Source organism: Camelus bactrianus, chromosome X, assembly GCF_048773025.1.
Source record: "Camelus bactrianus isolate YW-2024 breed Bactrian camel chromosome X, ASM4877302v1, whole genome shotgun sequence".
In the NCBI taxonomy this organism is placed as follows: domain Eukaryota; kingdom Metazoa; phylum Chordata; class Mammalia; order Artiodactyla; family Camelidae; genus Camelus; species Camelus bactrianus.
This window is the reverse complement of record NC_133575.1, coordinates 105,713,943-105,786,031: the sequence shown is the minus strand read 5'-3', so window position 1 is coordinate 105,786,031 and position 72,089 is coordinate 105,713,943.

The following is a 72,089-nucleotide window of genomic DNA, read 5'->3' as shown; positions in this document are numbered from 1 at the left end:
GCATGAAGTTCAATTCATTTGGAAGATTTCACCTCAGTGTTATCTTTCTGGGCCACCCCTGTGTGGGGCTGTAGTGCAGCAGCAGTCCATTTTTAGCTTGTATTCACATCCTGAGCCAAATCAATAGGAACCTTACCCCTCACTCCATTAGTTTTTCATAAGTAACCCTTCCCCACATGTGGTGGCCCTAGGTGTGAGCTGAGGGAAAGGCAACAGTGCAACAGTGGTGTGTGACATGCAGGTTGGGCCATCAGCTCATGCATCTTACTTAGACTTGTTCATGCCCAATCAAGAACGTACTATGTCCAGGTTAAGATGGATTGCTATTGGGCCTCCCCAACCTTAGGACTTGTTGGGTTTGACAGAATCCAACTCATGATAGGCAGCTCTGTCCAGTTGGCCACTTCAATATTCCATGACCAGATACTCCATCTCTACCAGTACCAAATAGTACACAAGAGGTCATTTTTCAAATAATGTATAATTTTCCATTGAAAGTGATATGATTTTCCTAATGGGATTTGCCATAAACCCTACATTGTGTCTTCATTCACTACAGATGACTCTACTACCATTGGGTCTACTGAGTTGTATGGTAAATGGGTCAGAAATGTATTCCCAAGAGCAGAATATGCTGTTCCTCTAACACCCAAAGATGCCTACTGAATTCTCGGCTTTCTTCTTTGTGGTAAGGGAGGAAACATGCAGCAATTTATTGTTTACTTTGAAGGGGATGCCCTGCGTGGCCCAGACCAACAAACTGAAAACTTCACTGATGTAGCAGGCCTATGAATCTTCATAAGCGTTTACCTCCCACACTCTAGAGCACAAGTGTTCTACCAAGATATCCAATGTACTTTCCACTTCTTACCCATCCTTTCTGTTTTAATGTCATTGATAGATTGGACCAATGTGATATTCTCCAGAACATCCAAAAGGTCCCAGGTTCTTCACAGTACATTGTAACAGAGGATGAGAGGGTTAACATAGTCATGAGCAAGACTTTAAATTTGTACTGTTGTTTGTCCCATGTGAATGTAAACTGCTTTTGATCTTCCTACCTGATAGGGATGAAAAATAATGTATTTGCCATCTCAGTGACCACATACCATGTACATAAAACTATGTTAATATTCTCTGGTAAAATTATATAAACCAGCAGCTGTAACTGGGGCTATCACTTGATTGAATTCACCATAATCTACTGTCATCCTTCAGTATCCATTTGATTTTATAGGGGACAGACTGGCAAATTAATATAGATATGATGAGGACTATAATCCCTGCACCTTTCAAGTTTTTAAGGTGGCACTAATCTCTACCATTCCTCCTGGATGCAGTTTTATTTTCAATTTACTGTCTTGTCTAGGGTTAGGGAAAGGAGGGAGTGATTCAGAGGCTTGCACTTGGATTTTCCACTATGATAGCATTTATTCCACAGGCCAAGGACCCAATGTTGGAGTTCTTCCAGGCATATACCAAGTATGTCCACCCTAATTATACATTTGTGGACTGGAGGAATGACCACCAGGTGAATTCATGGATAGAGTGGACCTACTGCGTGCTAAACCTGGGTCAGGACTCCATTTATCACCTGACCCACATATACTCTCACTCTAATAGAGGAGCCATGATGATACTTCTAGTATCCAGGTATCAATGTCAACTGATCATAACAATCCTCAATATACTTGGGAATTCCCTTTTCCCCAGTATGGTTACTCAAGTAGATGGTCTCGAGTCCCTTTAGGGAAGGACTGGAGGAAACATTACAGGGTTTTCTGCTTGCCTTGGTGTTGGATATAAAAACATGTTTAGGGCTGGAAACTCTGCAAAGAATAATGACTTTTTATTGGGGAAGCTGCCCTTTCTGAACATCCACTTTTGTTTTTTTTGAGGGGGATTGTAAAATTAAGAAAAAATCTTGTTAGATTCCCATCCATGTTGCTCTTCAGAACACCACATTTTATTAACCATCACCTTAGTTCTCTGCAGGTCAGGACCCCTTAGTTGTCACTCTGACCTTGCTGTTCATTGCAATAATTGCTCCTGATAGTAAATCACTGGCATCTGGCCTCAATTATTTCCAGATCCTATCATCACCTTTGCTATCAAGTAGCTCCATTTTATTACAGCATTTCCTAGTGTCAGCCCTGGTCTGCATAGGACAGCCAGTAAGCTCAATAATAGTGCCCCTCTTACCAGCCCATTCTCTGTTACTTTCGTAAATGGACTGTTCTCTGTCTTCCGGCAGAAAGTATTTCACTAGTAGGTTTTCTGGTTTTGCAATGTGTTCCCTTTCACTAGCATGACCAATTCTGGAGACTTTTGATTCCTTCCTCTACCATATTCCATGCAATTTCTGGCATTTTTATTTCACTTTGTGTGGATGATCACTTTTCCCAAGCTTCTAAGAGTCATCCTAGCAGTATGTTAGCACTATCTCCTAGGGCCTTGAGTAATCCTATATCAATAATCTCTCATTTATCCCTGTTTATGTTTTGATCCTTTTGATCCAGTGCACTTAGGATCCAGCCCCACATATACTGCCCTGGCTCCTGTTAATACATGTTGTCTAGATCTTGTAGCTCATTTGGTATACAGTCACTTTTCTCTCTTAAGAGGCCCAGCACTTCCTCAACTGGGTAATGTGACTTACTTTGAGTCATTGATCTGGTGTCCAGGAGGTGACTTGGGAATAGATTCTGGGAAGGGAGCACAGGTTTTCTTGCAAGGCAGAAATATCTGTAACATCTTCCAGCAAGCGGAGAGCACCAGCCTTTAACAGAGAGGAGTAGCTCACTTCTATAGGCACAGAGAGTTTGGGGTAATCTTGGAAACCAAGAATTTAGAATGCATTGACCCAGGTGCCCTTATCTCACGCCTCAGAGTCTTACTTCTTCCCACTGGTGCCCTGGACTTGGCGTAGCTGATATGCTAGGGTTGAGAATTCAACCTTATCTAGAGATCTGAGATCCTTATAATTAAGTCCTGAGCTTGATCCTCAACTTTTTCTGCCTTCCAGTTGAAAGAGATGAGAGTCTCTTTATATGCTGCCAAGGATATTTGGTGTTCACTCCACCTTAAATCAGCTACTAGTCCTCATTAGCCTTTCATTGTCTTTGTCAAAGGCATCAATAGTATCTAGAAAAAGCCATCCAATTTCCTAGTCTCTATAATTAATACTTCACTCATCACTCAAACACACTAGATATTGCTCCTGCCAGTGTGTTCACTTCCTCTGGTATTACATTCCAGTTCCCCACTGATAAAAGTCTAAATAATTTCACAGCTATGAAATGCCAAAATCTGTTAGTATTCCACCTACCACCAGTGAAATGGTTCTCATTCCATGCTTGCTGGTGGGCAATCCACTGTCAAAATCCGATTTTAGAGTTTTCTTCCTAGGACCCAGTCTTCAGTCAGATTCCTTAGGAAATACATTCTGCGATGGATAGACCAGTCCCTGTAGTCCTACATCAACCAGTCACTAGCTACTGGCTGCTCTCCAGAGGAGAGGGATGGTGCAATGCTGGATAAGGTGGTTCCCTTCGGATGAGGCCAGATCCTGGAGTGGGACTCAGCTATGAGTCATTAGCAGCCAACACTCCTAGAAGTCTAGGGGATGAGTGCCTCAGTACCGAATGAGGAATTTGGGTGGCACCTCATAACATCCACTACAATCCCCCTTCTTCCTGGGGTAATGGTGGTGGTGATATGGAAGTATGACAAAGGAGTAGTAAATATGGTGCTTCATCATAGGGGTCTTTTCACAGTAAGTGACTGCCCACTGTCTTCATGCTAGCCTTGCTTCTCTTTAGAATTGGCAGAGAAGGAATGAAAGAGGTTATTGGGGGAGTCTCCTTAGGAAACTTATCGATCCTTAGGGAACATTTCAGTCACAGTGGGTGGAATACTCAGCTTTTGGCGGTGAGGTTTCTAAGACTTGTATCAGTGGTGAGCCTCAACTGTGGTTTTCCTCTGGCTATTCCGGGTATACTTCGTTAATACAGAAGGAAACTCACCTTGAAATAAAAGCATACCCATATGCATTATTCATTTCATTTATTAATCTAATTTCCCTTTTTTGCATCAATTCTATATGTGATAGTGCTTCCTACATAACATTAATTCATTCATTCATCAATACTGATTGCATACTTATCCCCACTGTATGTCAGAAACTCTTCTAGAGGCTAGGAATACAGTAATTAACAAGGTAGACAGTCCCTGTCATCATGGAAAACATACACTAGAAGAGGGTTGGGAAGACAATAAGGAATGAATACGCAAGAAAGCAAGAAAACCTTGAATAGTTTCCAACACAAACTAAGGCATACTCATTTGGTGGCTTTTGAAGTAGCAATAATTGTTATAGTGTCTCAAGCTATGCTTAAGGGGGAGACGGTGGCTGGGGGATCTGCATGCCCTGTGCAGATGTAAGAGAAGAGGAACCCAGTCGCAGCTATGGCTAGAAAGCCTGCCCATTAGAGGTCCTTTTGCACTTCACAGGCAGGAGGATATTAGGCAAGCAAAGCTGACCCACAGGTGCTGGGCTGCAGCACAACTGATTTCCTTTGTGGAATTAATCACAGAGAAATCCTTCATGTGTGCTCCCAGACTCAGTGGCAGTTTCAAGTTGATGTGAAGTGCTGACACATAGCACAGAAGTGTTAGTGTTAGAACATTTTAGAATTTCAAAGCGTCACCTGATGGGACAGAGTGTAGAAAGCAGGTACTAACCATCCTGCCTGAGAAAATAGGGGTTAAAGAAGGGAAGTAGGTTTCCACAAAGTGAAAAAGAGTTACACATTTTTTTTATCACACTGTATTGTAATCTTCCTCTTTCATGTCTCTAAATCCCAGAAACTGATCTATCCTGTTCATCATCAGCAGACTTATTGCTACATACTAGATGCTCAAGAAACATTGTGGATAAGTGAATGAACAACTGAATCAATATCAACCTCAGCATCCCTGCCAACTGAGTCATGTTGTCAACATTTGTTGTCAGCAAATACACAACTCAAGTTCCAGTTCCTGTTCTTGTGTTTGGTCCCCAGAGACACAGACTTTATCTGTACAATGCTGCTGGAGCAGTTGGTTTTATGGAACTGGTCAGTAGATGGAGGGAAGGAACCAGCCAAATGACTGGTTTAACTGGTATTTTTTTCTACTCAGTTGCCTGTCTGAATTGACAAAATGAACAAACAAATGAAAACAAATCAAAAAGTATGCTGGTGTCTGATAGATATAATTACATCCCTGTCCTGGGCTGTGACCATCAGCATCAACCTGAGAGACTGAACAGTGGGGTAAGAGGCTGTGTCTACAACCACTCTTTTTAGTCGCCTCAGGGTTGGGGGTGGAGAACAGCCAGAATAGTTGTTTGATGTCACAATTTCAAAATACCCAACTGATTGACTCAATTTTTCACTACTTATATAATTAGGGCTCTTGTATAATCAGTGTTCTCTCTCCATAAGGTATCAGGCGCTTTGTCAAGTCTCAAATGCCCCTTTTTAAAGATTACAAATATTAGACACCAGAAGTCATTCCTGTTTGGAGATTTTTCCCATCTAAGCCTCTTCATTCTCTGCACCTCCCCCTACCTCGGCAGCTGTGTGACCACCAAAGATTTTCTTTCTAATTAGGGCTGAAATCCATGTTCACTTTTTGAGTAACCAAACATGGAGCTTTCTGTATTAGCAAGCGATATTTTCCCCAGTCAGTCCTGGTTTGATGAATTGACTTTCCCAAGTGCTAACTGCTTAAGCTAAACAATGACACCAAATGAAATCGCATATCAAACAAAGGCACATCAGGAGGAGGAACAAGATGACGCTGATGTCACGAAGACTGCCTCAACTGCAGGGCTGTAAGCAAGGCAGAGTCTTCATATTGTACAAGCCATAGCTATAACACAAAGAAAAACAGGAGAAAACACACAAAGAGGACCTGAGATAATACCTATAGAAAATTTTAATTGCAGATGGATCTGTTATCATTTCTAATCCTTCACTATAGAAGGAGGCTATTTTTGCAGCTCTTCTGTTTGGTATGTAATCTTCTGCAGCAAGCATATAGTTTTAAATACTATTTTAATAAACAAATGAAATGCATAATAGTTTCAGATCTAATAGAATATTTCCATTCATTAAACGTATAATAGCTGTGCCCCAGGGTAGCATAACCATAAGTGAGCTACTCAGTCTTTCCCAATGAGTGGGAAAAAAAATGATTTTATACCAACAATTTCCACTTCTTATTATGCTACAGCTCTGTCCATCACCAGCAGCCTGAAATTATAAAGAGTAAAACATTTAATGAACTTGCTCTCATTAAATGATGTGTATCATCTAGTGCTCAGGGAGAGAAAGCTAAAACTCACAGTTTGAATGGTCCTAGAACAACCTTAACAGCAGCTTGTTAACAATCAAACTGAGGAGTATTACACTATTTCAGCAGTTGGAAAGCAATTTATTTTATTTATTCTCACCACTACACTTTTTGGGCCTATAATATATTCCACCCATCAAAAAGCTTTATCTCAGCTGGAAAACATGAATTTTTATTTTGGTTTCCAAAATCCCAATTCTTTACTAAATTCTAAGTACCTTTAAAAAATTCAAATGCTCATGGTTGACACTTATTCTTACGGGTAAAATACATAGCTACATTCATATTTTAAAACAGGGTACATTTAAAACTCACACTTTGTCAAGAGTATAATTGAAAATGAGAATTTTTGCAAATTAGTTTTATTTCAATCTGCAAATCAGGTTTCATGCTTACTGTGTATCAAAAAAATGTACTTTTGTGCCAGACATCCAAAGAGAGGAAGACACCACTACAACATGAACTGTTTTCTTTATCACTGGCCATGATTGTGTCAAAATGCTACTGAGGTTCCTTGGGAGATATGTTTTTTATTTCTGGTTAACTAATAGGCATAAAAATGCTCAAATCAGAATTTATAAGGAGGGGGCTCATTTTGAAACTCTTACAAGTAAAGAAATTGGATTAAAAATATGGAATAAAGGTCACCAAATGGTCTATTTTACTAATTGAATGTGGTATTTTTTATTCCCTTCATTTTTGATGGTATAATTGTGACAACACAAGGTGATTCAAAAGTAATTAAACACTTTGATAATTGTTTACTTAGCAACTAGGTGCTACATGAAATTGTAGAGTGTACCAAATTGTAGAGTTACCCTTCCAAGTGTCTAACCATTGGAGAAATATAAGCTTTGACTACATGTTCATATAAAACCTGGTTCCTCAATAATAAATATTTGAGAGTATTCTATTATTTTTGATGACTCTATAATTTGTTGTAGAAAGCTTGCATGGATGTCCTTCAATTAAAACACAGGCTGCAAAGTAGCAAAAATAATTTAAATTCTTATAAAAACTGTCCTAAGTCATGCACCATATGTATTATTTTTAATACATCATCGCCTTCCATTTTTTAAAAATAAAATTTGTTATCACTAAAATCAGCTCCTGTGGTAGTACAAGAAGGTTGGGAATATATACACATATATACTTGAAAACCAGAAGTTCAATTTGGTATTTAAAGTCAATAGATGATAGGCTGATAGATAGATTGATAGATAAATAGATAGACAAAATGCACTGCTAAGGATTAAGGACTGAACACATAAGACTGGACTGGATCCAGGTTGTCAAAGTGCCCCTGAAAGAGACTGTGACTGAGGCTAAACAGGCTTACCAAATTGACCATTTTGACTAAATTGACCAGTCAATTTAATGAAAGAACCACTTAACTCCCTCCCACCTCAAATTGACCAAAACCACCTGTTAAGGAACTTGTGGACAGTCTTATTTTGCTGCTCTTTCCAAACACCAATTCTTTCCACAGCTCTACTCATCTGTCTCCTCCAAGCAGCCCTTTACTGATTCAATTGTTTTCTCAATGGTGGTTGGAGTTAGGGAATAACTATTTATTCCCCAGGACACATATTTTCCTGGGATTGAGCGAGTTACAGTAATCAGCTGAGCTGATGGCTGCCCTGGGCAGAACCATTTGAAGGCCCCTGAGGAGCAGGTTAAACTCCTGAGTGCTCCAAGAATTCTGCTTCAATCGAAAAATCCATGAACTGCTGGCTTGGCATTCAGTCCACTCTTTCATAGTCTGTACTCTACTTCTGAGCTAGCGATCTGAATTACTCATTCAGCTACAATTTCTCTTGGGGGTAGCCAACAAACTGAACAATTCGGCCAACTCACTCAAGAAGCAACCACCCAATGGAGAGACACTATCAGTTTTCTGTTCAGGCTAAATGCCTTGGTTTCAAAATATGTGATGAGAAAGGAAATGCAATTGTGAAATTTTTAATTGAGATGTCATCATTTCCATTTTAATCCTTACTATACTTCTCTACAGGAAACAATGCATCCATGAAAACCCCCAAGAGAACATGCTAGAGTCTAGAAGACTTACTTTTTTCCTCTGGGCATGAGATACCCACCATCTTCCACAAGATGGCAGGCAGTTTTCATTTTACTGTTGGTGATCAACAGGAAATCGCTCCAGTCTCAAATGACAGCAACCCCAGGTAGCTAGGGTGACATTTGCTTTACATTATGATACACACTAATTAATCATTAGTGATCCCAGAATTAAGTCTGCTAAAAATGCTTTGCTATGGCTTCTCACAGCAGGGGCTTTCAATATTGATACTATTACATGCACATATGTTCAGCCAGTATATGCTATACTCATTTAAGTTTTAAGGCTTTAAGTTTTTAGGGTACTTTAATTAATATTGCCTAGATTAATATTCGCCTCTTATTTGGAAAGGGAAATGATGAGAGTAGTAACGTAAATATAGAAAGATAAAAAGCAGTAAACAACACTTTAAAAAGCTAAATTAGGCAACTTTGACAAGTTTTCAGCTGGAGGCACCTCTGGCATTTGTTGACATCTTCAGCTTTTTTCCAGGCCCAACTCAAAATCACTGGGATAAAAATTCTTGGCAGAAGAACTTGGCTGGCACCACCATTACACACTTGTGTCCTATGGTCTCAAAACAGATCACCTCATGAAGGAATTTATCTAGTCCATCAATTAAGAAGAAATGCTCATACTGACTTCCAACATGGATTCCACTGTATAGCGAGGAGCCTCATTAATATAAACAACTCCACCAGACTGAGCCACACCCCAAGCCTCACACAATGAGCATCAAAGGTGCCAGGATGGCTCACCAACCACTTGAGCAGCTACAGCCAGCCCAGTTCCCTCCACCACCTGAAACTAATCCAGGACAAAGATCCTCTGCCTCGGTCCACCCCACCAGTGGTGGAAACGCCTATGCAGTTTAAGTTTACACTGTAGTTCCAATTATAACTGGTTAGTTCTCCACTTTAGGACAGCTACACCTACCCCTAGGCCTTGTTAACAAATCTGAAAAATTTCTTTTACTCCACTGAACTTTAGCTTTCCTCTGATAATGACACTTCTTTCAGTCCTTCCTGAATTTTACTATGGATATGAATCACCTGGAGATCTTGATAAAATACAGATTCTGATTCAGTAGGTCAGGGGTAGGACTGGAGATTCTGCATTTTAGCAAGCTCCTAGGTGATTCTGGATGCTGCTGGTCTACAGGCCACACTTGAATTAGCAAAGCTCCAGAGTTTCTTCATTCAACCAAACTCCATATATCCTGGGGTAAACAAGACTGGTAGGAGTTTCCAGACTCCACACTGTAACTTCTAGACTTCCTTTCATGAATAAGCCCTCCTCTTTTGAAGCCTTCATCATCTGACTGACAAACTCTTTTCACAGTCATCTCCAGATCTCCCTCCCAGGCATTTCATTGGAACCCAGATTGCCATCTTCTTTCCATGTATTCCCTCTTCCTGTACTACTTTAGTCTTCATGTGGATGACTCACTTATGACACTGGCCTTGATCTCCTTGATTTCAATTACCTTCATCTTGTTTCTACTTTAGCAATCAACTCAGTGGCCACACCATGACCTTGTTATCACCTGAAATAGCTCTAACCCTGAAGTTTTAAATCTTAAAATTTCTATTACTTTAGCCCCTGACAGGAGAGATCTGACTTCAGTCTCACTCATGCTCACTTAACATACTCTCCTACCTCGTTGGACTTTCCACTCCTTGGATACCTCTCTATTATTTTCTCCTAATACCCCTTGCTTTCACCTCCATTTCTACCCATTCTGGAAACCAGGGTCAACCATTTCTACTCCAAATTCAACAATAATCTACTGTTCTTAATTTCATCTTCTGAAACTACTGGGTTAAACTCAATCCTGGGCATGCTCATACTTATTGTTTCAATCCTCCCCATCTATAAAAATCGTAGTGAGCACACACATGCAACTCATCATGCTGAGTGACCCCCATTATACAGTGACGTACACAACCCCAGTCAGACCCATGACACTGCTGCCCAATTCTCTTGTTTCTTCACAATTGTTTTGCTGACCCTCTTCATGCTTCTCAAACTGTAAAGTTATAAAATATAAATATATTCAGTTCCCATTACTATCCAGTACAATCTTTCCATATCTTTACTCAACCTCTTTTTTCCTTGTCACCTGTTATGTTTTTTTCTTCCAAAGTTAACCCCAACAGTTTTATTAGCTTAAAAAAAATCCCTCTTATGCTCTGGATTATACCTTGATGCATTCATTTCCTATTATTTTACATGATTACACTCTCCCTTCCCACTGGCTCCTTCCTCTCAGCCAGCAGACACTCCCAAGTCTTCCTCACTAACCCCCCAAACAAAAATACTCTCCATAACCTTATTTCTTGCTAACTAAAGGTATAATTCCAACTCCACCTTTTATTTTATAAACTTTTAAGAGTTGCCTTTATTCATCATCTCTACTTCTTTTTTATCATCCATTCTTTCTTTAATCCCCTACAAGCATGTATCATATTGTAAAGTAGATGTCACACCTATGAGTTGGCTTCTGCTTCTGCCACTCCTTTAAGATAAATAAATAAGTAAACCTAATTACCTCCCCGCCACCAAAAAAAACAAAAACAAAAACAAAGAGCAGGCAACGATCGCAAAGTATAGTTTTCATGAATTTGAACCTGAAGTTACTCAGACTACATTTTGACTTCCCACAAGAGAGGCTCATTCACAGGATCATGTGGAAGCAAGATTATGAAGTATATCATGTGTACCTCTGGCTCCACCTCAGGCATCTTTCCCATTCCATCTTATTTCACAGTTGCTCGGTCAAGTATTCTATACTCTAGCCACCGCACTCCCCCACCACTTTCCACCAACTCAGGTGACATTAGCCATCTTGCCCCCACAGAAACCCTTCAGAGGCCAAGCTTTCACCCATCTCAACTGACCAAGGAACCTGGGCCACCATGTTAACAGAATGGTAAAACATATTTTTGGTCACCTGGGGCCCTTTACAAAAAAGCTAATGCTCCATCCTTTGCAATTGACCTCATTGGTGATGCTAAGGTTGGAGATTTTTAGCCTGGGAATGAAGAAAGGGATATTTTAGGATATACTTACTTTCCACATTCCTCCAATGCCGTCGTGGAGGCAGGTGCCCACTCTGACATAAACAAGTTGGAAGCATCTCAAAAAATCTTGGAATAAAATTTAGCACGTAAAGGTTGTGATGCCATTTAGCCAAATAAAGACTTTCTCCAGATGGATTCAATTAATTTGTATGAGTCCCTAGAAGAGTCCCAGGGCCTGGCAGGGTCTACAGTAAATATGTGCTTAATGAAGACAAAAATCTAAGTCTTATAGAAGGCTGAAATTTTATATAAATGTTGGTTGATAGTGAACATAAAGAAACTGTTAAGCATTTGGTTTCAGACTGTAGAAGGGCCAAATTAAAAGAAACAGCAATTCTAGAGATTTATATTTTCATCTAAAATGAATTAAACACTATCCTTTCCTCTCTGTCGGATCCCAAGCAAATTTCAGGCCTCTCAGGAGCTGACCAAAACTGTATTTCAAGCTTAGTATAAGCAATGAGCACCTCAGTCTCTCAGCCTCCCAGGAGATGCTTCTTTCAAGAGGTTAGCAGCAAGCAATTGCCTTAAAAAGAGAAACCCTTGTGGCTGGTCAGTTTTTACTCTTGGTTGAGGAATTAGCTTTTAACCCTTTTGTTTAACTATCATTTTGGAGGATGATAGACCAGGTACAGAGGGGAAACTCGTAACTCTCCATTTACAAAGATTGGTGAGAAAAAGATGGCTGATATGAGTCTTAAGGATTCTTGAGTTTCTGGTCTTTCTGTTTCCTTGTCCTTTATCCAGTTGGGCTGGTTGTAAGTCAGTTTAACAAATAATTATTAAGCCTCAACTAGGTATCTGGTACTTTGCTAGAAGCTGTTCTTTCCATCCATCCACCCAACAATATTTATTAACTACAATAGCAGTGCTATGTATTAGGTGCTAGACAAAGCAAGCATGGTCCCTATCCTTCATGAGGATTATAATCAAATGGGGGGCAATTTGTGCTGGAAGCAGAAAAAACTGACTAAATATAATCAAAGTAACAGTATTACGTATGAAGGGTTTACTGTATGCCATGTACTGAGCCAGGTATCATATATGCGTTATCTGTTTTAATCCTCACAGCAGCCTAGCAAGGAGGCTCTTATTATCCTCATTTTATAGATGAAGAAAGTGAGGATCAGAGAGGTAAAGTAAACTGTTCAAGATCATATAGCTACTGAGTTGCAGAGCTGAGATTTAAAAACATATCTGTCTGATTCCAAAGCCTCTGTTCTTTCCAGAACACTTTATTACCTCTAGAGAGGCAGTAAAGAGGGCAATCAGAATTTACCATCCTAGAGAAGCCAGATCTTTTTTTCCCCCTCACACTGACTGTCTTAGTTCAGGCTGCTATAACAGAATACCACAGACTGGGTGGCTTAAATAACAGAAATTTATTTCTCATCGTTCTGGAAGCTGGGAAGTCCAAGATCAAAGAACTGGCAGATTTGGTGCCTGGTGAGAGCCCACTTCCTGGTTCACAGATGGCCGTCTTCTTGCCGTGTCCTCACGTGGTGGAAGGGGAGAGAGAGCTCTCTGGGGTCTCTTTTATAAGGGCATGAATACGATCCATGAGGGCTCTGCTCTTATGATCTAATCACCGCTCAAAGGCCCTACCTTCTAATACCATCACATTGGGGGTCAGGATTTCAACATATGAATTTTGGGGGGAGACATTCAGTCCATAGCAGTGACTTTTGCTCAGAGGCCTCTGTTCATAGTTAGAATTACTATGAAATAAAATTTGGACACATACCTATTTTTCCCCAAAGAATCTTTTCTAATAGCTTTAAAAGAAATGGATTGTAGAATTTTAATCTGCCGTGTTGAATTACTTCTAATCAGGAATTTCCCCTTCTATAACCATTCAATATGGCAATCAAGAAGAATTAAGAGTGGATATACAGTGTCTATGAAATCATGAGCCTGTAACAATTCATTTGAGTCACAGAGGATAGGTTCATAGGCCAATGTGATGGATTCTTCACTGCTTGAGTTTAAGACTAAGAATCTTATTTGTTTATAGATGGACTTGCCCTAAGTATAAGACAAGAAGAGAACAAGATAGCATCTCTCCAACTAGGATTTTGTGATCACAACACTACTCAGCCACTGGTGCTGGGCTCCAGAGCAAATCCTTATCCATACATTCATCTAGGGCACTTCCAACCTTAGTCTGTTTGCTCCAACTTTCCCCTAATCTGGTAGGTTCTTTCTCTACCTGTAAAAATCTGACATTTGCATTAAAACACAACTAAAATTATACCTTTTCCAGATGACTTTCCCAACATTTTCACTCAAAATCAATCCTTCTCTCACTTCCTCATTAACCTATAGCTCTATTTCAGACCCGACTTTTTCCAGAGATTGGCTCAATAGGTATTTTTTTCCTCTGTGAGATTGTGAGCTCTGCAAAGTCAGGGATTTTATCTTGCTCTTCTCTATATTCCACCTAGTACCCAATACAGTATGTATCAAATGCTTTATTAAATATCATATGCTTATTGAACTATGTTTTACTGAATAATCAAAAATAAAGTCCATTCTTTCTAAACTTCAACCCCTACCTCCACCTCCTACTTGGGCCCTGGCACTGGAGAATCTGGGACACGATATAATAGAAGAAAAAACTTTGACTTTGGCACCAGACCAACCTGGACTCAAATACAGCCCAGCAACTTCCTAACTGTGTAAACCTAGGCAAATCATTTGTCTCTGAGGCTCAGTTTTCTTTGTCTATACAATGGAGAGAACAACCCTCATGAAATTACTGACAGGAATAAATGAGGAAGACAGGTATGTGTGTGAGACACACAATGCATACACACAAAACTTAGTTTCTCTTCTCTTCCCCTTTTTACAGTAGGGAAAAGGCCCAACATAGGAAAAACAGACATCAACCCATGCTATCAAGGGTTGTGAATCTCCAAGTGGCCAAAGGAATTGATATTTACTGAGTTTCTACTATTTTCCTAGCACTGTGCTAAATTCTATGAGGGAGATAAGAAAAAGCCTCTGTCTTCAGAGAGCTAACAATCTACTGGTAGAGGCAAAAAAAAATCATGAGAGACACATTAAGAATCCCAGTAGGCATTTGCTAAGTGCCCCGATGGTGAACAGATAATAAATACCAGAGGTGTTCAGAGGAGAAATGGATCTAAATAGTCTGACAGACTTGGAGAAGGCTTGAATGCCCTTTGAAGAATAAGTTGGAACTTAATGGAAGGAAGAAGGGAATGTGGTCATTCCAGTCAGAAGAAATGGCACATGTTTAAGTGTGAGGCGGGGGTATGTTCAGAGGGGTTGTATAACATCCAGGCACTAAACCTGGATCACTCAGAGATCAGGTAAGATGAGTGTAGACACAGTCAGTGTTGGAGGGTGGAGGGCCTCGAGTGCCAAATTAGGAATAACATTACTAATCATTGGCAAATAGCAGACTGTGGGGTCACCTTATTGGAAAGCATTCCCACTGAGGCCACGCCCTGCATATGTATATAGTGACCACTATCCAGAAGCAGCTGGGACCACTGTACTGCAGGAAGGAGGCTGGGAAGTTAGTTATCCAGCATCAGACTCCAGAGTGAAGGAGTCTCAGGCCCTTTGTTTCTAAGAGTGGTGACAGGCGTCCCTTCCCCCACCACAGCTGCCCTCACAGCGTGCCGGGGGCTGACTCCACCAGAAGTACAACAAAGCTGCCCCAGAGAACCCAATGAGAACAAGCATCAGCAAGGCTCTCCTCTCTCCTCCCCTTCAGCCCCAGGCTGCACATCCCACACTGCAACCACAGGACCGAACCAGGAGAGCCCCAGAACGACTTGCTGACCATGACTCTGAGGCAAGGCTGCCTGCTCCCCTCATTTGCCTGGGGTGGGGGTGGGAGTCATGCTGATTGGATTCCAGCTGGATTTGCTGAGCTCTAACAATAATAAAGATGGGCCTCTTTACCATTGAGGTCATGAATTGAAGAGCAGAAGTGGGGACAAGCTTTGCACTGCACTATGGGCTCCCCTACCACCTGCTGGGCAGGAAAGTTCTCTTCTGCAGGAAAGAGGAATGGTGAATGGGGAAAGGCCAGGTGGTGGGGTAGTTTGCTCTGGGAGGCTGGCTGGAATGAGTGCAGTATTGTGAGCCTCTGGCTCTGTGTGGGCAAGCAACAAAGTAGCAGAGACCGCTTATCAGGTGAACTCAAGTGCCCATCAGCTCACTCCATCAACTGCTGCCCCTCCTCCCCCAGGCGTCTCCAGGCTGTTTGTTTTCTTAGAAAAGGGCAATCTGCATGTCAGCTCATTTGCATTCTTTGGTCCTAAACAAAACCATATTAAAGTGCCTTGAAGAGCTAGCTAACTGGGAAGGCTGCTTGCCTTGGGGAAAAAAAAGTCCTTACACTGAGAAGGAATCAATGTAGGATTCTATTTTCATGCCAAGTACAATGCTTGCATAACAAAAAAAAAAAGAAATCTCCCATTTACCCTGACAAGCAAGCCTGAATGGGATGGTTAGGAATTTAGCATCTTTTTCAACAGCCTTCAGATATTTTATGTTTCCTTAATTCTTACTAACTTCTTTTGAGGCCTGTAAATGTAGCCAGAGAATGAAAGCTAGTAACGGAGGGAGCAGCAGCTTCAGCAGTGGCCTGGTATCCCTCAAGAAGCATGGATGCAGTTCCTTTTCTTACTTGGGAAACAGATGGTGTTTTATGCTTAACACAATCAGCACTGCCTCTCTATCTGTGCCCCTAACCTTCCCCACCTGTGTGAAACCTAATCAGCGCCTAATGAACATACTTGGAGCTGTCTGGATGGAATTAGTCCCAGTAGGAGCTGGCCTTCAGGTACCAGGCACTCTCTTAAAGCTGTGTAGCTGCAAAAGACGAGAAATCTTTACATCAGAGCTAATTAAATAAAGGTCTGCCTCTGCTAAATACGTTTTGTCCCCCAACAACTCTAGAAAGTAGACAAGACTCGGGGTATTACATTATTAAGCTAATACTGACCCCTCTCCTCACTGCAACTATGAGTAAAGGTTTTTATTTTGAATTTCCTCTAAATACATGCGACATCAAATGCATTTTCAGTCATCACCATTCTTGGTGCGGGCTGCTTTCCTTAGATTATACTATCCTTTGTGCAAATGTGAGCACACCAACGATGGTAAGGTTCAGGCCAAATTTGCCAAAGGGCTGCCCACCACCCCATTCCCTTTGACAAATCCATGATTTTATCCCAAAGGGAGTAAAGAAAGGCATTAGCCAAAGTGTTTGAATACACACACACACACACACACACACACACACACACAGACTATGGTGTTAGCAAATTGTTATTTACATATTTGGAATTTTATTAGGAAGTGCAACAAGCTAGAGGCTTCTGGGTAATGTGCAGATCACTAGGAAGAAATTCATCATTTTCTGGTCATAAGCTGTTCCTTTTGATGACATAACAAGGTCAATAGGTCATGGTAGCTCCATTACCTCACCTTGAGTTGAACCCTTTTGATGACATACGAAAGTATAAATCATCATGGATTAGCCAGAATGCCCCTCCTCTCACCCCACCCCATCTCTCTAGAGTTACTAAGGAATAGGGACCCAGAGACTCAGTTCTTACTACAGATTTCGATGAAGGGTCATGCTCGAACTCCTCACCTATCACACTTGGGATCAGAAGGAGCTTATTTACTTAGGATCCCAGGCTCATTTACATGTCCTAGCCTAGATTTCTTTCCATCAGTGAGGTCAAAAAACTATAGCCCTTGGACAAAACCCTGCCTGCCTCCTATTTTTGTGAATAAAGTTTTATTAGAATACAGCCATGCCTATTTGCTTATGTATAGCCAATGGCTGTCCCAGTACAACAGTGAAATTAAGTAGTTGTGACATAGATCGTGTGGCCCACAAAACTTAAAATACTTATCTAGCCCTTTATAGGAAAAGTTGGCTAACCTCTGTTCTAAAGCTTTGTACTGCAGAGTGCTAATTGGGCTACACTATTCTTTCTTTGGAGCTAGATGTATTCATATTTTGAAGATTTGGTGGTTACCTGTCTTTATCTAAACTTGCCTCAGCACCTAGTTACCCTCAATTCACAGTAGGTAGGAAACTTACAAATGAACAAATGGCTATTTCCCATCTTCCATGCCCTTGCCCATCTGTTCTTGTCTCGTTGGAAAACATGATACAGGAGAATCTGAAATCTTCCCTCTCAGATCTAGGAAACCACAAATCACTTCTCTCTAGCAGAAACTATAGGTGATGAAGATGCATCAGAAGACACAACAAGAAATAACAAGAGCAGGAGTTCCCTGAGAGAACCTGACTCAAAACACAGCACATTGTATTGACCCTGAAACAGCTCCAGAAACCTCAATATTCCTTTGAGTCACAGCTTTAGCTAACCCAGCCTTAAAGTGTATTGCCTAAAAATTGTTCCCCATTTTTGCTTGTGTTTGTTTCTCAAATTGGAAAGAAAGGGACACAACTGTATTCCAATTCTAAACATGATCAAGCTCTGAGGAAGAAACTGCAATAGCTGAAAGTCACTGGGAAATAGATTTAAATACATTTCAGCAATAGAGCAAGCTGTATTTCCAAGCCAGGAAGAATTTGTACCCTGCATGGAAGTTTCTGGCTACTTGGTAACTTTATTTTTCTAAAACACTAGTAGAAACTTGTATTCAATATGGAAATGATTGTTTATTTTTAAATCAGAGAAATAAGCATAATGATAATAGAACTACTCTTCCTACATACTATTAAAAGCAGTTAAGTGTAAAAATATTTAAGAACTTACTATGTGACATTTGCAATAGCAGTAATTTGGAATTACTATTCCATTTGCTATATAAGCATCACCTCATGTAATCCTCACAACTCTCTCAGGTTTTATAATTTTTATTTTTATTTTTGTTTTTGAATTTAATTTTTATTAATTTATTTTTATTCCTATATTACAACTGAAAAAACTGAAGTCAGAGAGAGGTCAAGTAAGTTGCCCAATGTTACAACACCTAGTAACTGCTTGAGCTGGGATGAAAACATCACTTACTCTGAGTCTCCCACCAAATCAGGAGACCAAGAACCCTGAGTTCTCCTTCTAGTAATAGGAATGGGTTTGCCTGAACCATTCATACTCTCAAACCTGCTTCTCTAGTGTCCAACAGCATATGTTATATGACATCTCTCTGGGTCCCTAAATTAGAGAAAAGCTAAGCAATTCTGGCTGGGTTCCAGCTCACGGGCTGTTTTACGAACTGCCTTGAGCAGAGGCAGAGGAGCAGGTGCCTGCACAGGATGAGCATATGTGGGGTGCCTACCACTGAAACAGTTCCCCACCACCACTGCTGCAATCCTTTCTTTAATATTAGTCCTCTGCACCAAAGCACTGTTTCTCCGAGACAGGTCCTGTAAAACATAATAGTCTTCCACTTAATCAGCAAGGAGAACTGAACGCAAGGGAGAGAAAGCAGCTAGAAAGTTGTTGCTGTAGTCCAGGAGGGACACAATGAGGACCATAATGGCAGAGGTGGAGAGGAGGGGCCAGAATCAAGATATTATGAAAACTGACATGACATCATAATTGTATTGATGAGGACGGGCTAACTGCTATAACACGTAAACTCTGAAATGTATAATCACTCAGACCTCATAGAAGTTTATTTCTTGCTCACACAACAATACTGGGCACCTGAAGAGTAGACAGGTCAGCCCTTCTGCATGCAGGGTGTCAGGCTGACAGCAACTCTGCCATCTTCATTATGTGGGTTCCCAGGTTGTCCAGGGGGCCATCTCCATTGCAGCCAGCTGAACACTTACATCTCTGAAGCAAATACCTTTCTGCTAAGAAAAGTATTGGTTTTAATGAATGGCTATTCATCAGCCATTTTTCCTTCATGCATCACTCTCTAATCTGTTTTCTCCTAATAGTCTAGGCATATAGCTCTCTCATCGCAGTTATCATGCTATGCTGAAATTGTAACTTTACCTCTTGCCTCACTAGAGTGTGGGTTCTTTGAGGGTGAACATCATGTCATATATTCATCTCTATGCAGCCAGAGCCTAGCACTGTGCTGAGAACACAGTAAATGCTCAGTAAAAATCAGCTGAAAAAAATAAGCTAGTGAATGAAGTTATATCTCATCAGCCCTTAAAGGTACACAACACCCATGATCATCTTAATATAAAAATATCAGCCTTTCTAGGATCTACATTTATGTTGTATAAACTAGCCCACACATACAACAGAGTATAAATCAACCTAAAATAAATTGAAAATGAAAGTAATATTGTACCAGTGGCCTTTCCCATCTTCCTGACTACTCAGATTCAAAATTGAAAGGCTCTGACCAATAGAAATACTGATGCTGTCCAGCAAGCAATCCTGTGGAGGGTATAAAGCCAAACCTCCCCTGGATTTGGTTACTGTACCGGGGATAACTGAATAGTTTAAAACATGTATGCCTTGTGACTTGGCCAGCTTTTATATTATAACAATGAAAACTCACAAATGTGTCTAGGGAGTCATTTATGCACTGGAGTGCCATATAAGAAACCCAATTGCATATAATAAAGTGTATAATGCACATAAACATTTAATGAAGAGTAAAAGCATTGCCAGGCCTCTCCAGGAGCAGCCCTTTGCTCATACCCTCCCCTGAGATCCCCCACAGAAGGAAAGGGTTAACCAGATGTTCCACTCCTGCAGAAATGGGAGGACCTAGGCCAGCTGCAGATGGTACAAAAGTAGGAAATGAGAGAGCAAGGAATGGGGCTGAATTGCAGGGAATGGGGTGGGCTCATTTACTCGGAGTCAGCAATAATGAACTCAGGGGTCCAGCCTGATTTACCCCAGCAAGAAAACTAGGTCAGCAACTGCAGACTTCAAGGTGGCTGTAATACTATGCTTAAGTGTTCGAGTTATTGAGTCAAGTAGATCAGGATTGGAATCCTGGCCCTATCACTTACTAGCTGTATGGCCTTGTACTAGTCACTTAAACTTCTCTGAATCTCAGTCTGTAAAATGGAAGCAATAACACTCCCTGTCTCCCAAGGTGGTTATGAGGATTCAATGAGATAATGCGAATGAAAGTGCCTGGACTATACTCAAAGCTCAAGAAATGAGAGCTTTTGTCATTTTCATTTTTAGAATCCTTGCCATGAATATCCCTATGTTATCTTCTAAGGATTTTATTATAGTTTTAGCTCTTTTGTATAAGCCTTCAAATCGTTTTGAGTTCATTTTTGTATATAGTATAAAGTCAGAGTCCAACTTCATTCTTTTGCATATGGATATCCAGTTTTCCCAACACTACCTGTGGAAGAGACTATACTTTCCGCTTTGAATGGTCTTGACATCCTTGTTGAAAATCAGATGATTATATATATATGGCTCTCAATTCTATTCTGGGCTCTCAATTCTATTCTGTTGATCTATATGTCTATCCTTCTGGCTGCCCTCTTATGACACCAACTTTCAGCCCAGGGATTCTGGGCTCTACCTCCTACTGCGACACTTTGCCTCTCCCTCCAGATAACTCCTTAGACAGTCTTTTCTAAAGACGCCTCCAAGCTGACTTTCCCCTATGCCCATAGCACAAAAGCAAATCATCCATAACAGCAGAACAGTGTAGCTCCTTTCTGCCTCTGTTCTTTTACTCTTACTTTTACTCTCTCTCTCCCTTCCCCTTCTCTTCTTCCTCAGGTCTATAGACATAGACTAGATTTCTCAGGTAAGAATCAGATACTTGTGTTCTGTGTCTTCTAATCTTCAAGGGACACATATGAAGCCCTTAGAATGATCTCTTCTAAGTACCTCTCATTGGACATAAGGTGTGGAGAAGGTACCCGTTTCCCCACCCTAACTGAGGCACAGTGGAGGAGTGACAGAGTATGACACAGCAATCCAGTACTTCTCTACAAAGAAATTCTCTCTCCCTATTTTTTTAACCTCAGCCCTTTAATACCTTTAAGATTGCTGATGGAATATTGGTTACAAAACCAGTTTCTAGAAATCTCTATTGCAAGTCCTATATAAAAGGGTCCTACTTTAGAACTGGGGGTGTTGTTCTCAATCTTTTGGGGCCTCAGCTAAAAATGAGATCTAAAGAGTCCTATTTTAATATTCCTTTACAAATTAAGAATGAACAAATAAATGAATGGATAGATGTTAGCTTCTTTCACCCACTCCCTGCCATGTTTTAATTTAAACCTTTGGCCAGATCTGTGCAGCCAAAGTTAATTAACACTGAGCAACAATATGCTGTGGCGGTCTGAGGAATCAAGTCCCAACAATGATATTTTTAAAAATCATAAGAATAATCTCTTGATATCTAATAAGCAAATAATTTTTTAAAAGTTGAATGGATTTCTGATTTCAAGATGGTAAAAATATTTGTCCCCTTTTCCTCCTGAAAAATCACACAAAACCAGTAAGAATGGAGAGCAGCAACACAAAGTCTATCTTAGATGAAACTTGGTATGGTAGCCAGTCTCCAAAGATGATCCCTAGCAACCCCTCTATGCCCCTGCTCCTCCTCACATCAACAGTTGGAGCTTATTTTCCCTCTCCTTGAATCTAGGCTACACTTGTAACTGGCTTTGACCAGCAGAACACAGCAAAAGTGACAGTCTGAGGGTATTGAACGTAAGCTTTAAGAGGACTTGTGACAGTACTCACTTTCTTCTTTTTGGAAACTAGGTGCCATCCAATCAGAGTCCAAGCCAAATGGAAATGTCACATGGAGGTCAACCAAAGGCACTCTGATTGAAAGCTCTAACTGAGCTCATAGTGAACAGCACCAATGGCCAGCCATGTGAGTGCACCAAAAAAGGACATTCTAGCTCAGTCAAGCACGCAGATGACTACAGTCTCAAATGACATCTCATGGAAAGGAAACCAGTCAATGCACAGAACCTTGAGAAAAGAAAGAATGTGGTTACTGTTGAAAGCCACTATGTTTTGTAATAGTCTGTCACATAGCAGTAGGTAATGAAATGCTAGGATATATCTGCATCCCCAAACCACAGTATTTAGAAGTGAGAAGTAGGTGGGGGAACGATAAATAGCTCATTCTTGCCTCCTCTGTCGAAGATTCATTGACTGTAGGTGTGTGGGTTTATTTCTGGGCTCTCTATTCTGATCCACTGATCAATATGTCTGTTTTTGTGCCAATACCATGCTGTTTTGATTACTGTAGACCTAGTTCAAATGTCCTCTAATATGAGGCAAGAATATACAATGGAGAAAAGACAGTCTCTTTGGCAAGTGGCATTGGGGAAGCTGGACAGCTGCATGTAAACTGGTGAAGTTAGAACACTCCCTCACATGATACACAAAAATAAACTCAAATGGATCAAAGACTTAAACATAACACAGGACACCATAAACCTCCTAGAAGAAAACATAGGCAGAACATTCTCTGATATAAATCACAGCAATGTTCTCCTAGGGCAGTCTACCCAGGCAATAGAAAGAAAAGCAAAAATAAACAAATGGGACCTAATTAAACTTATAAGTTTTGCACAGCAAAGGAAACCATAAATTAAACAAAAAGACAACTTATGGAATGGGAGAAAATATTTGCAAACAATGATACTGACAAGGGCTTAATTTCCAGAATATATAAACAGCTCATACAACTTAATAACAAAAAACAAACAACCCAATCCAAAATGGGCAGAAGACCTAAACAAGCAATTCTCCAATGAAGACATACAAATGGCCAACAGGCGCATGAAAAAATGATCAATATCACTAATTATTAGAGAAATACAAATCAAAACTACAATGAAGTATCACCTCACACCAGTCAGAATGACCATCATTAAAAAGTCCACAAACGATAAATGCTGGAGAGGATGTGGAGAAAAGGGAACCCTTATACACTCTGTGGGAATGTAGTTTGGTGCAGCCATTATAGAAAATAGTATGGAGATTCCTGAAAAAACTAAAAATAGATTTGATTACCATATGATCCAGCAATCCCTCTCCTGGGCATATACTGAACGAAACTCTAATTTGACAAGTTACATGCACCCCAATGTTCATAGCAGCATTATTTACAATAGTCAAGATAATGAAAGCAACCTAAATGCCCATTGACAGATGACTGGATAAAGAAGCTGTGGTATGTGTATACAATGGAATACTACTCAGAGAAAAAGAAAATAATAAAATAATTCCATTTGTAGCAACATGGATGGACCTGGAGATCATCATACCAAGTGAGGTAAGCCAGAAAGAGAAAGAAAAACACCATATGATACCACTTATATGTGGAATCTAAAAAAAAGGGGATGCAAATGAACTTATTTACAAAACAGAGACAGATTCACAGACACAGAAATCACACTTATGATTACCAAAGGGGAAAGAGGAGGGTGGAGGGATAAATTAAGAGTTTGAGATTAGCAGATACAAACTACTATATATAAAATAAACAACAAGGTCCTACCTACTGTATAGCACAGGGAACTATATTCAGTATCTTGTAATAACCTATAATGAGAAAGAATATATACAAATATATGTATAACTGAATCACTATGCTGTACACCAGAAGTTAACACATTGTAAATTGACAATACTTCAATTAAAGAAAAGAAAAAAATTCAAGTCAAGATAATTCTCAAATTAGAATTTGATATGCAACCAAATTATAAAGCAAGTATATGGTAAGTCAGTCTCAGCTGTGCAAGTGCAATATTTACATGCCATAGAAACTTTCTAACTTAAGAAGCTTCTGGAGAATGTGTTCTACAAAAATATATATGCAAACCAAAGAGATAGAAGATATGGGATCCAGGAAACAGAAAATCCGACAGAATAAGGAAGTGAAGATAAATGTAAAGATATCAGCCATGAAGCAAGCAGTCAATCCAGATTGGAGTTGGGGATTGGTGGGTGTCAGAAGGGATGATTCCAGGGGAAAAAATAGAAATTAAAAGTATTCTTTGTATGTTCCATTTAACAAGTATCTATGGAGAACTTATTAATTTTAGGGTTTGTTCCAGGCACTGAGGATACAGTTATGGACAAAATTAAGTTTCTGACTTTTTGAAATTTGCATTCTAGTGGAGTTAAAGGTTCATGTAAAATCTGACAAGTTATGGAAAATTGTTACAAATCTCTTAAAGTATGCTGGAAAACTTCACCAAATGTAACACAAATCAAAAGAAAAAAGTAACATGAAAGTCAGTAAGTAACTTCAGGGAAAAAAAAGTTGAAAAAGAAAGCAAATGTAGTCTTAGTTCGCCAATAGGCTTAGCAGTGAATGATATTTGTATAAACATAGCAGTAAAAGTATAATATAGATTTCAAACAAAAAAATGAGATATACTGGGAAGATGTGGGGTTGGGGAGAGGAGAGTAAATATGTGAGCTAAAATCCAGATTTGACATAATAAAAAATCAGTAGTTAATGTCTAAATTCTAATAAAAAAATGTGTGTGTATGTGTGTGTGTGTAATTTGGAAGAATGGAAGTAAATATCAGAAGAAATAGCTACAGATTTCAGAGAGAATGAGAGGGGGCAAGGGACTGATGTTTTTCATTAAAGGCCTTTTAGCGTTATTGGACCTTTTAAAAAACTTTTTGCATGTAACACTTTGATGTTAAAAATATATTTAAAAAAAAAAGCCAAATAGATCTATTTATCAGAACATTTTCCTAGAGCTACACAGGACATATGATGAGTGTTAACTTTGCCAACGGTTAAATTTACCTACAACTTAAAGGTGATCATTGACTTTTTTACTTTAGACTTTTAGGCAAGCTACACTAGTAGCCAACAACTCCATTTTTAGCTGGGTCACCATCCTTATACAAACATCAGTACTTGTGCAATAATTTGAATGTTTTATTGCATTTTGTTCTATTACTTTATAAAAATGGTTGTAAATAGAAATGAGAGTCTCATAAATACAACCCAGTTGAGATAAAGATTATTAGATATGCCCAAAGTGCCAAGTTTTTAACTTCATTCTGACGTGTATTGGGCTTAAACTGGCCAGCAGCAGGTTCAGTTATGAATTTAAAATTCAATTAAAAATATGTGGAAAATTCTAGCCATATTAGCCATTGAAGAGTGTGTCTAAAATGCAAAGTATAATTTAATTACCAGATAAATAATATTTTAGCTTTCAGAGAACAGGACCAACTTAAATCATGGAAATCAACTATTTGACTTTTGTACATTGGACTCTCATTCAAATTTTCAGGAAGACATTATACTAAAAAACTGGGGGCTAGAAATAGAGGCAATTGGGTGGGAGGTGGAGACTGAGAGTTAGAAGCAGGTTTACAACCCAGTCTTATCTCAGGCCCTTAAAAATCTAAGTATATTCTTGCTTTTTTCTTAATTACTATTGTTCAAAATGGATAAATTAATGAAGAAACAAGAAATGCAGAGACTTTCTTAACTAAATAAAACATGACAGCAGATATAAGCTATCCTCATTAAGAAATTCACATGTATGTAATGCTGAAGATGCAGGACATTTCAAAAATTATGCACCATAGAAATTTCACAATTGGACTAAAGTCATTTATTTACCTTCTTTCTTAGTGAAGACCAACTACCAAAGTCACCCAAAATGAGAGGATAGTGAGTTACTGCTAAGCACTTTATTGGTCATCTTCCATCAGATTTTGCATATGCACATGTATGTATACGTGCACACATACAATGTGGAAAAGTTTATCATTAAAAATGTAGCCACTAATAAAAAATGTTAAAAAAAAATGTAACCACTAAGGGGATATTGTTCACTTTAATAAACTCAAGACCACCCTTTCATATTTTTTATGGCATTCTGACTATAATTTACTTTGTAAAGAAACCTTTTAGCGCAGAAGTCCTAATAGAATAGGAAGGGATCTGGCTATCACCTCAACCAGAGAGTCTGAACCTCAACCTGGTGTATGTGTGTTGGGGGGTTGGTAACGTATGTGTATACATTTCTCTGCAGCAGCCATAAGATTCATCAGGGTCTCAGAGGTGTCCATGACTCAGAAAGTGTAACATTCGAGCCCATGGAGAGTGATTTGCCCAGACACATAGTGACTGAAATGAAACTAAAACTCATTTTGTGTAACTTCTGTCCACCATACCATGGAGCCTAGCTCCAAATCCATAAGCTTCCATTATGCTTAATGGCATGACAAATACTCAAAGAGTATTCAACTGTTTATTGATGAGAATGAGGGGCATGACATTTAAATATAACCCAATAGTAGGAATTCAGTAGTGCATGACTTTCTTCCATTAAGAAGATTTCTTTTCCAAGATTGGCAGAGGTCTCCCTCATCCATTATTATAAACAGTTCCCTTTGTGAGGGAGATAAAAGTCTTCAATGCTGACACTGAAATGTGCATTTATGTATCAGATCTTTTCAAACGGGAATAGAATCACAGGTCCCCATCCTCTTTCAAATCTCCTACCCCAATTTAAATCTTGGCTAGGTATTCTTAACTTTGCATGATCTCTGCATATTCAATATTGACTCCTTGGCAGGAACTCCCATCAAAGATCTTCATTTCTGAGCCTGCAGGTTGTTGGAGTACAACCATGCTACTTGGGTTCAGAGTAGTAAATGTTATAATCCAAACATTTCTCAAGAGACCAACATGTACCTTTGATGTGAAAATAACTTTGGTCTTTGCCGGTCAGAGCTGATTGAGGCCAAGTGAGCCAAATATGATAGGCTACGTATCTATTCCAAAAGCCGTGCAATCTAATCTCCTTAACTACTCACACTTACTTTAAAAGGTAACTAGTTTGGGCACATCCAAAAGCACAGCTCAATTTGATGATTCTGCACAACAAAGCCAAATGAAATTCTTCAAAAAGAGATTCTGCAAGTCCTTTTGGATTTCCGTAATGTAATGCGTGTCTTGTACAATATTTATTGCTGTGGGCTTAGCTTTGTATTTTTAACTCTCTTTGTTTCCTGACATACTGTAATTATATGATCAAACTATAGTCTAAATTTATCTTATTGTAGTTTTCTGGTAAAATACTATGTACTACATACAACATTTATATTTTTAAAGACTATGATACAGGCAGAAAGAGGTTTGTTTAGACCTTTACATTGGGGTGTGAGGAAGATAAGGGAAAGAAGCAAATTTCAGGAGAATTCTGTGTCAGAGGGTATGTGTTAAATGCCCTCATGAATGTCAGTGCATGAGATGACAAGATAGTTATTCATTATCATCTCTTTTGTGCTGATATCATGAAGTCAGGAGCCCTTGCCTGGTTGGTTCTCTCTCTCAGTCTTGCCACTAACTGCCTAACTGCTGAAGTTTGAATGCCTCATTTGTGAAATAAGGTAGCTGGACTAGATCATCTTAAAGGTAACTTCTAGCTATAAAATGCTACAATACTCTGCAATAATAAGGAACTGGAAATGTTCTGACATACACAAAAAGTGTATGTTTCGGCTACAGCAGCCTTCTAGGACCACTGTCTGTAAAAACATCTGCATATTTTGAAAGAGAAAAAGTATTTTGGCGAACTACAAATCTCAGAAGATACATACATACATACATACATACATACATACCACAATTTTTATGTTTGCTGATCTATTTAATAACCAAGATATTCTGGGGGGAAAAAGAGTAATGAAGAACTTCTCCTGCCAGATACTTAGATGTTTCATAAAGCAACGATAATTAAAACATTACAATACCAGCACAGGAGTAGACTGGTAGACCAATGCATTATGAAAGAAAGGATAGAAAGAGTCCCTAAAGTACATACTAATGTAGTATATGATAAGGATGATATTTCAAATCGGTGGGGTAAGATGCTGGGAAAATTGTTAGCTATTTGGAAGTAAATTGAGGCAACATGAATTCCAGATGCTGTAAAAAGTTAAAAGTAAAAAATCGAAGCCATGAAAACTAAAACAAAACATAATGTTGAAGTAAAAAAAAGTATAACACAGAAGACAAAACTATAAAGATGAAAAGATTTGACTATATAATAGTAAAATATTCTGCATGTCAAAAAATGCCATAAACAAAATCAAGAGACAAACAAACAAACTCAGAGAAAGAATTATACCGTATATGAAAAAAGATTAATATCTCTAATATATAGAAAATGCTTAAAATCAGTAATAGAAGACAAATACTCCAATGTAAAAATAAATAAATGGTATAAACAGACACTTCACAAAAGAAATACAAATTGCCAGTAAACATGAGGAAAATATCTTCTGTCTCATTTCTAATCAGAGAAATGCAAATTAAAATAATGCCATAAACAATATTAAAAGGCAAATAGTAAACTCAGAGAAAGTTTTTGCTTAAAAATAAGCTACACTTTGAAAACAAAATTACCCAGAGTTGACAAAGTTCATTAATTTCACAAATATTTATTAAGCAACTGTTATCTATCAGGCCCTGCATTAAGGAATAAGGATGCAATGGTGAATTTGACATGGCCCTTGTCCCAGGAAGCATTTCTACAGAGATGGAGAAGGACAGGTGATAAGAGAGTTTCAGACAAAAGGTACTGTCACACACTACTGGTAGGAGAGTAAATTAGTATGCCTTTCTGTTGAGCAATTTGGCAATATGCATTCAATATCTTAAAAACAGATATACTCTTCAACCCCACCATTCTACTTCCAAGACTATCCTCAGGAAATGGTCAGAAATACAAAAAATTAACAATAATAGAAAATATTTTGTGAGTGCTTACTAGGTTATCTGGCCCTGTTCTGAGAACTTTTATACACATAACTCATTTAATTCTCACAACTTTCTGAGATTATTACTATTTCATCCAAATCTTTGAGTTTATATATATATATTTCTCCCAACACTGGTTAACCTCATAGCAGGCCTCTAAACCTCCCCAGTCAGGCCACCATCTTTGGTCAGTTGGTATGAAGTACAAGTTTGCCACAGCCCTCCCCACTCACAGAGCAGGGGTTTTGCCATAACCAGGTTTCTGCTCTCTCTCCAGGTGCACGCTCCTCCCTGGCAAACCCGGCACCTGAAAGGCCAGTGGCCTTCAATGTGTGAGGCTCCTGACCTCAGTCAGTCTGGCTTCTTTATAGCCTTGGCCACAGAGCCGTGCTAATTTGCATCCCTGAATGCTTCACTTCGCAGCCCTTCTTATGATGGCCAAGACTCAAAGCAGAGCTTTCCCAATACCACAAGAGTGCAGTTAGATCAGTGTCCCATACGACTCAAAGGGAACTGGAAACCTCATCAGAGAGGTAGCTTGTGAGATTTCCAACCTCATTTCCAATCATCATTCCCTGGGTTCATAAACACTTCATACACCCTCTGTGGACAACGTTCCAAGAGAAACTGTGGATAAGAAGCTGCTTGAAGCAGTATATTTCATCTATGGACATTTTTTTAAGGCTCACCTGTGGAGAGCTAAAATATGACTGGGAAGTTGGCCAGCTATAACATGATATAAACACCCAAAGAACTAAAGAAAGCCTTTTACTAAGTGATCTGTGTTTCCATTAGGTTAGAACCCAGCAGAACACATTCCAACATAGAATAATCTCAAAGGACACTTACAAAAGTATACAGGTTAAGAGGTCCAGTTCTGGGGTCAAATAGAACCAGGTTCAAAGTGCAGAACTCACTTGTTGAATGATTTGAACATCAGTTTTCTCATCCAAAAAATAGGCCTAAAAATAGTGCCCACCTCAGTAGGGTTGCAAGGCCCAAATGAGGCAAAACATGTAAATGCACATAGCACAGAACCTGGCCCAGAAGTGTCCCAAACTGTTAATGATGATGATGATGATCTGTGGTAGAGACTACTTCACTAATACAAATGTTCTCCTCTTTTTCCTGGTACCCAACTAGGCTACAGTTCCCAACTTCCCTTACAGTTAATAGTGGTCATGTCTGGCTAATAAAAAGTGGACAAAAGTTATATGCAACACTTCCAGGCCTGGCCTTTCCCTGTGAAATCCTCTATGCTCTTCGCCCTTCCACTTGCTGGATGTTGACACCCAGGGAAACCTTGAATGCACGAAGGTGAAGGTGTCAGAACCTCTACCAGCCCTGGTCCCTAAATGCATACATAAAGCAGAGCCCAATCATGACTACCACTGACTAGGAACAAGCCATATTGGACCAAGGTGTAACCAATAAACAAACTCCAAGTGTTAAGGCACTGAACTGTGGAGTCTACTGGTTACAGCAGCTAGCATCATCCTAGCTAATATACGGTCCAAGCCACAGAAAAGCAGATCTGAAAAAACTTAAAAATCTCCGTCACACAGGAGACATTGAGGCTCTGAGTCACTGCTCAGGCACCTCAGTAGATCTTTTGCTTCAGAACTCCTTCAAGTAATCCCTGCCCTTTTACATATTATGATGCTAATTAAAAACTATATGATCAAAGTCTTCTGTTTGCCTAGTTAAAGCCAGATCTACTTCTAGGGAAATTCTGGCACAGATAGCTAAAAATACAGACCCACTATACTGGGCAGCACCGCAGAATGGAATGAAAATGAGAGAGCCTTTCTGTGCTCATAGCAAAGTAACTGAGAATGTTCTATGCCTTCCTCAGAGGGAGGCATGAGGTTTGCATAATATTCCACTTGTGACAGGACTTTTAAAAATAGTTTTGTCAAATTATTATTATTTACCAATTTTTATTGGCTTTTCCTACTAATGATCCACGAAAATTAATCTACAAACATTTATTAAGCAACATTTTGTGCCTCTAGCCTTGTGCTTGTCATCGTGGGACACTAACCACTCATCCTCAAGAAGTTTATAATCTAGCTGTCTCAGTTAGTTCAGGCTGCTATAACAACATACCACAGACTAGGTGGGTTAAAACAACAGACATTTATTTCTCACAGTTCTGGAGGCTGGAAGTCCAAGATCAGGGTGCAAGCATGGTCACGTTCTGGTGAGAGCTCTCTTCCAGGGTGCAGACAGCAGTCTTTTTGCTGTATCCTCACATGATGGAAGTGGAGAAGGATTTTTCTGGGGCCTGAATGTCACGGCACTATTCCCATTCATAAGGGTTCCAACCCTCATGACCTAATCACCTCTCAAAGGCCTCACCTCCAAATACCATCACATCGGGGATTTCTTTTCAACATATGAATTTTAGGGAGCACATTCAGTTCATTGCACTAGTTGATAACAATACAAAAGATTTTAGAAGTGCACAGTTACATGGTACAGTCAGTCCTCTGTATCCACATCTGGGTTCCACATCTGTGGTTTCAACCAATCACCAATTCAAAACATTTTTAAAAATTTCAGAAAGTTCCAAAAAGCAAAACTTGAGTTTTGCTGCCTCCAGCAGCTTTACATAGCACTTACATTGTATTTATAACTATTTACATAGTATTTACATTGTATTAGATATTATAAGTAATCTAAAGATGATTTAAAGTATGCGGGAGGAAGTATGTAAGTTATATGCAAATACTGTGCCATTTTATATAAGGGACTTAAACATCCACAGATTTTGGCACCCTCAGGGGGTCCTAGAATAAATCCTTCACAGATACTGAAGGAAGCCTGTACTGACAATGCAGATTCTATAGGCATGCAGAGAAGGGAGAGATTGATAAAGGATAGAGCAAAAGAAGACCTCATAGAGAAGGAAACCTAGATTAGGCCTCTAAAGTCTTTCAAGAGTTGGCTAAACAGAGAGACCATATACATACGCACACATGGGCAATTCAAGAAAAAGGGGAAGTGAAGCCTAGATTACCAAGATAATTATGGCAGTAGATACCTTGCTTCTACTACTCACCCCTTCCTACATTTATCCAGTAATAATAATAATATCTGAATAATGAGAATTATTATGTGCCAAGAACTGTGATAAGCACTTTTCATCCATTATTTAATTTCACCTTCACTGTAGCCCTATGAATGAGGTACTAGTGTTCCCATTCTACAGATGAGAAAACTGAGTTCAAAGAGGTTTAGTTAGTTAAATGCCAAGTATCACAGTTAGGAAGTAGAAGAGGCAGAATTCAAATCTGGTTCTGTGCTCTTAATTGCCAATCTATGTACCACAACAACCCATTTGGGAAGATATATAACATCTCTAAGGACAGGAAGTCAAGCCAAGACCCAAATGTACAGAGAAAGTTGTCTTCTTCACCTGAATGGGCACAGTACGGCAAAAGTACTGGACAAGTCAGAAGATTTGTGTTTAAATTATGATCTACCACCAACTAGCTGTGATCTTAAGCAATTTACACTAATTCTCTGAGCCTCAATTTCCTCACCTGGGAAACAGAGGAAAATAACACCTACCTTATAGGGTTCATAGGGCTGCTGTGAAGATTAAATGAGATGCTATACACTTAAATAAGTTTGAGCAATGTAAATATAACATCATTATTTTTCTTATTACAACTATTTTTATCCTGGTGGGAATAGAGTCAAACATTAACATGTTAAGGACATTAGAAATTATCATAGGAAAACTTTAGACAAAAAGGCACCAACTTACAGCTGAGAAGGCCATCCTATATTACAGCCTACTACAAATAGTATCTAAGTAATAATAGAGAGTAAATATTTACAGGGATCTTATATGTGCCATTCATTTAATCCTTGTAACAACCCTATGAGGTGGACCACAGACTTTTGTCCAGTTATTTTTGTTTGTTTCATTTAATTTTGATTTGCCTTTTGTCTGTCCAGAACCTTTTGGCTGTCATGAACATTCTTCCCTTTTTTTGAAACACAACCATTGAGTGAGTCTTGATGAAAGGCAGAATCCTACCTCCTACTACCAATGCCAGATCCAGACATTCCCTGTTGCTTGGACTAGGGCATAAGCAGGTGCCCTAAACTGGGCTGATTGGATAATCCCATCAAGGCATTGGCATCAGAAATAAGTAGTGCCTTTTAGCAGTAGATACATCAAGTGATCAGTGGTGGTGCCGAAAGTGGCTTCCAGAGTCTAGGCGCTATGGAAGAAGTATCTAACCCGGCCCTGCAGTTTTCCTTGGTTTCTGCCATTTTCTGAACCTGATTTGCCAGCCTTTCTAGTATCCTTCCAAGAAATCTCCTATTTTGCTTATGTTAACTGGAGTTGGTTGCTGTTGCTTGCAACCAAGAATCCTGGGTGACAAAAGTGGGTACTGTTGCCCACATTTTATAAGTGAGAAAACTGAAGTGCAACTGGGTAATGATGGAGCTGGGATTTGTTATTATTACATAATTCAAGTTTTGGGACTGCAGATCAAACCTTTACAGCCTTACCCAAAACAAACAATCAATATTTTCCAAAGAAATTAGCAAAATTCACTTAGATAAGAAACATAATATTTCAATGTGCAAATCCATCAAAGAAAATCGTGGAATCCTGGGAATTTAAAAATGGCACATAGTCCAGCCCAGAATGTAATTAAGAAAGTACTACTTTTACCTAGATTGCTTTTGTTTTTTGCATGAAAAAGGTGCAGATATCCCCAGTTTGTCAAATGACAAACAAAAACCCCCACACCTCAAATCTAGAAAAGAGAACATGAGGATGTTAGCAAAGGAGACCTAGAGTTCTTTCCTTACCCAACTACACCAGCTCACAGAGCCCAGGAGCAAGAACAGCCACAGAATTCAGCCCAGACATACTAGGGGACAATGAGGTATATCGGAAGAAGAACTACCACTTGGGGACATCTTCTATGTGCTAGGCACATTATATGCATTGCCTTATTTAATTCTCATAACAACCCTGAGAAATGGATTCTATTATTCCCATTTCACAGATGAGAAAACTGACTTTATGAGAAGGTAAGTGACAAGACTATTAAGTGACAGAGATGTGATTTAAATCTCATTTCAAAGCACATTCTAAAACTTTAACTTGAAAACTTCACAGGAGCAAATGAGTTAGTTGGGGAAGCTTGAAGTGCACAATTCCATAGAGAGGAAGGAAACATGAGCAAATGCCAGAACCTAACACAAATACACTACTAAGGATTATTTCAAAGCAATTTTACATGTATTATCACATCTTGGTAATCTGGTAGGCTGAAGTTCAGTGGTAAAATGCTCCAGGTATTTAGTGTTCCTTGGTATTTAATTAATTCTAAAATTTCTTTTGAGAGTTTTTAAATAAATTCTTAAGACCACTATGCTGTGATTTTCAACAGGAACATGGAACCAGTGTAAGCCATGGAATAAACATTTTAAAATGTATAACTCAATTAAAAATGTAAAAAAAAAAAGATATTTAGGGAAAAAAATGACATCTACCTGGAATACCTATTTTCCTTAAAGATCTGGAAGAAAAAGTTACATAACTTACCTGACAATGTGAAATATTTTGAAAGGTCAAAACAAACATGAACATATCACGGAGTAATATGCAAAAACCTATGATACCTTAAGATGAAAAAATAGAATCATCAAAGAAATTTCAAGCTTGTGACAGACTGTTCCAGAGCTCCTGGAGAGTTCACGCTTCTCTGTTGTTAAGGATACTTAAGAAACTCTGCAGTATTATTTCCTAAATCCGGTTATTCCATTTGTCTGAAAGTTTCACCAATTCTTGTGTACATTTCAGTTTGTCATGATTTTAGCAAAGCAACAGTCTTGCAAGTTACCCTTAGCTCCTAAGTGTGGAGTTGAGCAAGTTAGACTTTCAGTCAAAATTGAAAAAATATAAGTATAGCATACAAGCCACATTTCTTTAAGCAAAGACTTCCAAATCTGATATTTCAGACAATGGTGAAAATCGTAGCACAACAGCTGCCATCCACGTTCTGGCTAACATCATAGCTGAAGGCATGCAGCATTACACGGAAAGTGTTGCTTCATGTGAAAACTTACAAAGGATAAACAGGGAGAATTGGTTCAAGGACATGGACTTCGAGAGAGAACCCATAAACATGGGTTTTAATTATTTCTCTAGTATTGTCAATTTTGTGAAAGTAATATTAGAAATTTATTTTTCTTCCTCAAGTGAACTACTGCTTGGATTAGCCAAACAATAAATATTAAGCAGAGCTTGGATTTTTAGCTGAAACACACAATTGTTTTAAACTCATATAGCTGTGTAATTTTAAAAAAGGTGTTACATCCATTAACTACATGTTTAACTGTATGTATAAATCTTTATGCGGGGATTCTGTCACTCTGATAACTGGCCATAATTTCTATCTGTAGCACACACTATCTAATTAGTGTGTCTGTTGCTATTCAAAAAATCCCTAAAATGAGCCTTAGTCTTACATCCTTCGCCTCCATGTGTAAGCTTAAGGTCCTTGGTCAACAGAAATGGACAGCTTTCCTAGAAGTTATATGCTTCAGAAATGCTCATTCTGCAGTCAGTCTAATGGTGACTCACCAGAAATCAGCCCTGTTTTCTTTTATTTGGATGACAGTAAGCCCCCAATGGAGTTGTCCATGGCCCATACTGGGCTCCTTTCTCTGGGCAGCCTGGCTCTCAGAATAATGGGACAATTACAAGCAGCCCTCTTTTGGCTTCCCTGCTTACATAATGAGGATTCAGAAGCAAACAATGAGCCAACCTCGTCTAGCCAGGGACCTTTCTACACTTTGACATGCTGGGCTTTTGCTGTCCGGCAAATTTCTGTACACGAGTTTCAGTTTTCTACTCTAGGTTCTGCTCTGTTTGTCCTCAAGAATGTGCTATATAGCTTTCCTTAGAATCCAATGCTATAATTTTAAATAGAAAAAAAGCAGAATGCAAAATTACTTCTGCACTGGAGGCATAATTATGTAAAAATTATGTATGCATATGGATAGGGACTAGAAGGGGATGAGGAAAAAATGAAAACAATTTGATTTGCAGGGGGTGGCAGGACTATGAATGAGGATTTGTTTTCCCCTTTCCTTTAGATTTTCATTAACATTCTCTGAGGCTGTGTGTGGAAAAAAAATACCGACAGTTAAATCTGTAGCTTTTTGTAGATAAAATGTTTATCATCCTTCCATTCATTTAGTGTTTGCCTTACATGGACAATATTCCCTTTTCTACATCATCTGAAAGAACAGATTCCACCATAATTTAGGGGAGTCTTTGCCAAGAAAATCAATAAAGACATATTTGTACAGAGCCTTGAGTGGGCTGGTTTTCTCCAGGAATGTGTTGAGTTAATTGAAAAGGTTTTGGTTAAAGTTAGCCAGTCGGAGATCACAGCATTGTAGACAACACATACTGTGAGTATGAACTTCGTACAACCTTTCAAATACCTTTGGGAAGGCAGGAAATTGAAATATTGTGCTATATTGGCAACTAAATGGTCATTTATCATCCATGCTAAGTCTGGAGCTGAGAAGAACAATTTGGAAACTCTCGAAGGGCCTTTATTAACAATTTCAAAGTTAGACCTGTATATGTAGATTTTTGCAGCATATTTTGGGAAGACTAAGAGATAACATCTGCATATACTATTAACATGGTCTCTCTAATAACAACTTCGGACTGTATTCACACTCGCAAAAGCTGCATTAAAATACATTAAGCTTGAGACACCAACTGACAAAAGCAAGGAAATTCACAGTTAAAGGGGAAACGTGCCATATGTTCTTCAATACCTAAGAGCAACGGGGTGCATTTGGAAAGTCATTAAAGCGGCACCCAGTTGTGCCTAGGTATTGGAGAACATATGGAATCTTTTCCTCCATGAGTGTAATTTTCCCTGCTCTTGTTGAACGCATGTATCAATCTTCACTTTTTGGTCATATAGGTTTTTGTTTGCTTAATTATCATAGCACGTAAAATAAATATATTCTCATTTTCAAAAATCAACACAATCACACAATGGAAACTGGTTCTCAGCCTTTTCTGCCTGATGGTTTCTCCTTATTTGTCCTTCTTTCCCAAGGTGCCTGCACCATCCTCACAGTTTCAGCTGTCCCTTACTCCTTAAGGAGTACTGTTTCCTTTCCCTCATCCTGAAGATGCAGTCTCCCACGGTGGTCAATATTTGCATTTTTCCATCAGCACCTCAGTGTGTCAATTGGCTGAAGTCAGAGTTTCAAGGGCTAAAGAACCCATTTTTGCTATTAAAGTCTCTTTCTTTTTTAAGTTAGGGTTTTAACCTCTTATTTTGGCAAAAAAATATCAGTCAATGTGATATAAAGAGGTATTTATTAATAGAACCGAGTCCTCTGGTTGTGCCATTCTTTCATTCATTCATTTATTCAAGTGTTCGACAGATGAGTGACTGCCATGTGCTAGAGACTGGGATTAAAATGATGACCAAGACCTGGGTCCTGCCCCCAAGTTGCTCACTGTCTACAGAAGTAGACAAAATAGCAAGCAGGCAATTATCATCCAGTGTGACAAGTGCTGCTACAGGAGTCAGCAGAGGGGACTGATAAAGCACAGAGGAGGGGCACCTAACTCATACTAGGGGTTCTAAAGAACCCCAAGAGTGAGTGATTGCCATGATACATAGTCATTGTAGAGCCAAGCTTATAACTGAATTCATTCAATGCAGTTTATAAACCTTTATTGAGTACCTACTGCACTCCAGGTGCTGGGCTAGGCACCGGGAATATTGACAGAGTTTCTGCAGTTGTTAAGCAGGGAAGTGACCAGATCAGCTTGGTCCAACCATTGAAAATGAGGAGGAAAGAAGAGAAAGAAATGGGAAGCTAGATCACTCAAAGCATGCTTTATGCTATAGTGACAGAGGAAACACAAGACTGGACTAGAGTATAACGTGATCAAGTTAGTGTTTTAGAAAAATCACCCTGGCACCAAAAAAGAAGATACATTCATTGGAAGGGGTCAAGAGAGCCACAGAAACCAGTTGGAAGTCTGATGAAACATACTGAGGCTCTCAACAAGGGGAATGGCAGCTGCGATGGAGGGACATTGTTAAAGTCAAGTCATACTTAGCAGAGTCAGCAGAACTTGGTGACTGATTGGATCTGGGAATTGGAGACACATACTATTATGGGATCTGCGAGATGTGAAATACCCATAGACTTATGGAATATTAGAAGAGATCTTAGAGATTATCCAGTTAAATGTTCTCATTTTTATCCACTGAGGAAACTGGAGGCCCAGAATAGTTGACTGACTTGTTCAAATCAACCAGTCTATTTCGTGGTGGTCCTGGGCCTAAGACCAAGAATGCCAAGCTTCTAGCTTACTTTAGTGATTTTTCCATAAATTTAATGTAACGTCTAGGTTTATATAAATGTATTACTTACACTTTGAACCCCTCAAAGCTGAGAACTAACCTCAAAATTATTTGAATGTTCCTCATACTTCCCTTGCTTTCTACTTCTACCACATTTGACCTGAATAAACACTCTCTGCTCTCTACAGCTTCTTTCAGGCTCTGAAAAGATATGAATGACAAAATGTGGCAATATGGTGGTGACCTCATGATACTGTGACTATGAAACACAAATATTCTTATAGATACTTACTTTGTTACTAAAATTTGAGCAGGATTGTAGCACAGAAATACCACAAGATACATAGTAATAAGTTACGTCCTTAGAAAACCAATTTTTTTCTTCCCTGGGTCCCAGTTTCTAACTTGTAAAATAAAGAAAATAAGATTTATTAATTGTAGAGGTAAATAATGCTAGAAGGCAATGAATCAAAAAATGCAGCAAATTCAAAAATGTTTGTGGATCATTCATCTCCTCAGTAAGTGTAAAACTGTTATATATATTAGGTTCCTCTACTCTCAAACACTGCTAGTTGGTTCTAGATCATGAATGATAGGACCAACTCAGAAGAAACCTGAGTGAGAAATTAACAATAAATTTGAGTCTCGATATCTCTGTCCAGTGCTAGTTTCAACCCTGCTTCATTAAACAGTCATTTTAACGCATTGATTCACATGTACTTGCAATCTCTTCTCAAACACAATTTCACTGCCTAACACACCAACACTTTGAGATTGTACTTACCCTCAATCACTTCCACAAGGGAGCTACAAATTTCAAGATATTCTGAATCTTCCTCTTCAATTTGAAAAACCTTACTTGGCAAATTATTCCTGTTTTCTCCCTAAATGTCTCTATTGAGTATCTGGTGCCTAGTAGTAAGAACTACTGTGTCCCTAGCAGGCATTCTGCTCCATCAAAATTATGCTATAAAAAGTGGTCAATAATTTAAGAGAAATATGCATCTATATAATGTACATAATATTTATTCATTTTTCTATGGATCAATCAATGTGGCAAGATGATACATTCTAGAACAAAGAAGTCGTTGCTCAATTTGGACTTTAAACTGAATTTTTCTAAGTCCATAGCAAGACAATGACCTTGAAAGCTGGGTTCAGTGAATGGTTTCTAAATCTCTTTTTAAAATCCCATTATATAGCAAGAATTAAACTTGGGGCTCTGAGTTGATTATTGACCACAATATAAAAGAGCATGAAGGATATGTCATATAATGGACTAGGGAGAAGATACCCTACCCCTGAGAAGGTCAAACAATAGAAACCCTAGATACACTGAGAGAATCTTGAACATACTGGGTGGTGGTCTACTTTTATGGCCACATTACAATACAGAAAGAGTAATTATGATGTACTGGAAAGATAAAGTGTGGCATCATCAGCAGGAGAGACATCTGTGTAGATGGTTCTGAGATAACACTTCCAACTTCCCACAGCCCGTGAGTGGCAGGGGATGGGAGATACTCGAGAGAACTAATGAACAGGAAGAGGTCTGGTACAGAATGAAAAGATTCAGGCAACTCAAGACCAGAGGGGCCCAGGATTATCACAGTGGATAATACAAGGAAACAGCAGATGTTAGAACTGGATGCTCCACAACTCAGCAGGATGCAGAATATTCCAGGAAAAACCATACGTTCCTTCTGCCCTGCTGCTGTTACTGCCACCATACATAGGCCTTCCTCTGCATGCAGACATCACTGTGGTGGGAAAGGGAGAGGGGAAACCCCTTGATACAACCCTGAGAGAGAGGGTTTGAACACTGCATGGAATGGCTACTAAAAGAGAGTCTTAAATTAGAAGAAACTGAGTTGCTTTCGGTAGTAAGTTTAAGTTTTCCACCATCAACAAAATTGGATGCACCAGAACAAGGTTAAGTTTTAGGTAATATCAAATGTTACATATGGAACCCATTTATTTTTTCAATTTCCATCCTGCTGCATTGGCTTCTGGAAGAAATGATTAATCTTCCTTCTAAGACAAAACTACTATCACCTCCCAAAATGAAGCTAGGATCCTCGAGGTTTTTGTAAAGCATCTTAAGAATGGAGCTGGACTCATGGGGAGAATATAACCTGCATTTCCGTATTTCCAGTTTACTGATCTTTCCTCCTTTTCCTACTAATATAATTATTCAAAACAGGTTTGAATACAGTTAACATAAAACAAGAAATGATTCGGTTGTCATTAAAACATCCAGGCTTAATTTCAGCCTTGACCAAATTCATTAACTCTACTCTCCTCTCATAATAAAAACAGATTAGATAACCAGCTAGGTTAAAAGAGCCAAACCAGTTTGCCTATTGGCTGGTAGTTGCAAGCAGTTGAGTTCCTCACTAACTGCTGTGCTGATTGACAGGGGCCTCTGAAACAATAGAAGAGTATGCCAAACAACTCCTTTTTTGATTCTAACTCAAAACCCCAGAAAGGCTTTCATGAGGCCATGGCTGGCTGGTGTCTTCTTTGATGTGATAAAATTTCAGTCATTTTCAGCTACAGTTGTTAATTGCTATGTATGGGGAGGGGTTAGGGGCTGACTATCCAGTATTACTTTATTATTCTTTCAATTCAGTAATAATATAATAACTTAGAGACTTAACAGCTCAGATAAAGAACAGTGGTCTATTGAGAAACTTTAGTATTTTGCTTTTGACAGGACGTTCTTTCAAACATTTCTTCTGGGGGTTAAAAAAAAAAACCCTATTTGGATTATTTGCATAAGAATATATTTTATTGTAATGTGTCTACCATTTTCATGGCGGAAAATCTAGGAAAATGAACAGCATATTATCATTACAAACAATGATATTTAGAATTAGAACAGAAAGTCCTAGGTCATTTTTCAACCTGCCAACTAAATCTATGCAAGAGAAAGCTCTGTGTGTGTGCATGCATGTGCACTTATGTACAAGCCTGTGGGCTGATGAGAGCGTCTTACAGAGATATGGATTTATAATTTGTTACCACCAAAGGAAGCACTTTAAATGGTACTAAGTTAGCCAGGGAGCAGTGGTAGGAGGCAAGGGTCATAAACTCTAGCGCAAGTGTATGCAATGTTTCACTTTTGGGTACATTTTTCAATCTTAAAACAGATTTACTCGGGATTTAAGACTTTATTAAGGTCAAAAGGATTACATTAAGTTCATAGACACGTTTGTTTTATTAATTGAGTCATAAGTTCTGGCCGTCTGCAAACACGTTTGAAAACAGGCATCAGATGGTTTCCATTGCCATAATAGATCAGAAAATCTGCCAGTAAGTCTGTTTGCAGCTCTTAAAAGTTGTTGAACAAAAATGTGTTTTGAACTATCGACAATTACCTGAGAAAACAACTGGATTCTGTAAGTCGATTTGTTTATATTCTCAACACTCTCTCACCCTACTTCCTCCACCCTTATCATGAACCTCCCTTAGACTCACGCCGTCCACTCCAGGGCATCATAAGCGATCCTGCTTGAAGACATCTCCCTCAGTGAAATGAAATATCAAGAGGAGTGTTAACGAGTTTTTTTTTTAATGACTTAATATTGATAGAGAGGGGGAAATAAAAAGAGGGAAATACTGGATGAAATAGAGTAAAAGTCTTGTGTTTTTGTTAAATTATACACAGAAGAATATGTATAAAATATAAAGTATCCTAGATTTAAAAACTATTACCATTACACTGAAATTCCCTGTTAGCACCTCCACAGACCTACATCCTTACCTCTGAGTGCAGAGGTAAGGACTATTCTGAATTTTGTGTTTATTGCCTATTTGCTTTTCTTTATAGTGTTTACTGTATATGTTTCTATCCCTTAACAGTGTTTTATTGAGTTCTCCATGTTTCAAATTCTGTAAAATGGAATAATACTTTATGTATTCTCCGAAAACTTCTTTTTCTTAAAAACATGTTCCCAGCATCTGTCCATGACATGGAGTTAGCCAATTTTTTTCCCCAGGTTTATTGAGCTATAATTGACATACAACATTGTGTAAGTTTAAAAATACAAGTGATGATCTGATTGCCATATATATTGCAAAATATTTACCAAAATAAGGTTAGTTAACAGATCCTCCACCTTACATAATTACCCATTTATTGATGTTATGGTGAGAATATTAAAGCTCTACTCTTACAGCAACTTTCAAGTGTACAATACAGTACTGTCAACTAAAGACACTGTGCTGTACATTACATCCCAAGAAATTATTCACATTATAACTGGAAGTTTGTACCCCTTGACCAACCTCTACCCATTTCCCCCATTCCTCCCCTCAGACCCTGGCAACCACTCTGTTTCTATGAGTTCGATACTTTCAGATTCCACATGTAAGTGAGATAATGTAGTATTTCCCTTTGTCTGATATTTCACTTATCATAATGCCCTCTAGATCCATCCATGCTGTCTCAAATGGTAGGATTTCTTTCTTTTTATGGTTGAATAGCATTCCATTATGTATTTTCTTTATTCATTCATCTGTCTACATATACTTAAATTTTTTTTCAGTATCTTGGCTATTGTGAAAAATGCTGCAATGACCACGAGGGTATAGATATTTCTTCCAGATACTGATTTCATTTCCTTAGGAAATATACTCAGAAGTGGGATTACTGGATTATATGATAGTTCTATTTTCAATTTTTTGAAGACTCGCCATGCTGTTTTGTAACTGAAGTTAAATCACTTTATATATACTGATGTACTAACCAAAATGTATTTATACATTCTCTAAATATCCATAGTTATTTAAGTTGTTACTGGTTTTTATTTTCCCAGTACAATACGTCCCACAGTGTAAATGTGCCAAATTTTTGGATACATTGGAATTGCTCAGGCAAAGAAGTTCACATTTTCTACTTTAATAGATAATGAATGCCAAATTGCAGTTGCTGAATATTCTCTTGAATACTTGTTACTCATTTTGTTAGTCTGTTAGCTGTGAAATAATTACCTCATTGTAGTTTCAATTTATACTTCTCTGATTATTAATGAGGTTGAGAAATTTTTCATAATTTTTAGCTATTCATGTTTCCTCTTCAGATATGTAGAATTTTAAATTATTGTTATATATTACCTTTATATCCTTGCTCAAACAATCTTAATAATCCTAATAATTTATCTGTACATTTAAATTTTTTATATGTAGACAATAGTAAGATCTGTGAATAATATTTTTCTTTCTTTCTTTGAAATACCCAAACCATTTCTTTTTCTTATCTTATTTCACTGGCTATTATCAGCAATACAATGTTGAATAGAAGTTGTGATAGCAGGCACCCTTGTCTTTTTTCCCAATTGCAAATGGAATGCTTTCAATATTTTACCGTAAGTGTGATGCTTACAATATGCTTTTATTTTTTCATTAAATAGGTTTAGGATATTCTCTTTTCTTCTTTGTTTACTAAGAATTTTATCATGAATGGATGTTGAATATTATCAGTCTAGTCTGCTTCTACTGAAATACTCATATTGCTTTTCATTTAATTTCACAATGCAGGGAATTCCATGAATTGATTTTCTAAGGTTAAAAAAGTCTTGCATTATGGAAATAAATGAACTTGATTATGAAACATTTTCTTCTTATATATTGCTAGATTTGATTTGCTAAGATTTTACTTAGATTTTTTTTGAATATATATTCATCAGTGAAATCTGGTTTGATATTAACACCATGGTGGAGTCATGAAATGAATTTGTGAGCGTTTTCTCTTTTGTAAAACCTGAAATGATCTGTGTAAATTTAGAATTATTTGTTCTTTGAATATTTGTTACAACTCAAGAGGAATTTGTTTGCTTTATTGACATGTTTTCAGTCTATTACCTTAATGGTTTGCTATAATATCCTTTTATTACGTTGTTATTCTCTGAAGCATCTATAATTATGCTCCCTTTTTTTATTCCTGATACTGCCTTTTTGTGCCTTCCATCTTTTTTTCTTGATCATTCTGGCAAAAGATTTGCAGTTTTTCTTTTAGCCCTTTTCAAAACACCAGCTTTGGCTTTATTGACTGTGCATAGTAAAAGTTTGTTTTCTATTCATTGCATCTTACAGTCACTATTGTCCAGACAATAGCCTGGCATAGTAGCTACTGCAAGAGTGCATACTTGTTCATACTTGTTTGATATTGTTGTCTATTCACTTGAATTTATGTACAATGTTAGCACTAAACATGGTAGGTTTTATCATCATTTTAAATGTTTTTGAGACTGTTCACTTAGAATTGACATTGAAAGGAAAAAGTATAGTGTATGCTGAAAGGCAATGAAAACAGAGCGGCAGGGTAGCAATCAGTTATCAGTAATACAAATATAAGTACCATTGGAGGAATGTATGCAATTCCTTATTTTCTTGCAAAGTGACAATTAAATGATTTACAGGATCTATGGAAGAAAGGTGCCCACAAAAAGAAAACTTCGTTATATTTTGTTACTGATATATCCAAAATTATTGCCAAGCAAAACAACTGAAGGCAAGAGAAACTGTCAAATCCCTCCATGCAGAAACGCATGAAATTGCAAAAACACACAGTGAAAGCCAACTCATGCATTGCACAGCACCATTGCTAAGGCATTATGTCACGGTTTAATTGGAAATTTCTTTTCTTTCTTGTTGGTACATTAGCAATATGTCATATAATTGATGACATCTTAGATTTGATGGCATTGGGTACCTTGCCCAGGGTCTCACAACAAGTAAGTAGAAGGGCAGAGACTTATATGGCAGGCCTGTGCTTCTAACGAGGAGGCTTTAGTGGGCATTGCTTGATGTTGTAACTTCTCTTCTACCTTTTAACAAGCTTGTAAGCACTTCTTTTAAACTAAATATTATTTGTGCTTAATATTTTTGATAATTTCATAACCAGTTTGTGGATAATTGTAGACTCCTTGGGAGCAGTATCCAAAACAGAGTCAAGAATCAATAAAATTAAGAAAAACATCAAAATAATTAGACAAGCAGCTCATGGTAGCCCTCAAATGAAGGGGAAAAATGGATCCCCTCTGCATCAAGTCCCTTCAAAACAGCAGTGAACGTGCAGTGTCTTCCATCATTTGGGAGTATCAAATGGGAGCAGAAATCTTAGAATCATTGAAGTTGGAGTCTTTGCTCTGTATAGTCATACTTCATCACCCTTCCATGACTCTCTGTATGCTTTCAGAATCTATTACTTTAAGGAGCTTACGAAAAATAAACTAAAACCTACATAAAAATAAAATAAAATAAAACTAAGTATGATTATCTCAGGGTGGTAATCATAGCTCTAACAGTAATAAAAAATTACATACTGCATTATTTGGTATACCCTCTCAATTTTATCTCGTTTGGTCCTCACAGCAACACTGTACAGTGGTTAAGAATAAAGCACATTGGGAATCCACACCATCATCTGGGTTCAAGTCTCAACTCAACTACTTATCAGCTGGTTGACTTTCGGCAAATCAATTTCATGAGCCTCGTTTTTCTCATTTGTAAAATTAGGCTCTAATAGTAATAATACTTGCCTTGAGGGCTGGTGTGAGAATGAAATGAGATTGTGCCTATAAAGCAATTCAACATAGTGCCTGCTATTCAAGACTGAATACATGTAAGATGCCATTATTATTAGCAAAACAACCCTGTGTATAACTAAACAATTTACAAATGAAGAAACTAAGGTTCAGACAGGTTAAGTCAATACCCAAGGTCACACAGCTAGTAAGCAGCAGAGCTGGTACATAAACTCAGAACTACACCTGCCTTTTGTACAGGTAAAGCATATAATAGAGTAACTCTTAAAGTCTGTGCCAACTCAGTAATGACTATTCTTTTATGATCTCCATGTAACCTGACACATTGTTGCAAGAGCTATAAAAGCTTGAAAATTAATTTCCCTCCTTTCATAAAGGCTGCTGATGGGTGGAGATAGAAATAAAAATTGAGTTGACTTTGCTGACCAGTCATAGTATATGGTTTTCAAAATGCCACCGGCCAATTTCTGCTATAACCAAAATCTCTTTATTACAAAAAAGGGATTAAATCCTAGTTATGTTAACACAAATTCAAGACATATTTAATACAATTTTTTGAACAACAAAGAATATGGACAGGGTGTCAGAAGCTTAATGTAAAGGATCTGACCTGTACTAAAATCCACTTGAATTTCCTATTACTCTAACCCAGGGTGATTATTCGAATTTGTGTGCAAGCTCTTAATCTGCATAATTAGTTCCAGTACCTCACAGAAGCAGACTGAGACCTAATCAAGGAGGTCAAGAGTTGGACAAGAGTGAGCTCCAGAGAAGAGGATGCTGTGTTAACCCCTGCTCTTAGGTGCATCTTTGTGTTCAGGAGCCACTAAGCTGGGAACAAAGGGATGGCCCAGGGTGCAGAGAGGAGATGGAGAGAAAGAGCTCTGGGCAGAGAGTCTCATAGATTTCTGGAGCTGTGAGCAATGCAGCAGAGGGTGGGGGAGCAGAAAGGGACTGAAATTCCAGATCAAATCAGGAGAATTGCTCCAAAAGAGCAGGGGTGCCTGCAAGAATACAACAGCTACGAGAAAACCCCAAGCCAGTTCCCCTAGAAAGAAAAGAGTGCCAGTAGAGAGGACAGGACAGACCACACCAGAGGAGAGAAGACCACAGCAGAGCAAGGAGACACTTGGAGTGGCACCAACACATGCCAGCACAGAGTACTAAACCAACCATGCCAGTGGATTGGATAAGCCTCTGAGAGAGAAGCACATCCCCAAAGAACTGTTATGCAGTCTGCCTTTGTGTTACTGAAGGCATGATCTGGATCATCAAATAGTTAATTTCTTCCTTTTGGTGGTGGTTTTTAGCATTTGAAAAACTCAGGAAATATACATGAGATGCTACTATCTGGGTGCTTCAGAGAGAGCTACAGCAGACGATACGGGGGAGGGGTCTGACCCTGAAGGCACCACAGGGTCCTACTCAGTAATACCTGCGGAGTAGCCAAGTCAAGGCAGAAGTCAGCTGAAGAAAGGGGACCCCCTTGGAATTGTGTGTTCTGATCGTCACCATTGGAGAGACCCTGTCCTGGAGCAGTGGACAGATCCTCTCCAGCAGAAAAACTGGGTCCTGGGGAAGTTGGAAAGACCACATGCTAGGGCGAGCTGAAGCTGTGGAGCAAGTGCCCCAGGAGGGCAAGCATATGCTGGAAGAGACCAGTGAGCAGTCCAGGAGCTACTAAAGACCTCGTGACTTCTATCGAAGAAATATTCTCCCAAAGAGATCAGGGAGCGTACTCCTTGTTGGGCTGTGCATAAATGAAGAGGTTTCTGGGTAGAATCTTGGACTAGACTGCATCAAAAGGTGGTATTAACAACTACAGAGGATCATCTCCATCCCAAAAATTCTCTTTGACAACACGGAGTAGTTGCCAAAATCATGACAGGTATATGGGTTAACTCTTTGAATTTTCTGCCTAAGTACCTTTGGCATTTTAAAAGACAGGAGCATAAGTATATTGTAGTAAGCAATTGTACTTTTCTAAGAGCATAAATCTTAGCAATATTTTTTTGATTCTGCCTCCTCAGGCAAAGAAAACAAAAGCAAAAATGAACAAGTAGGACCTAATTAAACTTGAAAGCTTCTGCACAGCAAAGGAAACCATCAAATAAAAAAAAACAGAAACAAAATGAAAAGACAACCTACTGAATGGGAGAAAATATTTGCAAATGACATGTCTGATAAGGGGTTAATATCCAAAATATATAAATAACTCATACAACTCAATATCAAAAAAAAAAACAACCCAATTAAGCAATTATACTTTCATTCAGATATATACATCCTGTTCTTTGTTAAACAGAAATTTTATTTTAATAAGATAAAATGACTTTATACCCATTATACAGCAGCTTACAGCATTCTTGTCTTTAGGTTACAAATGTATCAAGTAATCAGAAACGAATTCACTAAAAGCCAGCTTTCTGGAAATTCAAAACTTAATGAATTTATTACTTTCCACTAACACATTGACAAATTAGCTTTGGGTAAAATGCCAATATAAAGTCTATGTTAGCATCACTGTACATTCTGTTACATTGATTCAAAATCCATAACCTTTCACTTCTATGGAGAAGAGAGACACCCAGCACACAGACACCTAGATATATATACACATACACATGCATTCTCATACACTCACATGCACAATCTCACACACATTTGCACAAACATACACACCACCTACAGAAGCTCACACAATACAACCACATATATTCATACTCACACCTACATGCACTTTCAGACAGGTAAAGCACACATATACACACTCATACATACACTCACAAATACACATACATATACATTTAGCAAATGCCATGCATAAGTGAGCCACTTTTATTGAAGCCACACAACAACACTGTGTGTTAAAGTAGTACTAACTCCATTGTACAGATAAGGACATCGAAGCTCAAGAAAGTAAAAGAACTCGTCCAAGGTCATGCAGTTAGTAAATGGAACGGTGTGTCTGATTCCAAACTGTGCACAGCTGTTTGTAGAATTAGAAACAAACTAGCTCACTGTGTCTGTGGCCTCTTAAGGATTTCACTAATTATACCATCATTTTAGTTAAGAAAACTCAAAGCACACTTCTTTGAGATACTTTCTCACTTAATTCTTGAACTCTGCATATTTTGTGGGAAATTTAATCCACATGTTTGTGATTCATTTACACCAAAATCCTCCAAATACTGCTTCTTAAGAGGTATTTGATGTCAAAGAAGGCTTTTGAAATTTTCAGTGAGATTTTTCAAGCTTTATATTTTATTAAAAACAGGCAAAAACCATTGTTCCAAGCTTAGTGAAATTTGCAGTTATGTTTGAGATTTTCCCTATTCTGTCTGAAGACCATTTGCTGTACATACCCAGTTATGTGAATAAAGATGAATTGGGTTCTTGTAAGTCCCTCCTGTTTTGGGTGCTGTTGTTTTAGCCAATGACACACTTAATTACCTTGTAAAAATTCCGTGCTGATTTGTTTGTTGTCTGGCAAGCTGACTACAGTGACAGCATAAACTTAAACAACTGGATTATTCCACTGGAAGTTACAAGAATATTAAACTCCGCTATTTTAGTGATAGACTCTTAGAGAATATAGAATTCACACAGAATAGTAAAAAGATTTAAGGTAGAGATGTGAGAGGACATTTGGATTCTACTAAGATGTAGGTATTTTGCTTTGAAACCAAAGCATCCAAAAAAATCACAGATGAACTCTAAGGAAATCACTACTCACTTTCTGAGGAGTAATGAGTACTAATTAATCATCTGAAATCATTTCTAGCAACCTTGTTCCCTCTATACACTTCTCTTGATGAAAAACTTTAAGACACAATAAAATAAAGACCACGACATCAGAGGTATGTTTCACCCTTTAAGAAGCAGTTGAGTCAGTTGATTTGTAACAGGAACAAAGCAGCTGATAACTTTTCCTGAACCCTGAAACAAAGAATTTATGGAGTGTGAACTCTTTGATGAGTATGGTTCTGAGGTGGAATACTTAATTTGATGTTTAGACAGTGAAATTTCTCACATAAGGATGTTTTTGAATAGAATGGAGAAGTTGTTATAAAGTCTAATGTTTGTACACTGTATTACAGTTCACGTACATTACCTGTTTAAGTCTCGTAATCACCACCCTATAAAACATATATTCATTATTGTCACTGTTGCTATTGTTATGATTATTATTCACATTATGCTCATTTTAAAGATGAACAAATTGAGGTTCAGAGTTTCCCAAGGCTAATGTAGATGGGAGTGCACAAAGTAAGATAAGTCTCCAGAGTCATCCAAACCCAGGCTGAATGGAGATTGGAGGCAAAAGCAGGGTGTTTCATGAGAAATGAAAGGGAATGCATTAAAAACAGAGCTCCTGCTCAACCAACTTGAACTTTCTTATCAAGCCTTGACTGTGCCTCTTCAGCCTGCTGCCCAAATTCAGGCTGACCTACAGAGAGCCTTTTGTGGGCACATACTCTCTCTCCCTTCCCCTTCTTCTCTCCGTCTCCTCCCTCTTTCTCTCAATCTCCCCCTTTCTTTGTCTCTCTGTCTCTGTCTCTCTCTCTCTCAAGTTTCAGATAGGCAGCTCTTAGGGAAAAATAGATGTTCTTTTGCTGGCTTACAGGTTAGGTTTCTGTGCCCAACTGAATACCAAAACATTATACGTCAAAGTGTCCCTATAGTAGGACCAAATATGGCACCCTTATTGATAGAATCATGGGTTCTGGTTTATCTTGACTGTGTACTCTTAGGGAAGTCTCCCAGCCTCTTTGCAATTCAGTTTTATCATCTGAAAAATGGAAACGCAATCTTCTAAGACTCTTGCGAGGATTAAATGAACTCATGTATGCAAAAGTACATGAATGTAGTCTGTGTACAGTCAGTATTTATGTAGGGGGTTGGGTCATGGAGTCTGCCTTCCATCACGATCAAATCTGCCTCATAGAGATTAACTTTTTGATAATTAAGGATATGTTCATTCCAGAATGGTCCTACTATCAGATGAAGGGGCACCTCTGACTTCCCTGGGCCCCAGGAAGTAGGAAAACTTGTCATATTCTGCTAAACAAGCTCCATCTTGTCCCATTGCTAACGAGCACTGGCTCCCAACACACATGGATACTTCCCCACCGCCCCCCCAGGACTGCAAGAATGCCTGTCCTGACAGTGCCTACCCAAATACACTGCGACAGCACAGTGCAGTGGGAATTCCTATTTGGTAGGGCTGATGCAAAATTTAAAGGTTGTGGATATAAAGTGCCTAGCACAACGTTTAGCACAAAAGTGGAGCCCAAAAGTTTTAACTGTTCATTTTGGTGTTTCTTGGTATCCAGGAAGACTGTGGGATATTTAGCTTCTAAATCTGACCAGGGCCTGAACTTTATCTAAAGTTCTGCGGTTCTGGGCTATTTTGACTGCAATTTAATTGTCTCCACCAACAGGGAAGAAGGAAATAAACATGGTAAAGTTCTAAGGGGCCAGAATCATATATGTCAGCATTGTATGACTTTTCCCCTCCCCACCCTTGGCACCTAGCCCAGGGCACTGCACAGAGTAGGGACTCAGTACTGTTCAAAAAAAAATAGATGAATGAATGATTCATGTTTGAATGTCTCTAACTTCTCTGTTGTAGCTTCTGGTCAACGAGAATGATTCTCTGCTGTGTGCTAGTATGCTCATAACCCTGGGCTTTAGTAGGGCCTACTTAACAAGTGTTAGCAGAATCTGTTGTAAAGTCCCTGATTTTTTCAAGGATAGATATTTTCCCAGCTCAGCCACTTTATCCACCCATGAGCTTCAACTCTCACTAGTCCTGAGAATAACACAATGTTTTCCTTTTCCTTCACTCATCTCCTGTAGTAGAAATCTTACCCTCGGAGGCTCAGCACAAATACCACTTCTTCCATGAAGCCTTCTTTGATCTCCCCATCTGGAAATGATCTCACTCTCCTTTGAACACATTGCCCTTTGTACTTCTCTGTTGGCACTTCTCCCATTCCACCTTATATTAGAATTGTAATCCTGCCTCAGCTCCCCTGCTAGTCTGTGAACTCTTTGAGGGCACAGAACAGATTTTATACACTTTTGGTTTCCCGCAAAATAACCAGCACTTCCTAGCTCAATACACACTTGTGTGAATGAATGAATCCAAGCTAGGTGCTGTAGTACATGACTTGACAAAAGGTGGCAAACCAGTGAAAAGCCTGGTTTGACATGAAATTCCTGAAAAGACAAAGCTGTACAATAAAAGGAGGCATAGTATGTGGCTGACTATATTTCCTTGTCAGAAACGTCATTATTAGCCTGTACACTGTCTAAGGCAGGATATCAGCTAAAGGGGATCTGGTAGGGGAAAAATTACATTTTATTAAACCTTTAATAAAGTTAACATACATTTATAAAAAATTAAATCCTGCTGACTTTTTAAATGTTTGTATCAGCATTTCAGTGGATGGCCTTTAAGACTCAAAATGCTTAATTTCAACCTTGACAGAATTCATCCATCACCTCAACCTGTTTATCTCTAAAAATGTTGATAGTCAGCTGGTTTGACCATTTCCCCGCCTTTGACCTAAGCTCCCATGATTGCTACCTGGTGGGTTTGTAGTCAAAGCTGACTGACAATTGTGGCAGTAAAAATGCTCTTTATAAACAGAAACCAAAACCATGTAAATACAGTCCTGGCATCAGGTTGTATACTTAAGTACTAAGCTTAAATGCCCCTAGACTGCTAGACCATTAGGATGTGAAGGGTCTGCCCATGTTACCACAAAATTACTCATTTGCTTCTGAGTTCTTTCCTTGCTGTGTGGAGGGCGTGCTTAAAATTTTTTTTGAATGAATATCTATCTGGATGCACTATTCTGTACCTACATTCTGGGTTTGTTGTTCCTTAGGCTTTTGTGGCCAATTAGTTTTCCTAGTGGCTTCTTTTTAATTGAAATAAACTGACATATGACAGTATATTCATTTCTGATGTACAACATAATGACCTGATATATGTGTATGCTTCAAATTGATCACCACAATAGGTATAGTTAACACCCATCACCACACATAGCTACATTTTTTTTCTTGTGATGAGAGCTTTTAAGATCTACTCTCTTAGCAACTTTCAAATATGCAATTCAGAATTATTAACTATAGTCAATAGTTTTAAATTTTATCTCTGTATGGCCCCATCAGATAGGTCACTATGGACAGACTACATGGTAGGATCAGCATAAGCTCTGGACAAGGCTGCAAAATCAACAAAGTTCCTGGATTTCTGGCTCCCTCTGCTTCACACAGTGGCACTTTCATTTCCATCTTGAAGTCCCTTTTCCTCCTGCCCTCCCAAATCCCATCCTGTCTCCTAGTGTTTCAGGTTGTGCTGGTCCTATATATTACCCATCACCCTTCTTCCCTAGCAGCCTCATTCAAATCTTTTCGGTTCAGTGTCTCAATTTTTCAAGGCGCTGCTCTCAGCTAGATTTCAATAGGTAGTAATGGGTTAATTCAGATTAATTCATGTGTCACCACCAAGGTGACCCAATGCTTTAACCAATAAAATGCACATGACTTCCAAACACTGATGCATTCAGGTGACCAATAACATTTTGGTTCCATGAGTGGATGATTCCCAGAAAACCCTTGAGAATGGATATTAAAGGTGGGAATATCAGCCATAGAGCAGGAAGTCATTTCAGTCTGATCTAATTTCAGTCTTCAACTCCTGTTAAAATGGCTGCTTTTATGGTAACTGGGAAGGTAACTGGGAAGGTAACCTTCTCTACCGTGCTGGAGAAACCTAGTAGAAACGAAATGCAGAGGAAAAATAGTTCAGATGCATATCATTAAAAATGGTACAAACCTAGGTATGTACCTGATATGGACTGAACATTTGTGTCTCCACCAAATCCATATGTTGATGTCCCAATCCCCAGTGTGACAGTATATAGAGGTGGGCCTTTGGGAAATAATTAGGTAAATAATTAGATCATGAGGGTGGAACTTTCATGAATCAGATTAGGGTCCTAATAAGAAGAGACAAGAGAGATTCATTTTCTCTCTCTCTCTCTCCCCCCCCCGCCAATCTCTACCACCACCCCTGCCCCCACCACCAGCCATGTGAGGATACCACAAGAGGGTAGCCATCTGCAAACCAGGAAGAAGGCTCACCAGAACCAAATTGGCTAGTGCCTTGATCTTGGAATTTTGAATCTCCAGAACTATAAGAAATAAATATTTGTTGTTTAAGATATCCAGTCTATGATGTTTTTGTAACAGCAGCCTGAAATGAGTAAGGTAATATACAAAAGAAATGCATTCATAAATGTACCAAAAGACAGTTACAAGTGTGTTCATAGTAGCCTGTTCATAATTTCCCCAAATTGAAAACAACCCAAATGCCTAGTAACAGTAAAATGGATAAATAAATTGAATCGTATTCAAATATTATACAATAATGAAGATGAGGTTCAAGCACATTTAACAACATGTATAACTTATACAAATAGAATGTTGAGCAAAAGAAGCCATAATCAAAGAGGATGTGCTATGTTATTACATTTATATAAAGTATAGGCACAGGTTAAACTAATCTATGGTGTTTGAAGTCAGGATGGTGGTTACCCTTGGGAGGGGAGGTAATGAATAAGGGAGTTTTCTAGGTGCTATCCAGGTTCTGTTTCCTGATCTGGGTACTGGTTACAAGGGTATATTCAGTTTTTGAAAATTCATCAAGCTGACACAATTTTTGCACTTTTCTATATATATGTTACACTTCATTAATAAGTTCAACAAAGGACAGTATCAATAAAACTACAGGATAAAGAGGGTTTTAATGGGGCAAATAGTAATGTAGCAAAACAAAGACAGGAATAAGGGGGTTGAACTTCTTCAAATAACTGTTATAAAAGAAAGATGAAAAAGAAGAGAGAGCCAGGCAAACAATTATGCTTATAATACTTATTCATTCTTTCAATAAATTGTTTTTGAACAACCATTATGTAATAGGCACCATTCTAAATGTTTAGGACATATCCATGAAAAAAACACATACCTCTGCCCTTGGTAGCCTTCCAAAGGAAACATAAAGGAATGCCAAAACCTAAACCTTCAGCAATTAGACTATACCATGGTTTGCTTTATGCGATCAGTAGCTATATCAAGACACTGGAAGGGAATTTGAACCCATGGTAACCTGTCCAGTCTTCCTAGAAGGTTTCAGTGATCTGACTCTAAGCAGCAGTGTTCTAAATGAAATACGAGGAGAAATTGTGAGTTGCACTCTATGTGCTCTGAGTCCAGCTTAAAGGGCATGTGTTCTCCTAAGCTGATTGAGAAACAGGCTTTGCCCTCCTCCCGCTGGACGCCTCTCACTCTGGCACCTGTCATCCATTAGGAGACCTCCTACTGGGATCTTTCATCATTGAAAATATATGATGATTTTCATTACCGCCTAAGCTAATTGGTAGTGAGTATTCCTTTAAAATATATTCCCCTAAATACTGGGCTTTGGATTTGCTTTGAAGTTTCTAACACCAACACAGTTGGACTAAAATCATAGATACTAATCACAGAAACTGAAAAGTCTGGTTCAGGAAGAATCACCACTGTGGTTCTTTCCTTATTATAGCCTCTTGGGCAGTAGGCACACATGTGAAAGGAAACCTTACAGCCATTAGTTAAACCGTCCCTGGCTGCCTCTGATAGCAGGCTTGCTAGGCCTACTGTGTTTATGTGCCCCCTTGTGAAATTACCATCTAAAAGGAAGCTTTTGATGTGCCCACTTTGCTTTACAAGCCAGCGGAATAGCATTAGATTTAAAAAATAAAAACCACTTCATAATGTAAGATTTCAATGCATGAAATAATATGCTAAATTTAATATAATAAATGCTTGCTTTTTAGAGAGAAAGTGGAAATATAGTGCTTTCTTTTAATTAGCACCTTTGTTAGCATCTGACTTTAAAAAAAAGTTCTTGTTGGAAGGGGAAGATATCATGAAACACGTTCTGCAGACTTCTTATTTTCAGGTGCAGAAACCAAGGCCCTAAAGGGGTCAATGATTTTCCCAAGGTCACTGCTGGTGGCAGAGCCCAGTGTTGAACATAAGTTTCCTGACTACCATCCCAGCAATGTTGCACTCTACTAGGATTGTAAATAAAATCATGTCACAAACTGCCTTCTTGCCTTGCTGTGCACATGGGTACGTGCATTCATATGTGTGTGTAAAGAAAACATACACAGAAAGTAAAGCATTTTTGGATTGTATCACTGTACTTTTAAACATAAAGATTTTAATAGAGTTTTAAACAGCTATTGTTTAAGAGTTTAGGATAAAATTTGCAGTTTATTCCCTTTCAGCTGTAGGCTGATATGGTCTCAAGTAGCTCTTTGCTTTATAATCCATTTTTTAACATTAATTTGTTCTAAAAAGTATATTGGGTGTCATCAACCATTGAAATACTTGATATTATTTTTATAGCTAGTTTAATTATGAAATCAGGAGTATGTACATGATCCTTTTAGGTACACAAGAACTTCTATTAATGTTTATTTTTACTTTTATCTAAAATGTTTGGAAGAAGTAAAACTGTCACTGTTCATGGATGACATGATACTTTACATAGAAAACCCTAAAGAAGTGACCAGAAAACTATCAGAGCTTGTCAATGAATTTGGTGAAGTTGCAGGATACAAAATTAATATACAGAAATCAGCTGCATTTCTATACAGTAACACTGAAATAGAAGAAAAAGAAATTAAGGAAACAATACCATTTACCATTGCACCAAAAAGAATAAAATACCTAGGAATAAACCTACCCAAGGAGGCAAAGGACCTGTACTCTGAAAACTATAAGACACTGATGCAAGAAATTGAAAATGACATGAACAAATGGAAAAATAAACTGTGTTCTTGGATTGGAAGAATCAATACTGTTAAAATGGCCATACTACCCAAGGCAATATACAGATTCAATGCAATTCCTATCAAATTACCAATGACATTTTTCACAGAGCTGGAACAAAAAATTAAAATTTGTATGGAAACACAAAAAACCCTGAATAGCCAAAAAAGTTTTGAAAAAGAACAATGGACCTGGAAGAATCACACTCCCTGACCTCAGACTATACTACAAAGCTACAGTAATCAAAACAGTGTGATACTGGTACAAAAACAGACACATAGATCAATTGCACAGGATAGAAAGTCCACTTATGGTCAGTTAATCTATGACAGAGGAGGCAAGAATATACAATGGAGAAAAGACAGTCTTTTCAATAAGTGGTGCTGGAAAAACTGGCCAGCTACATAGAAAAGGATGAAATTAGAACATTTTCTAACACTATATACAAAAACAAACTCAAAATGGATTGAAGACCTAAATGTAAAAGCAGATACTATAAAACTCTTAGATGAAAACATAGGCAGAACACTCTTTGACATAAATCACAGCGATGTTTTTTTGAACCAGTTCCTAGAATAATGGAAATAAAAGCAAAAATAAACAAACAGGACCTGATTAAACTTAAAAAGGTTTTGTACACCTAAGGAAACCATTAATAAAATGGAAAGATAACCTACAGAATGGGAGAGAATATTTACAAATGATGCGACCAACAAGGGACTAATTTCCAAAATATACAAACAGCTCATACAACTTAGTATCAAAAAAACAAGCAACCCAATCAAAAACTGGGCAGAAGACTTAAATAGGCATCTCTCCAGAGAAGACATATAAATGGCCAATAAGCACATGAAAAGATGCTCAACATCACTAATTATTAGAGAAATGCAAATCAAAACTGCAATGAGATATCACCTCACACCAGTCAGAATGGCCATCATTAAAAAGTTTACAAATAATAAATGCTAGAGTAGATGTGGAGAAAAAGGAACCCTGTTGGTTCCTATACTGTTGGTGGGAATGTAAATTAGTACAGCCACTATGGAGGAAAGTATGGAGGTTCCTTAAAAAACTAAGAATAGACTTACAATATAATCTAGCAATCCCACTCCTGGGCATGTATCCAGAAAAAAATATAATTTGAAAAGACACCTGCACCCCAATGTTCACAGCAGCACTATTTATAATAGCCAAGATATGGAAACAACCTACATTTCCATCAATAGATGATTGGATAAAGAAGATGTGGTATATATACATATATACATATATATATACACACACACACACACATATAATGAATATTACTCAGCCATAAAAAATTTTAATGTGAAAATAATTAATTAATTAATTAAATTTAATGTTTGCAGTTTCCTAGTATGGCCTATAATCTCTGTGAGGGTAAACTATGCCATTTGTTCACAATTGGACCCCCACTCAGCATATAGTAGGTGCTCAGTAAATATGCTGAATAAGAGAAAAAAATTTAATCTCAAGCTAATTATGTGATATGCATCTGTATGATATTTGCAGCCACTATAAATAAAATCTCCAGACTGAAAGATCATGTATTTGAATTTCAAATGAGCTCTATTATCTGGTGTTCTTCCTCATAGAATTTTGAACTGAAAAAGAAAAAGTAAGAGATCATCTAATCCAATTCCCTTATTTTACAGAGGAGAAATAGCCAGACTCATAGATGGAAGTAAGTTTCCAAGGATCACAAACCTATAGCAAAAGACCCTGGGTTAGAATCTAATGTAAGACCATTGGCTAGTATCTTCCATAAATTTATATTCTACATCAACTTTCACATCACTGGATTAGTGGATCTCAAACTTGTTCTCAACTGATCAGTAGCACAGCAATCACTTGTTAGAAATGTAAATTCTTAAGCCCACCTTGGACCTAGTAAATCAGAACCTCTGACGATGAGACCCAGAACTCAGTGTTTTAACAAGTCTTCCAGGGGAGTCCGATGCTCAAGTTTGAGAAGCACTGGTTTACATAATCTTAACGTCTCTCCTGATACTCTATGATGTTCTATGATTTTAGGCAAAAAAGAATTGTATTTTCCAACTTAAGTGGTTTATCTACATGAAAATAAAGATACCTTGTATCTTTATTTTAAATCAATTGGGATCAAGGAAAGAAGTCAAGAGTCATGTTGTTTTTGGGGGCAGCATATAGCTCAAGTGGTAGAGCACATTCAACCCCTAGTACCTCCTCTAAACATAAATAAATAAGTAAATAAACCTAATTACACTCCCCCAGAAAAAAAAAAAAGAGTCATGCTGTTTTTATATAACAAACTCAGGTTCCTGGCACAATTTAAGTGTTCTTGGTAGTCAGTATGTGTTTGTTAAAGCCATCTTGATATGTTATCTCAATTTTAGTGACATTTCTATATGTATCACATAGGCAATATAATTTAGCGGTCAATTACATGGGCCTTGGAATCAGACTGACTTCGTTTTGAATCCCAACTATACTACTAACTAGTTGTGGACTTTGGGCACCTTACTTAAACCTTTCTGAGCCACACTTTCTCATCTCTACAACAGGGATAATTATACACCTACTCCTCAGTATTGTTATGAGGATTAAATAAGAAAAATGCATGAAAAGAGCTTAATATAGTGCCTTGTACACACTAATTGCTTACTAATGGCAGCTATTATTATGATGATGATTATTAGCATAATCATCATTATCATCATCATCATCATCATTTGTTCTCAAGTAGGGTGGATTATTCATTTGGACACAGATTTGGCATAAATTTAAAACTGGTAGGTAATTTTTTAGTATTTCAAAGGTTGTGGTGTCCATTAAAACTGTTGTCTCTGAGTGTTATTTGAGTGTTCTCAGAATTTAGGGCACAGCCTAGAGAAATGTTTCCTAGAGCTCCCCAGATATGATTCACACTCTAAATCTTCTAGATGAATCTGCCTATAGTGGGTTTTCCTTCCTAAATATAAAAATACATCAGAACAGAAAATTATCTCTGAAATAATATTCTCACACATAGACAGTTTTAATGAATTTTCTTCCTGCCTTCACTAGCTATATAGTAGAGGGGGAAATGGAAGTTTGGGGTAATAAAAACTTGGCTGCCTTGCCCCACATAGGCTATATGTTTCACCAAGTCCTCAGAATCGGGTTGAGGATATAAAAATCCTTGCTTAATCTTCAGATTTACACTTTGGGACAAAATATAGCAGTGAATACTCCTCCCTAGACCAAAAGATCTCCCTTAATAAGGTAGTCACGTCCTCTTTTCCAGATGTCTCTTAAGAATCACAGCAGAGCCTTGTGCACCCTTCCCTTCCGGTCAGGGAGCCACACCTGGAGTGAGTTTGGGTGGCGGTGTCCCATGCAAATTCTGCTTTCAAGTAATTTTAAGAATTTCAATGCTGACAACTTTTTTTTTAAACAATTCTCAATGTTTCTGTCATTGAGGGAAAAGGAGGAAACAGTCTCCCTGGTGTATTTCTCGCCAGAAAGTCATGAGTATATTACAGCCTCTCAATTTTTAAAGTAAATTACATTTCAGGAGATGAAACAAAGGAAACTCTTAACATCTGCCAATGCGTTTCCAGTTCTTATATCAAAGAAAGTGAAATAGCCACAAAGTGTAAAAGAAAAAATCAAGTTTTATAATTTATTTGATTAGAAGATGTGAAATACTGGCCTAAGTCTACTTTGGCAAGCAGTGTTGTTGACAGACACAAACGCTTTCAGGAAGAAGCACCTTTTTGGTTAAGTTTCGAAAGCCTTCCGACTTCACAGAACTCCTCAGATGCTCTAGCAAATGTTTGTGAGTTGAAGAAAATTTGTTTAGCTTTAGAGGCAAGAGCCCAAAGAAGTATTTGCAAACATATCACGTGCATTTCTCAAAATGACCTTTAGTCTCAAGTTCATTTTCATGTAGGAAGAGCTACCAGAAACTATCTATTCTTTAAAAATCTTTGTCCTTTTGCAAGTCTACAAAATATAAAGCCTATTTAAAATTCCACACTCATGTAGATGTGGCCTTAGGGAAGACCCATTAGACACAGAGATGATTAATGCTCCCCTTGGAATCTTATTTGCTTCTTCAACTGATTGCTCATATAGAATCTTACTTACCAAGTACTTAAGTATTTAAGTGCCTTATCATTCTTGGAAATCACTACTCACTAGCCTGCCTTGGAGAGTGAGGAGAAGCACAAGCACACAGTGTTTCCTGAATGGGGGAAGCAGCCCACTCTCTCCAACTCCGCCCCACAATACTGTTTCCACATCTGCCCCCACCAAAAAACAAGTCCTAGCCATGAAATACTGAATAGAGCACTAGCCCTTGCAATATAGGTGCCTGTCAGGCATCTAAATATCGGGCACTCTTTAATTTGTAGAACCAGAGTCTTCCCAATGGATATTAATCCTTGCCATCTTGGGGGATGGTGAGGCGAAAGAATTGTTAATGGATTATAATTTCTAAATGTCTGCTGGCCATCTTTTCTTGGATATCCTCTGGCCCAATGAATTTAACATGCTCCAACCCAAAATCATTACCTATACTTCCACCACCTACAAAAAGGGCTTGGCTCCTGATTTTCTTAATTCTATCCACAGCCCACTGAAAACCTCAAAGTTATCCCTGACAGTCTCCTAACCCTCATAAAATGCAGCCCCATCATTTGCCAATATTTCTTGATAACTATTACTAAATTCAGCCTCTTTAGTCTTTCTCTAATTTCTTCCCTCCTTTTTACTCTCATGAATATCCCCTTGTTCAGGCCTCTGATGCCCCCCCCCCACCATTGAACAGCTTCTCCACTGACCCCCCCATCCTCAAATTTCCTCTCCCTGTAATCAGTCCTTCACATGCACCATGAGAGAGCTTTCTAAAAATTCTGCTTGATCATGTCACTAAAAGCCTTAAATAATAAGAGGAAAGAGGTGAGAGGATAAAGGCTGAGTGGAATTATCAGAACTTATGCTTTAGTGATCAAAATGAACAATTACCCTGATTTTAAGTATACCCAAGTCATTTTCCTAAGAATTATAATCATTACAATGAAACTCTTTTCTCCAGTGGTTATAGGCAAGACCATTATATATCTATGTTATGGCCTTAACTACATTATGTCAGGAGTTTACTGTATGTAGTTGTATTCCAAGGAATTTTGTTTGACATGGTTCATTCAAACATATGCAGTGATGAATTTTGTTATTCATGCAACAAACATTTAGTGAGAACTTACTACTATGTGCCAGGCGCTGTGCTGTGCACTTGGGGTACAAACATGAATATAACATGGTTCCTGCCTTTGGGGAACTTTATTTGACTTTCTGAAAGAAAAATTAAGCCTTGAATAACTCTCCATTATCTACAGGATAATGTCTAATCTCTTTAGCATAAAACATAATTAAACAAATATTCATTGACTATTACTCTGGTCAAGGACACATACTAGGCCTCTTACACAAAGTCTTCCCTGAATACCTTGGCTGCCACTCATCAGTTTCATGATCAAGGGCAACTTACCTCTTGAGTCTCACTTTCCTTACCTATGAAATGGGGAAAATGATAGTATCTACTTCACAGAGGAACTGTTAAGTATGAACTCTGATTGTGATGTAAAATGTTAAATTCTTAGCATAGGGCCTAATCCTTAATAGCTGCTGAAGAAATGGTAGCTGCTATTGTTATGCTCTGGGATTTTTTTCCAGAACACTTCTCTTCTAAAATGCAGATGTGTTTTTGAGGAGGAATTTGCGAAACTCCATCCAGGCTGAAGTTTATTACAGACTTTCCTACTCATAAAAAGTTCCCAGGGAGAACACTGGGTACAGAGGCTGGGTTAAAATGCAGAAAAGGGAGGCAGAGGCCTGGGGAGGATTGATTCATACTTCACCAGTTTCTCTTGAGCCAGCCCTATCCAGCCCAGGTTCACTGGTAGAAGTCCTCCTCTCCCAGAGGTCCCTAGAGACCACTGTCGTGCCCACCAAAGTCTATCTAAGACAAACTGCAGCTGGCAGCAGCTCTCACTAGAGAGAAGGTTCCCCGGAGCTTTCCATGTGAAAAAGGGGCTGGGCATGATGCCGTGGTCTGTGAAAATCATTCTGAAATGCCATAATTGCTTCTTCACCAGTGAGCATGAAGAGTTACATTAGTATTTAAAAATCATCCAAACACCCAAGTGCTATGATTACACTAAATCAACCTAATTTCTAAATCGCTTGAGTAAACCCTTGTTGGATGTTACCATATAAACTTCAAAGAGTTCAATAAAAGAGAGCAAACAAGTTGGATAGCACATTGAGATGGCAGCGCCTGGCACTGCTGCATTCAGCTGCCTCTTCTGGGGTCTAATGTACCTCACTCAGTGAGGTTGAATGACCTTATTCTGCAAGATCTTAGTTTTACAAAAAAACCTTGTATCATTCATTTATTCAGCAAATATTTACTGAGCACATACTATGTGTCTGTTACTTCTCTTGATGCTGAGAATATGTTGGTGAGTGACAAAGTTCTAGCCCTCATGGAGCTTACCTTGAAGAGGACTGAGACAGACAACTAACACATAAATAAAATGTACTCTGCAGTTCTATGAAGAAAAATACAGCGATGTGTGTGGGTGTAGAGTGCCAGGGCAGGATTGGGATAGCATTTATTCTAAGACAGGCTGGTGTCATCTCTGAGGTGATGGCATCAGAAGGAAGTGACAGATCAAACCACTAGGTTATCTGGGGGAAGAGTACACTAGACAAATGGAATAGCAAAGACAAAGGCCATGAGGCAGAAAAAAGCTTAGAGTGTGTTCAAGGACCAATCAATAGCAGAAGGTTGGGGGAATGGATGGTAAGAACCGAGGCAGAGAGGTAGCCATAGGTCAGGCAAGTCAGGGCCTTAGAGATCAGGGTAAGTACCTCACGTTTTATTCTGAGGGTGATGGGGAGTTATGGGAGGGTTTTGAGCAGTGATAGCACCTGATTTTCATGTTTTATTGTAATTGAATTTTTAATTATTTTTAATTGTGGTCAAATACACATAAAATTTACCACGTTAATCATTTTTAAGTGCGCAAGTTCAGTGACATTAATTATATTCTAATCGTTGTGCAACTATCACCACCATCCATCCAGAACTTTTTCATCACTCCAAACTAAAACTCTATACCTTAGAGGGAACATATCTTAACATAATAAAAGCTATATATGACAAACCTACAGCCAGCATAGTACTCAACGGTGAAAAACTCAGAGATTCCCACTAAAATCTGGGACAAGACAAGGATGCCCACTATCACCACTCCTATTCAACATAGTCCTGGAAGTCCTAGCCACAGCAATCAGGCAAGAGAGAGAAATAAAAGGATCCAAATTGGAAAAGAAGAGGTAAAAGTGTCACTATATGCCGACGACATGTTACTATATATAGAAAACCCTAAAAGGTCCACACAAAAACTACTAGAGCTGACTGAAGAATTCAGCAAGGTAACAGGTTACAAAATTAACGTTCAAAAATCAGTTGCATTTCTTTACACTAATGATGAATCAACAGAAAAAGAAAGTAAAGAAACAATCCCCTTTAAAATAGCACCCAAAGTAATAAAATATCTGGGAATAAATCTAACCAAGGAGGTGAAAGAATTATACACAGAAAACTATAAACAATTGATGAAGGAAATTAAAGAAGACTTTAAAAAATGGAAAGATATTCCATGCTCTTGGATTGGAATAATCAATATTGTCAAAATGTTCACACTACCCAAGGCAATCTACAGATTTAATGCAATCCCTATCAAATTACCCAAGACATATTTCACAGAACTAGAACAAATCATAATAAAATTTATATGGAACCATCAAAGACCTAGAATTGCCAAAGCATTACTGAAGAGAAAGAAAGAGGCTGGAGGAATAACTCTCCCAGACTTCAGACAATACTATAGAGCTACAGTCATCAAGACAGCATGGCATTGGTACCAAAACAGACATATAGACCAATGGAACAGAATAGAGAGCCCAGAAATGAACCCACAAACTTTTGGTCAACTCATCTTCAACCAAGGAGGCAAGAATATACAATGGAATAAAGACAGTCTCTTCAGCAAATGGTGTTGGGAAAACTGGACAGCAGCATGTAAAACAGTGAAGCTAGAACACTCCCTTACACCATATTCAAAAATCAACTCAAACTGGATCAAATACTTAAACATAAGACAAGATACAATAAACCTCCTAGAGGAAAACATAGGCAAAACATTATCTGACATACATTTCAAAAATTTTCTCCTAGTAGAAATAAAAGCAAGAATAAACAAATGGGATCTAATGAAACTTACAAGCTTCTGCACACCAAAGGAAACCAGAAGTAAAACTAAAAGACAACCTACGGAATGGGAGAAAATTTTTGCAAACGATGAAACCGACAAAGGCTTGATCTCCAGAATATATAAGCAGCTCATATGACTCAATAAGAAAAAAATAAACAACCCAATCCAAAAATGGGCAGAAGACCTAAACAAGCAATTCTACACGAAGACATACAAATGATCAAAAGGCACATGAAAAAATGCTCAATATCACTAATTATCAGAGAAATGCAAATCAAAACTACAATGAGGTATCACCTCACACCAGTCAGAATGGCCGTCATTCAAAAATCCACAAATGACAAATGCTGGAGAGGCTGTGGAGAAAGGGGAACCCTCCTACACTGCTGGTGGGAATGCAGTTTGGTGCAGCCACTGTGGAAAACAGCGTGGAGATTCCTCAAAAGACTAGGAATAGACTTACCGTATGACCCAGGAATCCCACTCCTGGGCTTATATCCAGAAGGAACCCTACTTCAGGATGACACCTGCACCCCAATGTTCATAGCAGCACTATTTACAATGGCCAAAACATGGAAACAGCCTAAATGTCCATCAACACGTGACTGGATAAAGAAGAAGTGGTATATTTATACAATGGAATACTACTCAGCCACAAAAACCGACAACATAACAGCAACATGGATGCTCCTGGAGAATGTCATTCTAAGTGAAGTAACCCAGAAAGAGAAAGAAAAATACCACATGAGATCGCTCATATGTGGAATCTAAAAAACAAAAACAAAAACAAAAACAAACAAGCAAACAAAAAACAAAGCGTAAATACAGGACAGAAATAGACTCATAGACAGAGAATACAGACTTGTGGTTGCCGGGGGGTGGAGGGTGGGAAGGGATAGACTGGGATTTCAAAATTGTAGAATAGACAAACAAGATTATACTGTATAGCACAGGAAAATATACACAAAATGTTATGGTAGCTCACAGAGAAAAAAATATGACAATGAGTGTGTATAAGTCCACGTATGACAGAAAAATTGTGCTGAACACTAGAATTTGACACGACATTGTAAAATGATTATAAATCAATAAAAAAATGTTTAAAAACAACAACTACAACAACAACAAAAAAAAACTCTATACCTATTAAACAACTCCCTGTTCCCCTCTTTACTCTGGAAACCAGCATTCTACTTTCTGTCTCTATGAATTTTCTGCTCTAGGTCTCTCATCTAAGTGGCATAATACTAGATTTGTCTTTTCCATCCATGTTGTAGGATGTGTCAGAACTCCTTTCCTTTATAAGGATGAATAATATTTCATTGTATGGATATACTACATTTTGTTTACTAATTCATTCATCAATGGATAATGGGCTGTTTTCACCCCTTGGGTATTATGAATAATGCTATCATGAATGTGGGTGTTCAATGATTTTCATTTTAAAAGAATCATTCTGACTGCTGTGTTGAGATTGACTGTAGATGTCAAGACTAGAAGCTGGAGACCAGCTAAGGGGCAACATGAGTGATGATGGTAAGAAAAAATGGTAGTGGTGGAGGAAGTGAGAAGTCATCAAACTCTGACCGGATCACAGAGATAATGTTGACAATCTAGGCTGAAGCAGTGGATATTTTTCTGTACATTATTTCTTCCAAGGCTAGCATCTGATATACTGGGGTTTACTTCTTTCAACTTCCTATGAGAAGCCAGAAAATGATACTTCTAGAGAAATCTGGTTTTTCAGATTTCTATAGGGAGACATACAAAAGTGCTAAGCAATCTTCAGTCATATCTCAACTGGCTAGAAACCTGGAGAATTTCTCAGGGTGCCAGAAAACCTGAACAAAACACCAAGAATGTTTTATTTTAACAATTTTGGGGGGAAAGCCACCAGATAGATTTTTCTCTGCCTTCTTGAAGAGAGGACACTGAGAATAACTTAGCTTCTTTGGATGACTTGGTATCGCAATTCTGAAAGGCCAACTTTGGTACGGGCATAGGTACATTATAAACAATGTCTTTAAGGTTACTGACGTGAGCAGGGCCACTTTCTCCCACAGCAAATGGTCTCATAGTTCTGTACTCTAGTTCTCATAGTTCAGTGCCTCATGGCACTGCTCGTCTTCCTCTTCCTAATCCCCTACCAGCTTGATAAATTATTGTAGAATGAAGACAGTCAAACATATTTACATCCTGGACAAAGTCACAGAATGAGGAACTCTTCAGTGTGTAGCTTTGTGTTTCTTGTTTTAGCCCCTCAGGGGCCTCTTTGGTTTTTTTCCTAGTTTTCATATATGTTCAGGGCAGACAACTTTGCCACATGACTGCACCCCACTCAGTTGCAATATTAAGCCACTGACAACTAGTAAGAAACACTTGGGCCATGCATGTTGATTCCAGGACAGAGAAGCCACAAAATAAGAAATCTCTTCCTGTCTCATCTATTCTGGTCATAGCTATACTGTAAAAAGATGTGCTTTTTAAAAATTGAAATATAGTTGATTTATAATGTTGTATTAGTTTCAGGTGTACACCAAAGTGATTCAGTTATATATATATGTATATGTGTGTGTGTGTGTGTGTATTCTTTTTCACATTCTTTTCCATTGTAGGTTATTATAAGATATTGAATATAGTTCCCTGTGCTATACAGTAGGCCCTTGTGGTTTAGCTATTTTATATACAGTAGTCTGTATATGTTAATCACAAACTCCAAATTTATCCCTCCTCCCCGCCTCTTTCCCCTTTGGTAACTATAGTTTGTTTTCTGTCTGTGAGTCTATTGCTGGTTTGTAAATAAGTTCATTTGTATCATTGTTTTCTAGATTGTGCATGTAAGTGATATCATGTGATATTTGTCTTTCCCTGACTTACTTCACTTAGTATGATAATCTCTAGGTCCATCCATGTTGCTGCAAATAGTATTATTTCATTCTTTTTTTGGCTGAGTAATATTCCATTGTGTGTGTGTGTGTGTGTGTGTGTGTGTATCTTCTTTATCCAGTCATATGTTGATGAAAATTTAGGACATTTTCATTTCTTGGCTATCATAAATAGTGCTGTTATGAACATTAGAGTGCATGTATATTTTTGAATTAGAATTTTCTCCAGATATACATCCAGGAGTGGGATTGCTGGATCATATGGTAAATCTATTTTTAGTTTTTTTTTTGAAACATATTTATCCTCATTTTTCTTTTTCTTTTTTTTAAACATTTTTATTGATTTATAATCATTTTACAATGCTGTGTCAAATTCCAGTGTTCAGCACAATTTTTCAGTCATACATGGACATATACACACTCAATGTCACATTTTTATCTCTGTGAGCTACCATAACATTTTGTGTATATTTCCCTGTGCTATACAGTATAATCTTGTTTATCTATTCTACAATTTTGAAATCCCAGTCTATCCCTTCCCACCCTCCACCCCCCGGCAACCGCAAGTCTGTATTCTCTGTCTATGAGTCTATTTCTGTCCTGTATTTACACTTTGTTTTTGTTTGTTTGTTTTTGTTTTTGTTTCTTAGATTCCACATATGAGCAATCTCATATGGTAAATCTATTTTTAGTTTTTTAAGGAACCTCCATACTGTTCTCCAGAGTGACTGCACCAATTTACATTCCCACCAACAGTGTAGGAGGGTTCCCATTTACCCACACCCTCTACAGCATTTATTATTTTGGGGCTTTTTAATGATAGCCATTCTGACTGGTGTGAGGTGATAACCTTAGTGTCGTTTTGATTTGCATTTCTCCAATAATTAGTGATGGTGAGCATCTTTTCATGTGCTTACTGGCCATCTGTAAGTCTTCTTTGGAGAAAGGTCTATTTAGATCATCTGCTCATTTTTTATTATTGAGTTGTTTGTTTTTTGATATTAAGCTGTATTAGCTATTTCTATATTTTGGAAATTAATTCCTTGTTGGTCTCATTGTTTGCAAATATTTTCTCCCATTCTGTAGGTTGTCTTTTTGTTTTGTTGATGGTTTCCTTTGCTATGCAAAAGCTTTTAAGTTTAACTAGGTCCCATTTATTTTTGCTTTTATTTCCATTATTCTAGGAGACAGATCCAAAAAAAAATATTGCTGTGATTTAAGTCAAAGAGTGTTCTGCCTATGTTTTCCTCTAGGAGGTTTATAGTATCTGGTCTTACATTTAGGTCTTTAATCCATTTTGAGTTTATTTTTGTGTATGGTGTTAGAGATTGCTCTAATTTCATCCTTTTACATGCAGCTGTCCAGTTTTTCCAGCACTACTTAGTGAAGAGATTATATTTTCTTCATTGTATATTCTTGGTTCCTATGTTGTAGATTAATTAACCATAAGTGCATGGGTTTATTTCTGGACTTTCTATCCTGTTCCACTGATCTATGTGTTCGTTTTTAGACCATTAGCGTATCATTTTGATTACTGTAGCTTTGTAGTATAGTCTGAAGTCAGGGAACATAATTCCTCTAGCTCCATTCTTCTTTCTCAAGATTGTTTTGGCTATTTGAGGTCCCACTGGCCTTCAAAGCCTAAGGGCACAGCTAGTGCCCCTAACCACTATAACGTAATAACAAGAGAATCAGAAACCCTGGGTTCTTTGCTAAATGCCCAAAAGACTAGAGCTGAATGGAACCAATAGAGTGACACTGTATATCCCAGAAGTCTCCAAGGGAGCTAATTCCTGCAAGAATACAGAGCCTCATAGAAGCCAATAGAGGGCTTAGCAAGGACACTGCTACTAGCTAAGCCCTAAAAAAGGCAAAGAGAGAGTGAAAAACTAAAAGAAAAAGAACAAGAAATCATATGCTCAGAGAACAGTTAGTGGACCCAGGCCACTGATTGTTATACTCAGAAGGGGAACTATAAAAATCAGGCAAGTGCTCTAGCATGCAAATCAGCAGTCAGAAGGCACAGCCACTCACCCCTAGATCATCCAACAGAACGTGAAGAGCCCTCAGATAGGGGATCCATTCAAGGGATGCTTTTCCCAGAGAAATGGGTTTATTGTCTATCTCTAGCCCCTACCAGAATGTAAGCTCCTTAAACACAGTAAACATGTCTTTTTCTTCGTGCAGAATGTACCCCCAGTGCCTAAACAGTGTCTTGCACATACAAGGTGCTCAATAAATATTTACTGAATTCAGCCATGCAAGAATGAATAACAGAGCCCAGTTTGCTACCCTGAACTGCAACCCAGATATCTTCAAGTTCTCCAGTCTTAAAACACACAAATAAGGGTCTGAGCTCCTAGTGCCCTCTGTGGGAGTCATTAGTGCTGCTCACCAAATATTTCCAACTCCCTGCTTTCCAGCCACAGTGTCAGGATTGCACTTACTCCTTTTGAAGTTAGGCATGGCCCTATGATTTGTTTTAGCCAATGACATGCAACCAGAAGCTTTAAGAACCTTTCCTTGCCTCTGCAATCATGGAAGCATGAAGCTGGAGCCTCCCTCAGCTTTGGATCTTGAGTAAGAACTCATTGGTGAAGAGCTAGTCATCCCACAATGGATATATGGCATATAGTATGAACAAAAAAATCAGACTTTGTTTTAAGCCACTGAAATTTTGGGGTTGTTATTTCAGCATAATACAATCTTGCCTGATTAGGCACTATCATCTAATTTGCAGAAGAGCTAATCTTTATATTAGGTTCCCTTTGCCAAGAATTCCTGGCAGTCACTGAGGAATGCTTACAATTTATAAATCCATTCTGATTGTCATTTGTCACCTCTAGATTTAGACCACTGCCCCAGGTTTCTCTATTGGTCACCTCTTGCCTACCTGTAACCATTGTTCCCCAGGCTGCTGGGGAAGTGACAGCAGAGTTAAAGCCTGCTATGGAGTTAAATAAAATTTTACTGAAGGCTTGGAAATAACAGAGGGTGCTATGGTCTAAATGTTTGTTCCTCTCCAAATTCATATGTTGAAGTCCTAACTCCCAAAGACACTGGTGTTAGGAGGTGGGGCATTTGGGAGGTACTTAAGATAAGAGGGTGGTACCCTCAGGAATGAAATTAATACGCTTATAAAAGAGGCTCCAGAGGAATCCCTAGCCCCTTACAACACTGAAGACACGGTGAGAAGATCCAGCGATGAATGAAGAAGAGAGCCCTCACCAAACTTCAAACATGTTGGCACCCTGATCCTGGACTTTCGGCCTCTAGAACTGTGAGAATTCAATTTGTGTTGTTTATAAGCCACCCAGTCTGTGATATTTTGTTATAGCAGCCCAAATGAACTAATACAAAGAGGAAATGTAGAGGAAATCTCATATTTGATTATTCATTATTATGTTTCCTAGGCTCTATAGGCTAGGTCTGTCCACAAGGGCTTCCATTGGCTGGCTCTTTCCTTACTCCTATCCTTTGCTGCCATGTCAAAGGGTTAGCTATCTCTTTCAAGGCCCAAAAAGAGAAGGAAAGCTTTCCTTGCCCCCGGTGAAAATCATTGTAATCTTTGCAAAGATGCTTCTCTGCCTCTCCCTTCCCCTCCCAAGGAAGTCCACTGTATACATCTTCTACAGGGCAGTTTAGCTCTTCATTTTCACAACATGTTCATCCTAGGACAGAATCTGACCTAGAGCTTTGCAAAATCAAAGGTCCATTGAAGTGGTTTTCCCAAAAGAAGACAGCAATATTTTCCCAGCAATAAATTCTCAAAGCAAAAGT